Source organism: Lycium barbarum, chromosome 2 (genome assembly GCF_019175385.1).
Source record: "Lycium barbarum isolate Lr01 chromosome 2, ASM1917538v2, whole genome shotgun sequence".
Classification (NCBI taxonomy): Eukaryota; Viridiplantae; Streptophyta; class Magnoliopsida; order Solanales; family Solanaceae; genus Lycium; species Lycium barbarum.
In genome coordinates this window covers 7,152,886-7,224,344 of record NC_083338.1, presented here as the reverse complement: position 1 = coordinate 7,224,344, position 71,459 = coordinate 7,152,886, and the positions used below count along the sequence as shown (strand labels likewise).

The following is a 71,459-nucleotide window of genomic DNA, read 5'->3' as shown; positions in this document are numbered from 1 at the left end:
GTAGTATTTGGAATTTGAAAAATACATTCAAACAACAAAAAATTCTTTGCAAAAACTATAACCAAACACAACTTTATCTTCAACCCCAAATTCAAAATTCAAAATAAAGTGAAAAATATTTAGTTTTCATGGCCAAACGCCTACTAATACTTCCAGAGAAGTGGTCTGAATTTTATCCGCAACTAAGCTCCAGAGTAGTGGTGGCCTGAAGCTTATCTGCACTACGAGAATAACTAAGCTGGGTCACAAGGGGCATATCCTATTTAGCTACAAGATAACTAACCTATAACACAAGGGGTCATTCTCAAAAAAGAGCGACGCCAAGCCTTGGATCAAAAATAAATGCAGAGTGCTATAATAGGTAAATCAAAATGTCAAGAGGGTCAAAATTTTATGTACTTGTCTAAAGCCTATCATTCAAAATATACCATATGGATGGAGCAGCAAAACACAATTAGGTGGATTGCAGTTATTGCACTGTTCGGATAAAGGGAAGTAATGGTCTTCACTCCTCGCCAGTACTAACTATATAAATAATGCAGTAAGATAAGGCAATAACCAACATAACAGATGTTCATAAATCATAACCTCAAGATTACATATAACTGTAACGAGAAGATCAAAAATCTCCTTAATAAGGGCACTATTACCAAGTTTCATCAACTTTCTAACAAAGAAAAACCAAAATTCATACTGAAAGGGACTCCTAATCGAACAGACCGAATCCCATGTCGTCATCACTTTCTTCCTTGGGCTCTTCCTGTTACACATTCCGACAAAATCAAACAAAAAGTTCAGAGAAATGCAGTGAAAATGAACTGCTTCTACTTTACCTATTTTCCCCTCCCGCACAAAAAAGAACTTACACAACAATTATAGGCTTCACGATTGAGAAGAATGATTAAAACAAAATTTCTTTACTTATCTAAAGATTCGATAAAAATATTACACATTATGATTAGAAAACTCTGACCATATTTCAAAAACTATTTTGCATCAAGCAGATAATTAACAAAACATGCTAGAACTCCCAAAGGAGATTCCACCACGTATTTATAATTACTTTTTTCCACCAAGAATCAATACCAAATCACCATCCCTTAATAGTAAGTTGTTATCCAAACATAAGTTTGGAAATAAGGACTTCTTCATTAAGACATTCCACCATTTATTCAATATTATCTTTTATCAACTCTTTGCCACTTTCCATTTTTCCCTAAAATTATTAATCCACTCTGTTTTCCATCAAGTGTAAATAATATTCAAAAACATATGTGAAAGAAGATTTCAGGATACACACTCATCAAAATCAGTTTTTTTCCATCAATCACAACAATTCTTTTTTATTCTTAAAGAAGTAAAAAAGAAACATGTTTATCACCTTCTTTTCCTCAGCAGCAGGGGCAGCAGCGGCAGCAGCACCACCAGCAGCGGGTGCAGCAACAGCTGCTGCTGCAGCACCACCACCACCAGCACCGACATTCATGATGAGATCTCCGAGGTTTTTCTTCTCAGCAAGCTTGGCAAACAGGAGAGGCCAGTAAGGCTCCACTGTCACATTAGCTGCTTTTACTAGAGTTGAAATTTTCTCAGCCTATTACCACATCAAAACACAAACAAATTCAATCAATGCAAACATCAAAACCACAATAAGAAAATGTTACACACGAAAAACAATAAAAATACCACTAATAGAAAATAATACACATAAAAACATGGGACTATAACGGACCCGTTTGGCAATAAAAATTATTCACTTTTTTCCAGAATAACTTTTCACTTTATTTGAAATCAGTGTTTGGGCATAAAAATTCCAAAATCCAACTTGAAGTTGTATTTCAAATTTGGCAAACAGCTTATAGCATGTCTTCCAACTCAAATTTCTCTTTTGAAGTTGTATTTAAGTACATTCAAGCATTCTTTGCAAAAAGTATAACTAAACACAACTCTATCCTCAACGCCAACTACATAAATTCCAAATAAAGTAAAATAGAAATCTATGGCCGGTCCTACTAAATATCACACAAAATGCACAATCAGAATAACACCAAACACGAAATTAAAACAGTATGGTTTGAAAAATCTATCTCTGGCTTCCATTTTGGATACTTCCATTTACACTATATATTAATAACCCAAACATTTTTAAAAGGAAAAACAATAGGATTAGAGAATATTACTCCCTCTATACCAAACCAATTTATGTGACACTTTTCGCTTATCGAGAGTCAGTTTGACTAATTTTCAAAGCTATATTGGATTAAATCAACTCAACATTTTAGAAACATAAACTTTGAATATTCAGAAGAGGTAGGGGTAGGCCAAAGAAATATTGGGGAGAGGTGATTAGACAGGACATGACGCAGTTACAGCTTACCGAGAACATGACCTTAGATAGGAAGGTGTGGAGGACCCACATTAGGGTAGAAGGCTAGTATATAAGTCTCGTTATCTTTCCTTATTAGTAGGCGCATTAGCGCATTATAATTTCTTGTGCTTTGATTTATGTTATTATTTGCTACTTTCTGTACTTTGATTACTCTATTTTATCTGTGCCGCTTTCGTGATTTGCATTTCCATATCGCTTTGAATTCCTTGATTATCCTGTTTTACTGTGTCGCTTGCATTATTTCATTGCAATATCGTTTTAAATCTTTTAACCTTATCTGACTCCCTTGTTGTAAACTTTGGATATTCAAAAAATATACAAAAAGTACTATAAGATGCAATTTTGCCCATGTCAATATGCTGAAAAAATACATTTTAGATTATTGATCAAAGTTCACATGGTTTGAATCTCGAGAAGCGGTGTCTCACATAAATTGAGACAGAGTACATAGTAAAACACAATCATAATAAAATTAAAACATCAAAAGCATATAAGGACAAGTGAATCTTACAGTGATTGGAATGTCCTCATCGTTGAGGATCAAGCATGCGTAAGTGCAAGCGACTTCTCCGAGAGACATACTGATTAGCTAACCTGATATTAACAGCGAAAGTGAGTCAAAAATGGTGAAAATTACATGAAAACGCTTAATCGTTTTGAAAATGTCAAAAAACAAACTTAAAAGCTAAAGACCGGTAACAATAATACGGAAATAATCAAAAGCACCTAAAAAATGAAGGAAAAACTGATAAAAATTACATGAAAATGCTTAATCGCTTTGAAAATGGCAAAAACTAAACGAAAATGCTAAATGAACTGTGAAAATCTCATGGAAATGTTCAAACAGACCAAAAAACTGATAAAAAAGCTTAGAAAACGGTTTAAACTATATCTGTAAGCTTAAAATGGCAAAAAAAATAAACGAAGATGCTAATGAACGGTGAAAATAAAAAGGAAATGTTCAAACACACCCAAAAATGAAGATAGAAATGCTCCCATAAAGGTGAAAACTATATGAGTAAGCTTAATTACATTTTAAATGATGAAACTGCTTAATCGCTATGCTAATGAACATTGAAAATAATACGGAAATATTCAGACGCGCCAAAAACTGAAGAAAAAAACTGAAAAAAATGCATAGAAAATGGTGAAAACTATATTATTAAGCTTAATTACATTAAAAGATGGTGAAAATTACATGAAAATGCGAATGAACGGTAAAAAATCACATGGAAATGCTCAAAACGCACCCAAAAATGAAGAAAATAACGATAAAAACGCTCCGAAGATGGTGAAAAACTATAAGCATAGGCTTAAAATGGAAATAAACTAAACAAAAATGCTAATGAACGGTGAAAAATCTTATTAGATGTTCAAACGCACCTAAAAATGAATAAAAAATACTCAGACGACGGTGAAAATTACATGAAAATGCTTAATCGCTTTGAAAATGAGAAACAAAAAAACAATAATGCTAATCAATAGTGAAAATCACATCTAAAAATGACGAAATAACTGATAAAAATAGTGAAAACTATATGCGTAAACTTACAATGGCAAAAAACATGCTATTAAACAGTGAAAAGCAAATGGAAATATTCAGACGCACTCAAAAATGAAGAGAAAACTGATAAAAAATGATGCAAACTATATGCTTAAGCTTAATTGCATTCAAAAATGACGAAAATTACATGAAAAATACTCAAATCGCTTCGAAAGTTGCTAATTTTAGCATGGAAATGTTCAAAACGCACCCAAAAATGAAGAACTAAACTCATAAATGCTCAAATATGATGAAAAACTATATGATTAAGCTTAAAATCGAAAGAAAAATCAATAATACGTAAATTCTTCAAACACACACAAAAAATGAAGAAATAAACTGATAAAACTGCTTAGAATATGATGAAAACTATATGATTAAGCTTAATTGCATTCAAATAGAGAGAGAAAAGTATCATCTTTTTACCTTAGAGAAGACGGCGAAGGAGTTTACGAAGAGTATGGAGCTAGGGTTAGGGTTTTGCAATGGCAGCAGTGATTATAAACTTATAAGGAAGAAGTTAACAGGCCCAATAATGATTCCGGCCCATTACCCAAAAAATGATGGAAAATCGGGTTTTTTAATAATGTCCAATCCAGCATAAGAACTTACATTCACGTAGCCACTTTTTCAATGTATATAGAAATATATAACTTTATATACTTACTGTAAATAATGTATAAGAAGTGTTTATGCATACGTTTACGCTGGTATATAATATTATACAAAGTTATAGAAGAGGGTCTTTATACATAAGAGGTGTTTATACATTCTTCTACATTGTATAAAATTGTATAATAATGGAGATCCGGTGGAGATATGTGATACATGGGGATAGTATGAAGAAGACGTTCTTCTCTAGTGGTATAAGGGAGAGGATGAAGGAGACGACCTTTCCGGTGGAGATACGGTGTAGATCTGGTCATACAACAAAGAGGGTGAAGGATACCTCTCCGGCGGCCTTTCCGCTGGCTACAACGGGTAATTATTTTATCCTAATTGGTATAGCGTGTAAAAATCTCATAATTTTTTCTGGAGGTATATTTACGCTTTATAATATCTCGCAAGTTATGTACATGGCCTTAAAGAACTTATGCCCCATTGAAGGGTTAAAATTAAAGACAAATCCATTTGAATGCAAAAATTAAACCAGCCCATTTGAAGGACAAACCGTGCAATCTCTTCTGGAAAATCTCTACCTCAATGGCTCTACAATTGTTTAAAATTTTTAATTTTTAGCCAGTTTAAATTTGATCAAATCCACCCACTTTTGACTCCATAAGAGAACCAAGTTTCATACTGAATGTCAAGGTAATAATAGTGTGGTCTAGCCACTTTTCAGTCTTATAATTTAATCATGGAGTTATAAATTCACAAGTGAAACTCCATGATATTTTGAAGTTTCATCTGTGAAATGTGAAATTCCAAGACACATATATTCATTCAGTTACAAGGGCTCAAAACTGACTTTTTTGTGAATTTTATCCAAAGTCAAGTGTGGCAAAATCAGCCACGAAAGTATAACTCGCCAAAAGTTTATTAAACCCCAATTTAGCCCATATAAAAGCTGGTTGATTAGAACTAAATATGTAGCTCATCTAAGAGGGTCAAGTTTCATACTGAAACTATTGAATATCCAATCTCCCCATACTTAAAAGCTAACAGGGTTTCGAAGATTTTTTTTTAAAAAAAGTTGTTCGAGATGGATTATAACGTATTAACACCAGCCCACTATGCTTAGCAATCACATAGGCGAAGCTATTGCAAAAATATAAAAAGACTAATGCACGAAGCATCTCACTTTCATGCACTCCAAGGTGCTGTAATATTAGCAGTCTATCACAAGCATCAATGTCTGATTTCACTGCTCGAACCTTTGAGCATGTATTCTCCATACAGAGTCCTCCACACATTAACAGGTCTAATAACACTACAAATGTTCTACCTTTGTAGTTACAAAAATCTTTGAACAAAATGATAGCAATACGGTCAAACATCTCTATAACTGCATCTTTTGTCAGGATATTTTTTTATTGCGGTAGCGAAATGTTATTTATAGAAAACATAAAATATAACATAACATGAATAATCTTTCCAAAGAAAACTTGACCGTTATAGTGAAACATTGTTATAGAGCATGACTACTATAGAGAGGTCACAATATAATGTCTATTTATACAAACTCATTAACAGCCAGAGAGAGCCTCCATGCATACAACTTATAAACTGCAGGGCTAAATATGATGCCTTTAGCAGTACAAAATGGATCAGATGGTAGAGCAGAATCAAAAATTGGTTTGTGTTACATATATCCTTCACCATTTAGCTTCATTTACGTAACCATTCATTTTTGTATCAATGCCAAATTTTGTCTACAATGAAGGTAAGAACAGCAGCTTCCACTTTCAGTTGAGGGTAAACTGATACAACCATCCCAAGAAAGAGGGTTTCCGATGCAATAGTGGACCTTGACTGCCTCTCCTTAATGCATTTCTCTGGTTTTGATGCCCCGAGAAATCATGGTAGAAAACATTAAAAGTTATTCAGGTCCTGAAGAGGTAACATCATAGGTGATTCTTCCCACTTTCAATCTGCATTCCGGTACTGGGACAAGCAAAGTACATTTCCCTCCGAGAAGGTAAAGAATTTTCTTTTTGGTTCCAAAATGAATAACGACATGCATCTGACGAACTTAGCAAGATTTCACCAGATAGTGAATGCTCCCAGTATTAGCAAGTAGTTGAAGCCACATCGACAGCTGATGGTTCTGCAATTTTTTCTGCATTAGAGTCGCTCAATTTCCTCTTCTTCTCACTACGGCGCTGCTTATTTGAGGCTCGGTCAGCAGTGGAAACAATTTTTGAAACAGTAAATCCAGCCACTTCAAAATCATATGATCTGTTTGGAAGTAATGCATTACGAACTATGACATCAACGCCGTCATATGTCCAGACACCTAATTTAGCCTCTCCCTTTAGTCCAATAGCAAACCAACCAAGACCAGAAGCAGCAATATCAACAGAACTTGAATCCCACGTATTCCCTCTCACGTGAAATTCCCTCTTCAACCATTCCCCTAGCTCCTCAGGTCGTCCCTCTCCAATCGGCGGCTGACATAATGAAAAAACAATACAGATCAGCCAAAATGTCAAAGCACCAAAGTAACTAATAGCCTGTTTGGCCAAGCTTTTGGCAATCCATAAGTGCTTAGTTTAGAAAGTTGAGGTGTTTGACCAAGCTTTAAGAGAAAAAATAAGTGCTTTTGAGCAGTAGTAGAAGCTGTTTTTCAGAAGCTACAAAAAGTAGCTAAAAGTACTTTTGGAACATTGGTCAAGCACAAAGTACTGCTCTAATATTGGCAAAAGTGTTTTTCAAATTGATTAGCCAAACACAAAGTGCTACTCTCGAAAAGTACCTTTTCAAAAAGCATTTTCTGAAAAAAAGCACTTCTCAAAATAAGTAGATTTTGGAAGTTTGGCCAAACAGACTATAAATCAGGTTTCTACATCAGCTAGGGACTTTTGAGTCAGTAGCCAAGCAATATAGGGAGACTTTTACAAATAGTATACTGAAGCATTTGAAGAATCTGGCCCCTGCTAGAGGGTCCTTATAAGAACCTAGGCCATCTAGCAAAGTATGCTTCATCATCAGTTCTCAACTCTAAATTGTAAAGCTATGAAAGAAAAACAAATGAAAGGAGCAAAAGTGTCATGAGACAACTGAATGAAGGATTCAGCAGAAAGATCTGGAGAAACCATGCTAGTTCAACTCAGATTCTATACTTTGACACATGGAAAAGATTTAAAACGCAGAGTGGAAGTTATGTAGGAATCAAACATGCATGTGGAAGTTTAAAAATTTGCTAATGCGGTATTATTGTTCATTTAATAAATTACTGGTCATAAAATATTTTTTTTTTGAGAATGAAAAAAGTGATTTTAAATGTTAGAGTAGCACTTTTTCTTGCCCCACACAGTTCCAAACATAGCATTAGTTTGCACTTTCCCTCCAATACTATGATTGGGTGGCCCAGATCTTCAGCAAATTCTCAAACTCTTTCATCCTAACACTCAAAATTCATGGACAGAAGCCAAGCGTCTTCAAGCTCGAGGTGGTCGCCACATGCTCTCATATTCAGAGACACAACAAATTTATCACCATCTACTGTTAACAATAGTCCCCCTTTTTATGCTTCTATTGAGCCGAGGGTCTCTCGGAAACAGCCATCCTACCTTGGTAGGAGTAAGGTCTGCGTACATTATACCCTCCCCAGACCCCAAGATGTGGGATTTCACTGGGCTGTTGTTGTTGTTGTACTGTTAACAATAGTATTTTTATCTCTTTTCTGCAGTTGAATGAAATTTACAACACTAGTATTGAACTTCGTGCAAAAGCAAAACAATAACAAGTGCAATATCATAAGCCTCAGAAAAAAAAAAGGGACTTCTTAAAAGTAATGATTTGAAATTAGAAAGAAAGAAGGAGAACAACTGATTACTAAAGAAAATAATACCTGCAGCTGATGCCCAAAATGTTCTTCTAGCATTGTGCTGACGTTCTCTGTCCTCCCCATATGAAGTGGAATCAGTGGGGATGCCCAAACTGTAACATACACAGAATCAACAGATAATTCTTCCACATCCAACCGCATGAGCCCACCTATATGAACTGAATGTCCTACCTGTCCACAGCAAATAATGAAATCATGAGATTTTTCAAGGTGGATGACGCAAACAAAACTAGAGAGAGCATTTTCTTCAAGTGAAGTTCTGTGCAAATGCATAGGTCGAACATCTGATGGAGGATACATGCAATGAAATGATAAACTTAGGTTGTATTTTCATATCTAAGATGATACAAGCAACCAAAACGGTCACATCTCCACGAGCATTTTGACAAAGCATTTTGCTTGACCAAAATCTTTTTACAAAATGGAAAAGAGTAATACATACTTCTGTTAGGCAATTAAGTTTAGAAGAAACAATCATAAGGGAATCATAAGTAGTTGATAGCAACATGTTACAAACACTGATATGCATTATGCAGGGGATAACTTAAGCCAGTATACCTGCCCGAGAATGAGAAAGAAATGATGAATTTTAGCATAAGTTGATTCCTTTTTTAACTTCTAATTATCTATTAACAAATCAGTGCAAGGATCAGACAAGACTAAGATGAGCATAATGAGATGGATTTGGTAAATTTTCATTATTTGCATGCCTTATAAGAAGCTAAGCAACGAAAACCTTTTTTTTTTTTTTTTGAGAAATAACTACGCAAGGAAAACTAAAGGAGCTTAAGTGATAAAGATCCGAGTTCCTCTTTCAGTACTTGTAGGACAATAGCACTTTTGGTCTCTCAGTTATTGGTAAAATTCATACTTTTGGTCATTCTGATATATGACTCAGTTTAATATCAAATTAGTTAAAGTGTGTGCTTTTGGTCTTTTATGTAGGAAATATGTTAAATTTGGACTATTTTTAGAAGTATAGTACCCTCAAATAAGGAGTAATAGTACAAACTTAGCATAACACGTGTAATTGAATGGTGGAACAGTTAAATAATCATGGAAATTTGTGAATACTCGCTAGCAAAGGGATTAAAAGTGCACAGTCCAAGTAATTGAAGGTTAAATGTGCTTAGCCACATATCACAAGGGCTAAAAACTTAGAATTATCAATAAATGAGGGACCAAGATAGAAGTCAGATTTCTTCGAAAAAGTACAAACAAAGTCAACAACACTCAATATTGAAAATGAAGTGCAATAAAAATCTTTTGCAGTAAAACAACACATTTTTAAGGAGCTTGGAGGAGAATTCTGAACCTTGATTCTATATGTCCTTGGCTTCAACTCCTTACTTATATGAACTAACTTCTGTTCTTCCCTAGTCAACCTTGTCGAAATCTGATGAGGATGTAAAAGTCCCGGGGTATCAAACAACTTGGCATTGCCCGGAAGCACCCCTTCTACCCTCAGTATCCCCAACGTAGTCCCCGGCACAGGTGCCTCCGTTAAATGACTTACATTCCCACCAGAAGACTTCCCTATCGAGTTAATTAACGTGCTCTTTCCGGCATTTTGTGCCCCTACTGCCCAAATATGCCCTCTGGGCCCCGCCAATCCCACTACATCATCAACCAAATTCTTCACTCCCCAATCCCTCACTGCACTAACCATATGTAAGCTCGTTAACCTAATCGCCCCGCCCTCTCTTGCCCTTGTTCTAACCCAATGTTCAAACCTAGTAGGCGACAACGAGCTAGGTAAAAGATCAATCTTTGTAACTACCAACACTATTCTAGGTACATTCCCGGATTTACCCTCCTTCCACGCCCGTGAATTCTCTTCTATCGTCCTAGAAACTAACTGAGCTACTTTCCTAGGAAACGAACCATCGAAATCAGATGCATCAACTACCATTAAAACAACCACCCTCGCCCCGCTACTCGACATCAACCTCCTACCAACAGTATGATCAAAATCAAAATCAGGCAATAAATTCTCGACACTCGGGTCTTTAACCTTCCCATAATGCCTTAAACTATGACACCTAGCACAAACAACTGGTTTTCCAATTTTCTCAACTTGGTTTTCAACATTTTCTTGATTTTCAAACTCATTGAGCAAACCCCTTTTTAAAGAAAATGATATTTCTGGTTCATCAACTATTGGACTCTTGTTAATGGATTCTTTATAATTTGGAGTTTTAACTGAAGGTTTAATGAAATAACCTGGTTGTTTTGGATCAAATTCTTGCATAGTAACACCACAACCAGGGCAAATGACATTAGAAATGGATTCTTCATAATTCCCATCTCTAGAAATTGATAAAGATTGAATCTTTGAAGTTGTAGAGTAGTTTTTGAATCTAAAAAAGAAAGGTGGGACAAGGGTTTTAGTAGGGTTTTGGGTATAAAGATTTTCAAGAATTGGAGGTAAAGAGTTGGGTGTATGAGTTGTGTGTGTATATGCTGAGATTGTGAATGGGAGAAGTAGTTTTTTTAGGTTTGATGGAGAAAGTGATCTGATTATCATTGTATCTATCTATGGTTTGTTCTTTCTGTTAATCTAAGGTTGTTTTGAGAGTTTGAGAAACATATTTCTTTCCACCTTTGAGGTTTAAGGCATTTGTTGTATTTGGGGCTGTCTAAAGTGGCTTAGGGTTCATTGATTTTCTTTTTCTTTTTATTTTGAGGTAATACTTTATTTAAGTGATAAATTAAAATGAAAATATATATTAATTAAGTAGTATTATAATTTAGTGATGACCACGTTCGTCAGCATATGTCATGTATTTATTAAAGGGAAAAGGGTCAAAAGTCAAAAATACATCTCGCGTCATTAAAGTTTTCAAATATACTCCCGTCTTAACAGAAATTTTCAAATCCTCCAAAATAATTCAGTTTCATTTTTTAAACTCACTCAAATATTTAAACCCGACCCAATAAATAAAAAACCTACAATCCTACAATCTCCTTTAAACATGTAGACCAGGGTGAAAAAATGTGATTGTAGGTTTTTATTTAGTTGGGTCAATTTTAAATAACAGAGCTAGTTTAAAAAAATAAAATTGGGTTAATTTGGGGGATTTGGGAATTTCTGTTAAGACGGGGATATATTTGAAAACTTTAATAACGTGAGGGGTATTTTTGACCTAAAATTAGTTCGGAAGATATTTTTAACCCTTTTCCCAAAATAGAGAGATATTTTTGACCATTTTCCCTTTATTAAATTTGTATAAATATTTTGTGTGTGTAAATATTTCCCCCTCGTGATTTGATTGAAACTTAACTAATGTCGCCTACCCTAGAGTGTCTTATGTTGTAAAATAAAATATATATGGATGTACCTTCTTACATAGAGCTTTGGGGACACGTAAAATTTGTGATGAACAAATATTTGTATGTTTTTTCCTTTTTTTTCATTTTGCAACTTGTAGCCCGAGGTCTTGCATATATAAAAGGAGAGTCACTCTCCTAATTAGGGGTGTACATGGACCGAGTTGGTTTTGATTTTTCAAATACCTAATTAAATTAATTGTATGGGATTTTTAAATTTATAAATCAAACCAAACCAATAAAATTCGGGTTTTTCAACTTCGGTTTTTCTCGGATTTTTCAGACTTTTCCCCAAAAAAGTCTTCATACAAAACATATGACTTTTACTTCAAATATTTCTTTAGTCCTAATAAGATACAACTATATAATTAAGGTGTTTCTTCATAAATTAACACAAAATGGGAGATGAGTGATGACGTTGTATTGAAATATTCAACAAAAAAGATAATAAAATCGGTTAAAATCAATATTGCCAATTAACAAGCCGTAAAGAAAATGACCATAATCTAAAAATACTAAGTCATGCTAAAATAAGTACGACTAATAAGTATTAATTACATGACAAAGAAAAAATTAAGTTATGTATTTTCACTCTCTAAACCAATTATGCAAAACTAAATAATAGATATCCAACGTTATTGTCATTCCTAGTGTTATAATTGATTTCTTTTGTTGGCATTAGGGTTGAGTTGGTTTTGGGTTTGAACTTTATTTGAGTTATTAACAACCATGGGACGTAAAACTTATTAACATTCAAAATTCTAAGTTCAAGCTTGAAATAATATGATAAAAGGCAAAAAACTATGAACAATTATAAGAAATATTTATAAATTACATTATAAATAAAATTTTTTATGTTTATAATATTTTAATAATTGAATACGTGTAATGTCGGGTTAGTTTGGTTCGGTTTGAATTTTTTTAGCTAAAACCAAATCAAACCAATTATGGTCGGCGTTTTTCTTTTTTCAACACCAAACCAAACCACTAGTCAGATTTTTTTTTCTGGATTTATTGGTTTGGTGCGATTTGTCAGTTTTCTTTGTACCCCCCTACTCTCAATTATGGATAGCACCTAGGATATAAGTAATCATTCGGTGAAAATATTAACAACCGGATGATCACATAAAATGAAAAGATATATTAGCAAAAATGTATATTATATACTATAAATACGCTTATTATACCCTTTTTCATACGCTATGTATATTCATATTATATACATTTTATGTATGATTTATGTATAATAAATGTATAATCAACGTATACTCAATGTATAAACACTAATTATACATATATTATACAACTTTATACACTATTTACACAATGTATAAATGACAAAAAACCTGATCAGAAAAAATATATTCTCCGGCAGTAACTTTTAGATCTAGTTAATTTTCAGTTAGATATGAAAGTTTATGTGTTTCCGGTGAGATTCAAACTATGCGCAGACAGAGGACATAAAGAAAAGATGATATGAGTAAAGAGATCTATTTAAATTTTTAAACTGGCGGTCTTCGGCAATGAACTTTAAAGCTCCGCTAGCAGATCTGTCTCCCTCACAACTCTCTTGGCCGGAAAAGCTTTAATTCTGGTTGTCCATTGTCTTGGTTATTTTGAGATCCACTCATTTATTGTGTTGCCCTATCATTGCTCCGACGAACGCAAGTCCTCAACTACTCTACCTATTATAAATCTCAAATCTGCTTTTACATTGATTTTCTCCGGTCGACGGGCAGCTCCGAAACGACAACCAGAGAGGAAAGAGAAAGAGAGATCAAAATGGAGCTGGGGGTGGCGGCTGGTGGATCGTCGTTGACGGTAGTGGGCGAAGTAGACATAGGAGAGGAGAGAGCCCTTTCAAAAAAATTATCCACGAAAGAATGGAGAGGGGAATGTGGGGTAAAATTTTAGGATTTGGCTATAGCATGTCTTTATTTTGGACCTAAAGTGTATTTCAGGTCATATTGTCCAAAGTTGGGCTATTTAAATTGCTGTCAGCCACACCATGTCCTTTTGCTTTGTAATACACCAACAACAAGTGAAATACAAAGTTTCTCCTTCCCAAAATTTTTCTCTATATTCTTTGCAATTATATAATTAGTTTTTATTACATCTTACTAGGGGGTTGGGGGATTGAATTAAAAGTGACAAATGAGTTTGTCAATTGAGTGTGAGTCCTTCAAGTTTTAAAAATTAGGTAGAAGGGACAATTAACTAATTAATGCTAATGAGATCAAACTTCATTAATAAGCTTTTTTCAGCAACCCCCAAACTTTTTACTTTTACACTTTTACCTCTACACTTATTATATCAAAATAAGGTTAAAAAGCTACCCGCCATATTTTCTTAGTCCTCTTCCCATGTCTAGCCATTGATGCTCAACCTATTTTCATCCTCTTCCTACTTTTTTCTTCTTCTTCTTCTTCTTCTTCTTCTTCTTCTTCTTCTTCTTCTTCTTCTTCTTCTAACTCTCCCAAAACGTTTTTGGATAGTAGATCCAAGATTGTATTTGTGTTTTTTGTTGCGAATATTTGTAGAGAAAAATTGTGGAAAAAAATATCAAAATATTATTGGGTTTGTTGGATTGTATTTGCTTCGTCCTTGAGCTTGGAATTACTTCAAAGGACAATTAATTAATTATTGGTAAGTGAAAAAGATTAATTTTTGTACATTCTTCAGCTGGGTTTAGCAAATCCAATCTGGTTGTTTCTGTCAACAACTTTCGTAGTTATCCGGACAACTCTGAAAGCTGTTGACTGAAACAATTGAACATTGTCTAACAAATATAGAAATTTCCCTAACAACTACTACAGTTGCCCGACAACTGTGTGTAGTTGTTGGACTACTGAATAGTTGATAGGACAACTAATTCGATAGTGGAACAACTTTTATAGTTGTCACAACAAATAGTTGGACAATTACAGAAGTTATCCCAACAACTACTAAAGTTGTCCGACAACTGTGTTTAGTTGTTGATTAACTTATAGTTGTCCGGACAACTAGTAAAATTGTGTAACAACTTATTAGTTGTTGGAATAAATAGTTGAATACAAAAGTCGTCCCGCAAAACTACTAAAGTTGTCTGACAGCTGTCGATGGTTGTGGGACAACCTAAAGAGGTGTAGGGATAAGTAACCAAGATTTTTAGCAATTTTGAAGATGTTTGATGAATAGCTCTCTCTTGTAAGACCACTGAAATATGTATTTTTGTGATATCTTCAGGTATTGTGATCATCAATGGAAGATCAAACAATAATAGGAGTTGATTTACCCGGTGAATGGGTGGAGAATGCTACTCGGTATACTTGGCGTTCGAAGGGTCGAGATATAGTACCAATAAAGATAAGAAAGGATGCTACGTATGATGAGTTGGTTGAGATCATCGTTTCTAGGTTTGGGTTAACTTGTGATAAAGATGATCTTTCCATTAGTTACATGCTCGGCTTCGCTGAAAAGCAAAAGGGATGTCCTGCTCCGATAAGGAATGATCTTGATTTGCAGTTTTATTTTTGTGATCCAAACAAGCCCATTCTAAGGGTATCTGTGGTTGAAAAAATGGTAGAGGCAACAGATTCAGTGCAAGTGGAACCAAATATGACAAATAACGAAGAACATCTTGTGGCTATGGATATTCCGACAAATGAAGGAGATGCACAATATCCTTTACCAATGCAAGGCAGCCACGTAGATAATGACCGCACAGGTTTTTATAAGTATAAAACTTTCAAGGACAAACACGAATTAATTAGTTTGTTGAAGCTTTCTTTCGTGAAGAAAGATCAAAGATTCAAACCAGTGAAGAATAGTGAAGATGTATATTGTGTTAGATGTGTAGATCTGGGTTGTGATTGGTGGTTACGAGCTACAAAACTTAAAAGTTGTGATAGATTTAAAATTGTCGTTTACCGCAACATTCACTCATGTGGGGCGCAACATCTTACAAGCCATTATCCACATACTTCAGTGGACGTCATTGGACAATACATACACCATATGTTCTTGAGCGGAAAAGGTCCATCCACAAAAGAAATAAGAAATACAACTCAAGTTAAACTAGGTTGTAAGATTAGTTACTGGAAGTCCTGGAAGGCCAGTGAGATAGCTAAAGCTATGATAAGAGGGACACCTGCCCACGGGTATGCAGTTTTAGATACTTACAGTTATATGCTTAGGCTGTAAATGAAGGAAGCAAGGCATCGCTGAAAGTTGATGACAAAGGGAGGTTCAAATATTTCTTTGTATCTTATGGATCTTGGATTAGGGGATTTGTGCATACGAGAAAAGTGTTAGCCGTTGATGGGACATTCTTAAAGGGGCCTTACGAGGGAGTTTTGCTATCTGTTGTGGCACAAGATATGGAAAATCATATTTTTCCTGTTGCATTTTGTATAGTCGATAAGGAGTGTGATACTTCATATGAATAATTTTTTTGAGAAATTTCTAGACATAGTCCCCAATACTACGGAGTTGTGCATCATTTCTGATAGGCATCAAAGCATAGGAAAATGGTATCAAAGATTTACTCTGAAGCACACCGCGAATGTTGCACGAGGCATCTTGCTGAAAATGCAAGAAAAGAATTTCATTGTAGGGATTTTCTTGGACATTTTTATCATGCAACTAAAGCATACCGTAGAGATCTGTTCAATGACCATTTTGAAGAAATCAGGTATATCAATGCACAAGTCACCGATTATCTTGAGAATGTTGGCTTTCATAAATGGAGTAGAGCATACTTCCCAGGAAACAGGTAAACTATCTTACTGGTTCAAATTCAAATATTGCAGGTACACAACAATTATTGCAGTTGTTGGAACAACTAAAACAATTGTTGGAACAACTGAAACAATTGTTGGAACAACTGCAACAGTTGTTCCAGCAACTGCAATAGTTGTTGGGAGCCTGCGGTCGTTTGTAGTCAGATTCTTAATAATTTGGCTTTTATATTTCAGGTATGATGCATTGACATCAAATATTGCTGAGTTTGTTAACTCAATGTTTAATAGAGAAAGAGAATTCCCCTTACTGCCCTATTCGATGCTATAAGTAGGAGGTAGTCAGAAATATTTCATGAGAGGCGGATGTCATACGTCAACTTAACAACTATCTTTATCCCTTCAGCTGAAAAGAAAATAATGACTAACAAGAATCTGTAAAATAAGTTATTGGTCCATCGAACAGATGAAGACATGTTCACCATTACTGGGGAAAGTGGGGTCTCAACGGTTGATCTACGAAGAAAAACGTGTTCGTGTCGAGAGTTTGACTTGGACAAAATACCTTGTTCACATGCTATGGAAGCGCTTAGAAGTAAATTCAGAGATGAATATGGAAAGATGTTTATGAGTACTCTTCTTCGTATTATAAGGTAGAGTCATACGTGCTTGCATATGCAGACCCAGTATTTCCAGTGCCAGCTGAAGAATTTTGGAATGCTCCTTCGGAGATTTTACAGAGACGAATACCTCCACCTGAAAAGAAAACCAAACGGGGAAGGAAACGGATGAAGCGGGTACCTGGAGTTGTTGAAGGATTTATAAAGAAGAGGTTTAATAAATGCTCCTTATTCTAAAGATTTGGCCACAAAAAACCTACATGCCCTACAAGACGAGATGGAGATGTAGGAACAAGTCGTGGTGTAGTTTCATGATTTTATGTTGTATTATTTACTATCCGTACATGGCATTGCTATTATTAGTGATTTTGGTTTAACAAACCTTTTTGAAGTATATTTTTGAGCTTGTGTTAATCGAGACATTTGATAAATTATGTTGTGTTAACGAACTCATTATATTAAAGTAGTCACCACCTGCTAATTGTTAGAGTTTTCTCAGCAATTTCAGTTGTTTTCCCACAACTACTATTATAGTTGTCGAACAACTTCTATAGTTGTTGCACAACTACTGAATTTGCTGGAATAATTCTTTTAGATGTAAGCCCACAACTTCAGTAGTTGTCGTACAACTAAAGCAATTGTTGGGACAACTACTAAAGTTGTCGAACAACTGATTGAGTTAGTGGAACAACTTATATAGTTGTTGCACAACTACTGAAGTTGTTGGAATAATTCTTTTAGATGTAAGCCAACAACTTCAGTAGTTGTCGTACAACTAAATCAATTGCTGGAACAACTACTGAAGTTGTCGAACAACTGATTGAGTTCGTGGAACAACTTCTGTAGTTGTTGGCACAACTAACGTAGTTGATGGGCATAAACTATGAATTATTAAGGATAAACCAAGTGATTCAATGATAATCGAAGATCAATCGAGCCATTTTAGGAATTATTAAGGATAAACCAAGTGAATAAATGATAATCGAAGATCGGTCAAGCCACTTTAAGAATTATTAAGGATAAACCAAATGAATCAATGATAATCGAAGATAGTTTATGTAATACTATTATTATTATTAAGGAAAAACTTAGTGATTCAATGATAATCGAAGATCGATCGAGCCATTTTAGGAATTATTAAGGATAAACCAAGTGATTCTATGATAATTGAAGATCGATCGAGCCATTCAATCAATTATTAAGGATAAACCAAGTGATTCAATGATAACCGAAGATCGATCGAGCCATTTTAGGAATTATTAAGGATAAACCAAGTGATTCAATGATAATCGAAGATCGATCGAGCCACTTTCGGAATTATTAAGGATAAACCAAGTGATTCGATGATAATCGAAGATCGATCGAGGCATTTTAGGAATTATTAAGGATAAACCAAGTGATTCAATGGTAATCGAAGATCGATCGAGCCATTTTAGGAATTATTAAGGATAAACCAAGTGATTCAATGGTAATCGAAGATCGATCGAGCCATTTTAGGAATTATTAAGGATAAACCAAGTGATTCAATGATAATCGAAGATCGATCGAGCCATTTTAGGAATTATGAAGGATAAACCAAGTGAATCAATGATAATCAAAGATAGTTTAAGTAATACTATTATTATTATTATTAAGGAAAAACTTAGTGATTCAATGATAATCGAAGATCGATCGAGCCATTTTAGGAATTATTAAGGATAAACCAAGTGATTCAATGATAATTGAAGATCGATCGAGCCATTCAATCAATTATTAAGGATAAACCAAGTGATTCAATGATAATCGAAGATCGATCGAGCCATTTTAGGAATTATTAAGGATAAACCAAGTGATTCAATGATTCTTTTAGATGTAAGCCAACAACTTCAGTAGTTGTCGTACAACTAAAGCAATTGTTGGGACAACTACCGAAGTTGTCGAATAACTGATTGAGTTGGTGGAACAACTTCTATAGTTGTCGGCACAACTAAAGTAGTTGTCATTCTTCACTCTATTTCAAGAATTTCTTTTGGTAGATGGAGTACCGTTGGGCATAAACTATGAATTACTGGAACAACTTAAGCAGTTGAAGGGATAACTAAACAGTTGCTGGGACAACTGAAGCAGTTGTTGAGCAACTACATAAATTATAGGAATAATTAAAGTAGTTGTTGGGACACTACAAAAAATACCAGAACAACTAAATAAAAAATTAACACAAGAACTAGTTGTCCATTAAATGAAATGACCATTAAATAAAGTACAAAAAGCAATCCCATACACAACCAATCCCCTAAGGTTTCAATTCCTTCTCAAGCACTGCAACAACATATCTTAGCCTAAAATTATCCACTTTGTTGTCACTGAGTTGTGTCATATCAGTCCCATTAAGAAGGTGATCAATAAATGCACAAGAGTACGGTCCACAAGCCTTCCTAGACATCTTTCTAGGGACATCCTTTAGACGCTCATACGACCACGCTTCATTTAGTAAATTTTCAGGCAAATAGTTGAACACTCCACTTTGCTTGAGTAGTTTGGGCCACAATTGGAGAACGGGTTGGATAAATGTAAGGAAAGTCTGCTCATCACACTCTTTAGTATTGCAATCATAAACTTGAATCAAGTCCTTCTCCATTAGAAATTCAATTGCAACAAAGTGTTTACACTTTATGTTCATCACGGTGCAAATTCTTTTTGCTCCATCCCACTTCCGACTATATGGGTAAGGTCTTATCCCAGAACAATAATCGATATGTCACTGTCGATCTCAAACAATGATTGTGCCTCATTCATTGGTGGGGCACTGTTCACCAAACTCTTGTCACTCAAAATCTTGTAGACATTATGCAAGTTGTCATAGAAGTTCAGATCCAAAATTAGGTCTGTTTGGGGAACCAAATCTATCTTTTGCGCATCAGGGACAAAATCTCATTAACATGCTGCAAAAGATAAAATCAATAAACAGTTCAATGTTAGTAACCAACAATGAATTGTAATTGTCCTACAACTACTGATGTTGGTGGACAACTGCAGTAGTTATCCTACAACTGCAATAGTTGTCCTATAACTGCTGCAGAGGTTGTCCTACAACTGCTAAAGTTGATGGACAACTGCAGTAGTTGTCCTACAACTGCAGTAGTTGTTGAACAATTCAAGTTATCCTTGTCCAACAACTTTAATAGTTAATACTAGGCTATGTCTCTATCAACTTTCAATAACAAGAACAAACTAAGAAAAGAAATTTAATATTAAAATATAATAAAAAGATTAGTGATATTACCTTGCACTCAAACGAGAAATTTGGATCAGTCATTGTAACACTCCGTAAATTTGGGTTAGGTGTGAATATGTAATAATCTAGTGTTAAGATGATATTATATCTATATGAATCCATTCTTGATGAATTCGGGTGGAAGATGGTCGTTTTGAAGTCAAACCAACAATTGAAGTTCTTATGGGCTCTTAAATTCGCCTAAGTTTTGGTAGGTCTGTCTTCTGGGCGATTTTCATGAAAATGTGTTGTGAATTTGGAAAACAATCCTTGATAAAAGTTGTAGATCTTTGAAATATATTTCCAATGGTAGGTCGCCCAGCCCGAGAAAAGTTATGTACAAAAAGTTATGTCCGTTTTACTGAAGGGTGCAAAAGCTGGAGATTTCGCCCAAAGTACGCCCAGAATGTACGGGACGTCTTTTAAAGTATGGGACATCCTTTTAGGACGTACTTCTTCTGTTTCTGGCAGAAAATTGGGTCTAAAATGGGTATGGTATTAGTTTGTTCCCATTTTTTTCATTCTTTCAAACCCTAAGGGACGAGAATCATCTCTCTAAATCTTCAAATCAAAGGTAAGAACACCCTTAACATTACTAATCTATTCTAACATCAAACCCATGATTCTTACCATGATTCTTGTGATCAAAACCTAGGGTTTGCAGCATAATTCTTCCTAAAGTGATTCAAGCTAGGGTTTGGGTGTTGTTTATTAGGAAAGTGAATTGTTAAATTTTGTTTAACATATTAAGGTATGTCTCTTTAAAAAAAAATCATTTTTGCCTATAAGGATGATTTATATGTCTCTCTTTTTGGAAACTTATTTTGAATGAAAATTACTTTTGAACCTATTATTGAAAGTATAAATTTTATTCAAGATTCTTTGATGAATGAAAGGAAAAGTAATCTTTTCATGTTTCTTGAACTCTAATTCATGTCTAAATAGTGGTTAATGTGTGTGAGGGGGCAAACCCACATTAAACCTAGATTGTAACAAACCCTATACATGTATAAGATATTATGAATGTTTTCCTTTATGAGAGATGCTTAATAATGATGGTTAAGAGTTGGTAATGACATTCTTATTGATGAATTGAGACATGAAAATCTTTTGTAAAGGAGTTATACGTTTTCAAAGCATTGACTGGAATGACTTAATCTTTCGATATGGCATAATGAGCTTTAATGTTATTAATGGTGTGACTACTTTGAGATAAATTGTGAATCAGCTTCTATGCCATGGACCTTATTGTTGTGTTTGTCTTGTTATTCGGGAGGAAGAGTAGTCACTATGGATCCTAGTGTATTAAATGTCTTGCCATTCGGGAGGAAGAGTGGCCACTTCCGGGTTCGCTACCGGGGGTGTATTAATGGCCTTGCTATTCGGGAGAAAGAGTAGCCACCGTGAATCCATATTCCGGTGTACTGCGCAGTGTTTAGAGAACCTCTACGGTCATCCCTTCGATATGATTGATTCTTGGGCCTGTATTGGCATGTGTGATATTCTTATTCTCATAGAATTGTTGTTGACAATCATGATCAATTTGAAAGGCATAATTGAAAGGAATGGGGCCTATGTGGGCGATTTTGATATAAATCTTTATTACGAGACTGGTATTTATGCCTGATTGATTTAAAGCTTAATTGAAACTGGGATTTTGAAATAGCTTGTAAACTGTTTAACAAATGATATTAAGAATCACAAAGTGGAATAACTGTTTGTATACTATCTTTTCTGGACTGATTCCTTTATGTATTATTATAATCCATTTTCATATTACTTGTTGTCCCTGAGACACTCACTGAGTACAAAGTACTCAGGCATACCATTGTTGTTTTTAATGATATGTTAGGTAACGGAGGAGAGCAGGTTCTTGATACTTCAGGCGCTTAGGAAGGACTTGTTGTTGCTGCTGATTTGGTGAGCCCACACGTTCATTCGTGGGACACCCTATTTATTCGTTCAATTATTATTAGTTTTTGGGCTGCGTCCTATGAGTCCAACTATTACCTCTTTATCCTAGAAGCTCCATAGTATACATTCTTGTGGGTAGTTATTGAGTTTTGTTTAACTCTTGGGCGTTTGTCACGTTTTGATTAAGTTTTATGATATTAAAGACTTCCGCTGATTTAGTTCATATATGCATGATTTGTTTACCTTTATTTTATAAACTGTTGGAGGCGAATGTTGAACCTGGCGGGTTCAAGTGTTATTATTGTATCATTTAGGTTCTTCCGATGTTGTTCATGACGTCGGATGCCGGTCACGCCTAGGGTGGGTTTTGGGGCGTGACAGTCATGTTCTCCAAGTCTTGGTAATTGAATTCATCACTCAAGTACATTCTTCTTCCTTCTTACCGAGGAAGTCTTTAAAGGCCTCTATCTTCCCCGTCGCAAGAGGTTTGTACAATTCACCTTTAATTTGTTCTTTGTCCTAGCATTCTTGGCTTTGGTATTTATGGCCAACCTTCTCCTTAATTCGGGAGTACAAGGAGATTGCATTACGTGGCTCGGAAATTTATTCCTCTTTGGCTGCTGCTTTTCTAACTTCACTGACAATGAATTTATTGCCTCCAAAAGGGCATTATGCTTATCACAACAATTTTTGCATTCACAACAACAAGGGACCTTGGAGATACTCACACCTGTTGTTTTTGTCGCTCCAGGAGTATCTACTTCCCTACCAAGATCAGCTACATACGAGTATCCTCCTCCTGCAACGCCAAAAGATCTACAAATATTAAAGTCCACATGTGGACTAATGGTTTGGGTAGTAACTCTCTGCTCAACACCACAATCTCTCACAACACTCTCCTCGCCACCAACTCTCTCAAGACTCTCATCACCACCAATTATATCTAATTTTATGGTTGTTACATGTGTCAACTCAGCTTTTAAAACATCAATGTTTGGATCCGGACCATCTTCAAAGGGCGTAATATCTTGAATATAATCCTTCGCTTTCTCTATTTTTGTTGGAAAATGAAAAAGGTGCACAATCTGATTTTGCATTTGCATTTAAGAAAATGAGTTTGAATATTTAGCAAACACAAAAAACCTCATCAAGAAAGGGAAAAATAAAAAATTAAAATCTCCAATATGTTTTGATGATTACAATTTATTACAATCTGATGATTACAATTAAAACCTCACAGATATGCTGGAACTTATTACAATCTGATGAGAGTACCAGGTTCTATTATCATTCATTTGCTAGTAATAGAATAGGCTCAAAACGAACCTACAGACATGTAATAATAATAATAATAATAATAATAATAATAATAATAATAACTTCAAACTACTATTAGAAAGTTACACTGATCATCCCATGCATATAGCTTCTATTCTCAACAAGTCATTTTCAAATTATGCTTATTTATTGTTCTCAAATACGTGTTATTTGGGATAAAGACAATTAATGTTACATAGAGTTTGAGGTTTTAAGCATTGATCTGTCCCAATTTTTCAACTTATTGTTCAACCCCTTTAATTTCTTCACTTAAGAGAGTAGCAATTTGATTAGCCACCATTATGCATCTGATATATTATCAACAAGATTGCAATTTGATCAGTACCATTAGCGACTTGTCAAAGCTTAGTGGCAGGTTTTGTCGGAAAAAGAATGTTTTAACATATTATCCAAGAGACTTCAATCTAACTTCCATGTTAAGGCAGTAAATGGTCATTCAATTAAAATTCTAGCATTTTGAGTACTCAGCATAACCAAGTGGTGTCCGGGAATGAGCGCTCAGGATACACCTGGAAGCTGAATTCCTAGCACTCTAAAAGGTAATTAAAACAGATCAAGGACCAGGAAAAGATGCAGCAAAATAGTCCTATCTCAAGATAATAAAAGTTCATCCAAACTGACTTTAAAATCCATTGGCCAATATATAATCAAAAACCATTTATGTATTTCTACAACTCAAAGCTCATCACTGGAAGCCTTTGATGTTTTCCCAATTGTCAGCACGATTAACATGTGCACTACTACCAATCATTAAAGATACATGCAACAATCAATCTAAGAATTGCAAAAGAAACATGATGAAAGTGGGAACCGCGTGGTGATAATAAAAAGGAAGGTTGACACTTGGTACAGTTACTAGCTATCAACCATACAAAGATGCTGCATAATGAGACTAATTAATGTAACTCCTTCCATTTACTGGAGAGAGGTCAACATTGCTCATTCAACCAATACCTGCCACAAATTCCAAAATTCTTAAAGTTGTCCATGCCTAAAATATTAGTAGTCTGCCACCAACAGCTTATTTGTAAGAAATCATACCATCTCACTTCATTTTAAGAACTTAGAAACCTCATTACAAATCATATACAAGGGTTAGAGAGGGGGGAGGGGTTCAACAATCTTGAATGCAATCTTGAATGGAGGACTAATCAACAACAAAACAAGCAGATGAAGGTCTAAAATTTGGAGTCCCCACTGTAATAGCAGGGGTGCTATGTTTTTTAGCAGCCTCTAGATTGCAAAAAAAAATTGAAATTATTTACATGTAGAATCTTACCTCTTTTCTTGTCTAAACAAGAGGATCAACATTTGCCGAGTTAGAGTTAGTCTTTCTCGCTGGTTTTGCGGACAACCATTTAATCATTCTTGGCAGTGACCTCTCAAGTGAAGGATCCTTAGCTAGCCGTTGAACTGCCAGAATAGCTTCAAAATGCCCAAGCCTACGTAATAATTAAAATGCAATTTAGTTTACATAAAATCAAAATAATAATTTAACTCAAAACCATCAAATGAACATTTTAATTACTTACCGCGAACGCCTATGGAAAGCTATAAAGGTTATATTGGTTTTTGGTTGGATTCAATTCTTTAAAAGATATTCAATAGTAAGATTGAAGCTTATTCGACCCCATGGATAAGAATTGAATACATTTTGGTTCGATGCCATTTTTAACCAATTGGTGTCTACCTTTTTTTTTTTTTGCATCTTTTGCACATAATATGCTATGCAAGAACCAAACCACGCTCACAACCATCTTTTGTTTTTTGGTCAAGTTTGAATCCTTTAGCTTCTCAATGAGACCATCACCATCAACAGACTTCCCCACTATATCTACCAAACTTGTACCCTTTTCTTCAACCTTTGATAACTGCTGACTAAGAGGGGGGAGAGAATGACATCGAAGTCCAGTCATGATAGCGAATTCATTGATGTCAAAACAAATAGGCAAGCCATTGTAATCACATCAAATTTCCTTTTTCTTTTCACAAAAAATTCGGCGAAGAAGAAGGTCGTGCACCAACTTCATTGGGAGATGTATTGCTACATCTTTCCTCAAGTTTAAAAACTGACCAAAGCAAATTTTTTTGAAACCATTCTCAATACGTTGATCGATCAAAACCTTTCTAAACTCAACAAATTGAGTTCCAAAGCCGACTCTCACATTGATCCTTGAATCATAAGGCGAAAACTTATTCAAGTGGGTCTTAAATCCATATTTTTCAATGGAAATGGTTTTCACGCATTCTGGAACCGAAAGAGCATCGGGATCATTATTATTACCTGATGATCCAGCACCCTTTGAATTACCACCACTAGTATCATTACTTGATCTAGCAACGGCTACTGATTGAGCATCCTCTTCACCAACCGTAGTCCTTTCCTTTTATTCTTTTTCCTCTTCACCCGAATGCTCAGTTGCACTCTCACCACTTTTTTCCTCTTCACCTGATTGCTCAGTTGCACTTTCACCACTTTTTTGCTCTTCACCTGATTGCTCAGTTGCATTCTCACCACTTGTTTCCTCTTCACCTGATTGCTCAGTTGCACTCTCGCCACTTTTTTCTTCACTTGACTTTTCACCACTATTCTCAAGTGTTTCTTTTTCACCAATCAACTACTCATTGTTTAAAGGTATCATTATCTCCAAAGGTGCACAAGCAAAAGCATCTCTTGCTCGGCTGCTTCATCAATCAGCTTTTGTACTGATGTGGTAGCTCTTTTATTACATGCAGCCTCTTGTTTTCTAGCAGTAGCTAAGCTCCTAGATTTTTCACTAGCATCAGGACAAGGTGAACTGGTTCTCTTCCTCTTATGTTGGCCCATTTTATCTTATTTACACACAAAAAAAAGTTAAAATTAGTAAATGATATAATTTAATAATACCAACAAAAAAAAATTGAACAACAACTGTATTTGTAGCACAACTTCTAAAGTTGTGTGCCAGCAATAAAAAAAGTTGTCCTATGCCTAAGCAGCTGATCGGAAGAGAATTCACAGAATTGGTTGTTAAAAGGTCTCTATTAGAACCGACAAAGTTGTTAACAACTTTTGCATTTGTTCCAACGACTATTGCAGTTGCTAGAACAACTGCTGAAGTTATCCTAACAAATACAGAAGTTGTTCCAGCAACTGCAAAAGTTGTTGGGGCATGTTGTATCGAATTTGAACCAATTAAATTTTCTTTTTAATACAACTAATATAATTGGTGCTAAAGTTCAACCCAGAACAATATAGTTGGTGCAAAAGTTCAACCCAGAACAATTTTCGGTTTAATACCACCAAATTGTAGCTAATAACAGTAAAAGAAGTATTGAGAGAAAGAAAATTTTGTCTGATAATAGCAAAATCAAAGTTCATAATCTTTATGCTCCTCTTCTTCTTCTTCTTCTTCTTCTTCTTCTTCTTCTTCTTCTTCTTCTTCTTCTTCTTCTTCATTAAACCCTTATTCTAACAGTTTGAAGTAAACAAAATAAAGGAAATACCTGATATTATGGCAAGATGATAATGTTGAAGTGAAATTTTAGCAAAATCACAGAAAAAAACAAAGTAGAAAAATGAAAGGTATTTTTTGTGGAGTTCCCGTTGAAAGGGATTGAAAGAAAGAGGGCTGAGGTATTTTTTTGTGTAGTTCCCGTTGGGGGTTTTTTCAATTGAAGACCCTTCAGTTTTTAGCAAGTTTTTTTCAAAGTTTTAAATAATCTACTATGACCCCATTTATTTAATTAGTGTTTAAGTGACTATTAAAAAAAAAAAAAAAAACTAGGACCCACTTGTAGGGTTGCATATCGGTCGGTTCGGTTCGGGTTTCAAAATTATCGGTTTAACTTATTGGTTATCGGTTTGTAGACATATTAAACCGTTAAAATATCGGTTAATGGGTTATCGGTTAATCGGTTGTTGTATGTTATCGGTTCGGTTATCGGTTTAACCGTTAAGATTTCACACAACCAAAAAGAGAAGGGATTATAGAAAGCTCATACAAAATCTTACAGTTAGCCATATGGTGGTAAAGAGCTTAAAAGAACTAACATATATTTTATGATGAATAAAAATTGATGAGCTTATGTATTGTTACCTGTGACACATATCATAAACACCCATTGTAATGCCAATAGGCTGCCATGCAACCATGACACGTGATACAGCAAGCACCTGTTCAAGCAAAGAGTATGATAATGTAACAAAAAATTTGCTACTTGAAACCAATCAGCAATATCAATTGTGCAATCATATAAAACAAAAATGACAATTGCAGTAGAAGGAGCTCTGCTCTATGCCTGTGAAGCTTTTAGATGTTCCTATGCAACCAGGAAAGGTAGAGAGAGCACACAAAAGCGCAGACAGAAATTAATTCGAGACTGAAAAAAGTAAGAAATTGAAAGAAGAATCAGCTATCCTTATTCTTTTCCTACTTTTTAATTTTTGAAGGGAAGGGAAATGGTGGCGTGTATTGCAATAGAGTGGCCAATCAAGAAAAACTAAGAAATTACATTTTGTTTTGTTCAATTGGAAAGGAATGTATAGATTTCACTCTGTTGGACACTTTCTTTCCTCACAGAAGGAAAATTGTCTAGCTGAAGGTTGATGAATGAACATTTATCCACGCAGATCATGATTGAACATTGATAACAAATAGAATACCCATTCATATTGCCATACCTTGCCCTTTGTCAATATGCAAAAAGCTTGAAACAGACAACTATCATTCCTAGAGAAAAAATTATTAAAAAAAAAAAAGAAGATGTTGGCGTATAGCTGAAGATAGCTCGTTACTGAACTTACTAATGAGTCGCCCATATGCCTTCCCATCACCAGTGCGAAATACAACCTAGCATAAAAATTAGTTCAAGAACTCAAGTATTAGCACCAAATTACCAAAGTTGAATGCCTCCAAAAATAAGTTCAAAAGACACCAGTTAAGCGGTATAAACTTTTTGAAGAAATTTAACCAGGCAATCTGCAGTGGTCCTGTTCACATTTTGGAGAATCTTTAAATCATTACTGAATATTGAATTTCAAAAATTAACAATACTTACCAATAGTGAGCATTGCTAAAGATGAATGCACCAAAATGAATGGAGAGCAACTTGCATCAACTCTGGCAACTTCTGCCAAGTGAATATTTCTACTCTGCTTTCCAGTTCTCTTCAACTCCATGAATAAACAAGCTTATGACATTCTAAAAGGAAACATGTAGTAAATTTCTCCTTCCATTTAATCTCATAAAAATGCAGCACCACAACACCAAAAATCTAGCAATGCACAAGTATACAGTCTAATAAGGCTAGGTTGCCATCAACATTTGAAAACATATTAGCACCAGATAAAAGATAAGTTACCATTCCATATTAATAACTTCAAAACTGAAAGTAGCTAATGCAAGTGGTGTTGTAGTTAACAATAATTTGTCTAGCACCATCAGAATTTCAGAAAACCAAAAACAACAGTCAAACTGTCAAAAAACCTGAAAATTAATCCAAACATAGTCCTAATAGTTCTAGTCAAGTCAACAAAACAAAAACCACAATTAATGCACTGCATGGTGCACCATCCATCATCATTTTCTTCAAGCTTTTCATAGTGATCCCAAACAGGTGATCGAGCTTTAGGACCACAAAGTTGAGGCATGGTTAAACCTAATTAACATAGAAACAGAGAAAGTATCAATTGATGGAATAAGTCCACGCAACAGACCTTTTACAGAATTTACAAACACCCTTCTCATTTCCATCAGGATCAATAACTGGATCAAAATAAGTCCACGCAACAAACCTTTTTCTCCTTTCTTTCCTTTTTTTGGACTGAACTGTTTGAGTTTGACTTGCTTTTGAGTTAGAAGCTCCACTTTCACCAACTACTTTATCAATTATCATATTTTCAGCCATGTGTTTATATCACTGTGAATTATGATTTTTCAAAAAAAAAAAAAAAATCAAACAGATGACAGCGAGCAAACAAAACATAAAAATTCAAATAGCACAAAACAAAACAAAACAAACGTTCGTTATCTCGAATGAAATCCAAAGGAAAAGAAGAGGAGAATCAGAAACTTACCGGAAACTGATTGAATTGCCGAAACTGAGAATGACGATTATATAGAGCAGAATATAGAGCTGCACGAGATACAAAATAATCATTAGTTTTTTTGTGATAAAATAGAAGGAAAGGCTTAAATACTTTTATTGTGCATTCTTGAAAAAGTAGAAATTTCTGCATATATCCAAAAGAAGACATATATAGAAGCATTCTTACGAGAAAAATAAAACAAACTACCAAAAGAATAAGATGAAATGGAGCTTAAGTGTTCAGATTCCATTTGGATTTTGTGTAACTTGAGTTCAATTCATCTTACATTGTAAAGAAAGAACACAAAAATTAAGTAGAGAACCCTTTTTGCAAGTAATGCTTCAACCAAAAACAGAAATTGCACAAATTATTACCAGGTTTGCAACATTAACAGCAAAAAAAACAAACCCATAACCAAAAACTCAATTTGCAAGCAATACAAGAAGAAATTCCCACTATTTCTCAACCCAACAAAGAAAAGACATTAAATTTACAATTCTAAGGAAGTGATTTCCCTAATTTCCCAACCCCAACAAAAACCCCATAACAGAAGAGTGAGAATTGAAAATATACATGTTCGTGAAAGAGGCAGAAATTGTCAAAGAAGAGGGAAGAAAAAGAGGGGCTGGTTTTAGATCATTTGGCTACTTTGGAGTTGTGCAAAAATCGTGAAATGAAATGAAGTAACCCTAATTGTAGTGTAAGTAACTTAATATATATGAAAGGGTAGAAGTGTAATTAATTAAATTGTTATCGGGTTATCGGGTAACCCGTTAACAAAAATGGTCAACCCGCGACCCGACCCAATAAGCCAATAACCCAAAAACACCACCCGGTACCCGAACCGGTAATCCATTAACCCGAACCATTAACCCAATAACCCAATAATCAGTTCGGGTTATCGGTTTAACCGTTAACATGCACAGCCCTATCCACTTGTCCCTTTTTTTTAATTGAGGACTTGGTTGTCCTCTTGACCTTGTTTTGAACAATTTTTATTTTACTATCTAATTTTTAGGGCTTAGGTTTAAAATTAACTTTTTCAAAATGGTATCAGAGCTGGTGTATGGGGCAATTCATTTTCTTTACTACTTTATTTTCATTTTTTTAGGGATATATATATAACAATTCAAAATATTTTGATGTTTTAATAATCATTGTCATAAGTTTACCCGTGTACCTTATCCACATTGTAAGTCCCTATCCTGAATAAAAAAGGCTAGTGGCCAATATAAAACATGTCTGATAAATCTTCATAATACAAATGTTGTTTTGTATTAATAATCATTGTCATCTCTACTAGCAAGAGAATCATGGGCGTGTTTTGGTTGAATGCATAAAAGTGAAAACATTTTGGCAAAATCTTGTTTTTTGAAGGAAAAAAAAAAGGAACGAGTATCAGATGGTTTCATTAGTGAACTAGGACTAGTTTGACTTTGCATGCGTATAGTTACTCCTACTGTAACATATGAACAAATTCTTTCATTAATCTATGGATGAGAACAGGTATTCATTAATTCATGGATATGAACAGGTATCGAGTGACTCCAAAAATATTTTCTCACCCGTGTCAAACCCTTCAAATATTGTACTATTTTAAAAGGATCCAATACGCACCAGTTGGTATTTTTGAAGTTTTTGAAGTGTCCAAACAACATAGCATTATAGGCTCCCCCATCTGACCATTTTCTTCCCACTGTTGACTGGGTTAACAATTTGAAAGGCTTTAAAGACGAACAAAAAACTCAAGATTGGCAAACACAGAAAATGACTAACTACCAGATAGATTATCATATGGCTGGTCAGAAAAGCCTAAATGCATCACAACTTTAGATACATTGTACACACTTGAGCTAAACTACACTCGATACAAATCGATCGATCCAAAAACGAGTAACTGTATAGAACCATCTGCAGATTTTGCAATAACCATTTACAAGAAACACGAAAAAAAAATAAGCCACCAACCAATCAGCGATTACTAACTACACTTCTAGTTTACAATGGCTCTCGCCAAATACGCCCAGCTACTTTTAGCTTCAGCTCCTTCCTGTCACCACCAGAGAAGAAAAGCGCCATACTCCTCTGAATAATCAGCCCGTCTAAACTGTCTCGGACAGTTTTATGACTATCACGGATACTCCTCGGTACTCCTTGCCATGTTAACTTTCTGCCAAATCCACCTACTTCAAGACTATAACTAAATCTTTTTGCATCATCGTCATCGCCCATAAAACGAAGGAATGCCATGTATACCGGTGCCAATCCAAGGTTGAAAGCCTCAAAGTGCAGGCAAAACTGGTGACCGAAACAATTGAAAACCTATTCCAGAAAAACAGCAAAAGAACTATTACCAAAACAACCTTTTCAAGCAGCAAATTGCATCCAGAACAATGTAAAAATCAACAAAAAAGGACCTCCTTTTACAGGCCAAACGCTAGTCAGAAGATTAACTAATACTGTCACCGCCCCAATTTATATGATGGTGTTCGACTGGGAACATAGTTTAAGAAAAACAGGAAAACTTTCGAAATTTGTGGTCTAAAATAAAACATAGATACTTGTGTGGCTATAAATCATCTCATTCATGGTAAAGTAGGTATTTTAAAGTTAAATTGTTAGCACTAAATATAGAAAGGTGTCATATAAATTGGGACAGAGGAGTAAGCAAACAAAATGAGTCATGCTCTTCTGTCTGCCTTTATTTCTGACCACAAAAAAATAAAGCCGGTCATAACAGTATGAGCCTACTAGCAGTAGCTAAAATGCAAACATGACGATGAATGATGAACTTAAGTTTAAGATGTAGCAAAAAGTATACATCACAACAACTGAATAGAGAGAAGCAAAGAAAACTAGTTAAAAGCTTCAGGGCTCAAGCACGCTTTAAGCACGCCTTTGACAAGACTAATGTGTAGCAGATGTTTCTTTTGTGAAAGAGTAGGTGAAACCACTGATCGTCTACTGCTACATTGTGATTCAACCTAGTAGGTTCGGACATTATTTTTATATGTTTTTAGGGTGTAGCGGATGATGCCAAAGGATGTCAAGAGTCTAATGTCAAGCTGGAAGGGGCAGAGCATCGGAACAAGCTGAAACAGATTTGGAGGACTTGCCCTTTGTACATTATGTGGAATATTTGGCTGGCAAAAGGAGGAGACATTTTGATGAAAAGAAACATAATTTTTCTGTAGTTAAATCTAATTAGGCATTTGGACATGAAAGTGTGATATTTGGTAAAAAGTAAATATTTGAAAAAAGTTGAAAAAGGATATTTGGGAATCGAGCTGTGTTTGGACATGCATTTAACTTGAAAAAAGTTGAAATTTTGTGTGGGGAAAAAATAATTTCACTTGGAAAACTAGTTGAAACCACTTTTTCAAACTTGAAGCTCATCTTCAAAAATCAGCCTAATGTATAAGCAAACACTATTTTGAAAATTTTAATCGAAAAAAGCGAAAATTTTGTATGGACAAACAGACCATAAATGTATTCATAGCTTGTTTTCTGGTGCAAGGAACGCAGGATAGAGCATTTGGAACATCTTTTCAGTTTTTTTTGCACTCCAAGATGTCATAGATATATGGTCATTGTAGTTCCCCTTTTCTTTATATACTCTTTTGCGATACCTTCTTGGTACTAGTCTTTAATAAAATTATTTACCTTTACCTTGTGAAAAAAATACCGTTGTTCTTAGAGCTTTCTACCTAAACATATATACACAAACAATGGATTATTTGTTGATCTGGCGAAAGAGGCCCTCAAAAAACTCTCATTTGCATTGTACCTAACATGTTAATATGTTATAAGAACCCATCGTTCCAGAAAAACTGCTGATATATGGAGACTGAAGAATTTTCTTTGCACCACCAAATATAATTTGGCATGTCTACATGAGGGATGACGCCAGTCACACATCTTTACAAAGGAGAGAGCTAGGGAAATAACCCTCTCAACTCTCATTATAGACATTCTTTTTTCGGATAGGTTCATAATAGGCATTTTAACCGGCAATTTTCAGATCTGGAAGTAAAGATTCTTTTTACTGAGTTTGATTCTTTTTAGACCTTCAATCTATATTACATTATTTGCATTCATGACAATGTGCAACTGTATCATGAAAATAAAAGGAAAACATATAGGCATTGTAGTGTTGAAAACCCTCAACATATGCAATGTGTGATAAACAACAATACCCTCACTGACCAACCCCTTCATCCCCTTAGGGGTCGTTTGGTTGCTGGTTAGAGTTACGCAAGGTTTTGTTATACATGTATTAGTTATTCCATTTTATACCCTGCATAAAATAATACATAGATTTCCTCATAACTTATACATGTATTAGTTATGCAGGATTGTAAACTGATAACCAAGCACGTATTTAATGTGCTGAATTTTATACATAGCAACTAAAATGCTACCAAACATGATACTATTAGTTATGCTGGTTTAGTATATGAATAACTTACTTATTAACCAGCAATCAAACGAACCCTTAGGTCTCAAAGAAAAAGGTAAAAGGAGAAAAAAAAGAATAAGAGAGAGAGTGAGAACTCACCGTCAACATCCATGTAGCATTCTCAACTTCTTGAGGATTAGATTTGACATAACGATGATTGAAGGTACACCCATCATGCATGTCAACTTTGTGATCATCTTTTAAGTGTGAAACGAGGTACGGAATATCACCAGTAACAGCGCATTCAGATCCTGCATACGGGCAATTATACGGTCGAAATCTGCAGTTCTGCTCATGTCGAAGCCTAGTATGATAAGTGAATATATCTTGACAGCCAAAAATTTGGTATCGGCATGGCAATTCTAGTGACTCGGCAATTTTCTCCAGTGCTAGACATCTTATGTTTCCAAGCTCATGGCGGCAAATTGGACATACATGTACTTTCGACTTGCACTTCACGCATAATGTGTGGCCGTTTGGACACTTACAAGAAAAAGGTCAACAAGCTCAGTAAAAGCCAAAGAAATGCTTCTAACGACTTGAAGAATAAATAAAATAACAAGCTTAACAAAAAAAGAAGGAAAAAGAAAAACAAAAAGTAAGTTCAGTCGCCAACTTCTTTTTTGGAAGGCATTAAGGATTATCTTTTTTTTTTTTTTTTTTTTTTTTTTTTGGTGAAGGGCACTGGTGGGTCAACATATTTTTCTTCTGATTGTGTCACAACAAACACACTGTATGCCAACGGTTGAGTTTCTAACATTTCAATTTGGTTTATTCAAACTATCACACATTACCCTAGGAAAGGAAGTATTTATCGAATACCACTTTCTATATTTAGAAACTCGTTACACCGAACATCCTACAAGGCATATTTAAGACGACAAGATTCAAAGGGCATTTTGGTACATTACACACATCCTTAGTTTAAGGCAACAAGATTAAACTCCGCGCCGAGTCAAAACTAAAACAAACAAATTGAAACAAAACTAAAACATACAAATCAAAACGAAGGGAGTATTACATAAAAGCAAGACAGGAAAATCATTTTTCCAACTTTCTATCCCGAAAACATACCAAAAAATTCAAATTCTGCTAATAATGTTAAATTATATGCTTTACCGACTTCATTGTGGTAAGTCGTTTACATAGGCCATATAACTAGGAGGTGCATTGGGTATGTAGTACAGTCCATAAATACATTTATCTTATAGAAAACTAGGTGCTCTCTTATCTAGCAATGAAAAGCATCAAATTTTCGTTGTTATTTTCTCTAATACAGCTTGTAGAGCTGACTGTCCATAACATGAGACATTTATCCTTTAGGAAACTAGGCGCTCTCTTATTGTTAACAAGTGATAACAAGCCTAGACTTTAACCGTCATTTTTCCTCATTCACCTTATTTGAAGGAAACGAAAGGAACATTCGAACTCCAAGGAAGAAAGATGGGAAACCCTTTTACTTGAAAGCTACTATACTTGACCTCTTTCCTCAATTAAAAACTTTTCCCCCCTCCAGCAATTCGAACAAATATAAAACAGCTACCAGTTTACATTGTTGGAAACTTAATTAACATCTTGCCAACTAACCATTTTTCAGTATTAAACCTTTGTTTAGACACCTTTTTTGTCAAGCTCTTTATTTTAATCTATGGAACATGTTACTAGCAACCACACAGGTCAAACTAGGACCTGTTTATTGCAATATAGATAGTATATTTAAACCGTCCAGCAGTTGCTATGAAGGAAATATCATTAGTCACGCGCTTTTTAAATGAAACTCTTAAAGAGTCGGGGATGTTTTTGGAAAAATATACTCCTCTTTCCCAATTTACGTAATGAAGTTTGACTGGGCATGAACTTTAAGAATGAAAGAAAGGCTTTTTCCGACTTGTGGTCTAAAACAACCATAGAAATATGTGGGTATAAATCATCACATTAGGCTAAAAGGGGAGTTTTAAAATTAAATGGTTACTAAATATAGAAAGATATCATTCTTTTTGAGACTAATTAAAAAGGAAGAATGTCATATAAATTGGAACAGAGGGAGTAGTTAAAGGGTCACGCTCTGCATTAAGCAAGCTTACTACAATATATAAGTTTGGGGCGAACCTACGGCTAGAATCATTGCATGAACTAGAAGCTCAATTTCTCTAAAACTCAGCTTGCAAATCTCAGTGCCCACTTTAAGCAAAAACAAACTCTTGTACGAGCACAAAGAAAATAAGAAAACAAAACTTGCCAATTGCTTCACTCAAGAATTTGAAGCACCAGTATTATGGACTATGGTCTGTAAGCAAGTAACTTGTGGCTCTTTAAAAAAGGAGAACTAATACATGCAAAGTTAGATATCCTCATAGGTTTGGGACAATGATAACAGAATAACTAAATAATTATGTTTTTCAGCCCTCGCCCTCACATGCGGTTTGATTCTTTTTCTTTATCAAAGCAAGTGGAATTCCTTTAATAATGATGATAGGCTTGGACCCAGGACATCATCCTGTTTTAATACCAACACTCCCCTCTTACGTGCATGTCTGATTCTTTTTCTTTGGCAAAGCACGTGGAAGTTCCTTTTGATAGGGATGATGAGATCTGGTCCAGGACATTTTCCTGCTTTAATACCATATAGATCTTAGCCTAAGTCAACTGCAAAAGTTAACTCAGGAGACAACAACTCATTCTCTCAACTAATACAGGATACTTAACACCTCTGCACGCCTAGAACTAGATATCTGGAGCATGAATAACATAACGTGGGGCCCAACATTGGGAAAGATGAAACTTATTTCTAGGAAGGTACTCCTGCTCTCTAGCAAACTGCAAATTTTTACTAAGAATGCGGAGAGACGCTATTTCATCTCTACTGAACAGAGGAACAGACATTTGTCCCTATAATAGCTCGAATAGATTATATAAAGCTGCAATTTCATCAAGATGTTACACTTCAAATTAAAGACTCATTAGTACTATCTATATAGTCATTTGTCTAGAAAGAAAGCTAATGAAATATTATGGAAGCTGGAGATTAGTATATTAGTAAAACTTTTTCTTAGCAATCAAACCATTAACTATCCAATACGCTCTTTCGAGATTGGAACAGTAACAATCTGGTGCTCAATAATCGTTTGGAAAAATAATTGACTACTTGTGAAGAGATTGTAGCATTTTTCTTCAACCGTTTTTACTCATCTTCGATAATATCTATATATTTACAGGTTCATAAAATCCATCAGATATATATCTGCATCCTTGTCAAAATCCAACTGCAAGTACCAAAAAATCTCCTCCACCTTGTACCACTTAGGTGAATAACAGAATATGTCAAGAGATCTCAAACCACTTTCATTGCAAAATCTGTTATTCCAATTTAAGCTTACATTAAAACCTACCTGGTGAATTGGCGGGTACATTGGATTCATACACACAGGGCATTCAAGTAGTTCATGAACAGCACTATTAGATCCCGCTCCATGCTTCCCACCGATAACAGCCGTGGATTTTCTAAAAGGGGAGTTTTTGAATTCAGCACTTTCTGGTGCAATACCATAGTCGGAATATGCACTTCGGGAATCACCAATATCCTGGTAATTGCTGCCTCCGGGAGCCATGATTTTTATATAAACTATTATGCGTTGACAACAATATATATCCTCCTCAAATTTGATCTTCTAGTTCTCTCGACGACCCTGATAAATTGGAAAGATATTCATCTATCAGAATAAAAAGGCAAAGAAATCAACCTATCAAACAAAATAGGAAAAAGATCTACATAAATGGAAAATGAATAAGGTGTCAGAAAGGAGGTTTGTGCCATTACTAGTCAGAGAAGCCTATTTTTATGTCGGTTAATGCAGGCAATCTAACACCAACCACTTCCATGGATATTCATTTGTCAAGTCCTCATGGCTAACCAGAGAGAAAAAAATTTCGCAAGCAGAATGAACTAGGGGTTTTGAGTGTGTGTGTGTGTGTGTGGGGGGGGGGGGGGGGGGATGCGATAACTAGTCTATGACTTTTCGATTCTAAGCAGATGCAGAAGAATATTGTTGCTGCTGTCTGGGAAGCATTGATATATCATGCATGGAGAGCTCAGAATTGGAAGCTGTTTAAAGGGATAATTGTATATACCGAGAGAGTAGTTACTCAAATTAAGAAGGAGCTAGTTGATAGATTAACACTACCTTACTTGTATAGGAAACTTCATAGATGTAGAGGAATTATGCAAAGGATAAATGCGTAACTAGTCTTATGCTGGAGGCTCATGCTCAGTATTCAGTTGGGATTCTGAGTTGGGTGCTCATTAGGTTGTAATTCTGCTTTTTGGTTGTTATGGTAATCTTTTAAATTGTTTACCAAAAGCTTTTCGATTGTGAGCATTCAAGATTAGCAAGTTGCACATCATGCTAGAACAGAAAATCTATTTGAAGTATAACTAGGTCTAATGACAAAAACTTGTTGAGATGCTTGTTTAAGATCAAAATCATATCAGTCGTAGAATAAATTTAACGAACACTTTACAGACCCGGAAAAAAAAAAAAAGCTAGAACAAACACATCAAATTCCCGAAAGCAATTCCAATTGGTCATTTAGCAATTGCGTGAAGTAATATAAATAATAGTTGCACATCTGTAACTTCTCTTCAGATACTAACAAAGTCCTTGTAGTCCAAATAAATGCGAAGCTATGTTACTCTCAGGCAAATCATCCAGAAAAGAGTAGGTCACAGCCCACGGCCCGGAAAGAGAATTTGCAATGGGAACGAAGCTGCTACTAACTAGTTCAAGATTTGAAATTCATTTTTAGGCATCATTTAGACGGAGTCACAGAAATCCATCGAGGTGAAATTTGAAAGATGGATGTAAATAAATAATGAACAAAGACTACCACTCTACTGTATTCCTACTTCATATATAGAAAGTCATTGCTAGTACATCTTCAAACAGCAGATTATTTACAAAGAGGACCACTATATTGGAAAACAAAGTGATTTTTATCCAGAATGACACCTCATCTGCAACTGAGTTTCCCGGTATGGATTGAGCAACATATTCAAGAAAATCTTTACTTTTTGGATAAGTCCAAGAAAACCACTCCTTTCGTCGTAAAAATTTGTCCAATTTCGTATCCAAGAATCAAAGAAACAAACCTTCGACTAAGATTTTCAAGTGTATCATATTGTCTGAAATGAAATAGATCATAACCTTTTTTTAGGACAATGAAAAAGATCATAACTTAAGAAGCTTTTTTATATATCTAGATTTATTTGGAAGTTGATTTTTAATAAGTAAAAGTTTCTTATAAAGATTTGGCATCTTATGTTTGGCAAAGCTTATAAAAATATCTTAACTTGTACCTAAAGTTTCTCACTAAGAGCTAGAGTATATTAACTGTTTCTTCAATGTTTCTTGAAAGAATGGTTTACTTCATTACTTAGAATTGCCTTCATCGTTATTTTGTAACTTATAGTCAATGTTAGTTCCTGCTCAATAACCCCTTAAAAGTATGACCATTTAATGGTCATACTTTGACTAGGCACGGGTATTAAGCAAAGAGTAGAAATTTCATTATATTTAACTAAAGTTGGGTCCAAAGATAGAGATAAATAAAGAACTAGAAGTACCTTTTTTTTTTTTTTCAAGATAGGTTTAGAATTGCTTTGAGCATAGAAGTGGATATCTTGGTGCCTTTAATGCTCACTACATTCGTTTTGCTTTGTTTATATTAGGTTATCGAGGGATGTATTTGACCAATGTTCCAAGCTCAGTTGTAAATTAGATAGCTCATTCTGAAAATATTTTAGAAATATAATGGAAAATACCAAGTTGTATTATTTCCTGCATCAAAGTACCGAAAGAACACATTTAAATAGCATTAGACAAAGGGACTTTGTTTGCTCTCATGTGAAAAGTGACGACCATTATGGGGCGGAGGGAGATAGAAGTTCTTGAAGAGTAAAGAAAGGTTTCTCCTGAGAAGAGGGGTTGCTCGGATGGTCAGCAACCCCCCCCCCCCCCCAAACAAAAAAAACCCACAACCCCAGGGTGGGTGTTCGAGTCATCAAAGGAGCAATAGCTCCAACAAAGGGAGATCAAAGGGGAGGGGAATAAAAAAGATTTAAAAAAAAAAAAAAGGTTTCCCCTTTAGTAAAGTAGTCATATTCTTGGAAATTCTAAGGAAAGTAAGCTAGTAATTCTAGGGTTGAGGCCATTATAAAAAGAAATGGCACTCTTAAAATTGCTTTTTTGGCAGTGGTCGGATTTAGCTGTGTTAATAATAATGTCACTATTAAAAAAAGAAACTGATGCATGATAAGTATAAAGACTTAGTATTATGATTTTTTTCCATTTCAAGGAACTCCTTAAAAAAATTCATGCAGCTTCTCTCTTCTTTAGGGAAGTCAGAAGTGAGAGTGATTTGCTCAAAAGTTGTTTAAAAAGTTATATAACTTCGTTCAAGGATAGACAGCAAAATGAATAGCGAATAGGAGCACTTCATATATGATTTAAGTTGAAGATAGACTATAATCAAAAACTCGAGATGATAGCCAAGTAATACTATCAACCAAGCCAATGCAAAATCACATGCTAAGTACAGGCTTAATGATTTTCGTTGCTATTTACTTTAAGTTGACAAATGAAAACTAGGTAGGTTTTTGTTGGAGGTCTCAAAACAGCAGGTCTATAATAACAGTACCCAGAGAGTGTGGCCAAACTTATGACATCAAGATTTGTGACAAATATGCCAACATTTAGGGCCCGTTTGGACATGAATTCTTTTTCCTTTTCTCAAAAAATATTTAGACAATGTTTGGTTACACCTTAGAATGATTTTTCGGTTAGTTTTTTAAGATGAGTTTCAAATTTTCCACTCACAGTACTGCAACTTTTTTCAAGTGAAATGCACATCAAATACCATTTTTCAACTTCAACTTCGACTTTGACTTCAAATACTATATTTTTTCAAATATCACTCAATTCATGTCCAAACACCTACTTAATAGTGCAATTTCAGAGGTACTCGTAGAGTTGTAGATGCTAATTTTCTACCCTACATTCACCTCTCATTAAGATTCTGCATACACATTTGCTTAATATTTTACCGGCCAAAGCCATCAAATGCTTTAGTGTTTCTAAGTTGCTCGGACTCTTCACTTTTGGTGCCGCACCAGTGTAGACACGACATGGGTGTGGGTGTGGGATCCGTACCCGATCTGGTGAACCGATTTTGGGTACTTTGACCAAGATCGACAGAGAAATTCTGGACAGATGCAATGATTTGTGTAATCAAAACAAAAGCTAAGGTGAAATTGAAGAAAATGGAATACATTGTATATAGAAATTTCTATGTCACTCCTTTTCCTTTTATCTCCTTCCAAGATTCTCCTCAAGTTTTCCTCATAATATTTCGTAATTTAGGTTTAATAATTCTATTTTTAAATATTTGAATTATTTTTAGCCGAATCCCCGCACCCGTATCCATACTTGGATCCGTATCCCCGAATCTTAAAATTTAGATCATAAAGGATCCGACCTCTAGATCCGCACCCGTATCGTACACCCGCACCTGAGTCCGAGTAACTTAGGTGTTCGTGCAGGATACCTTAGTTAACCATACTGACACACCGAGATGAATAAATCTAAGTTCATCAAACACAAATTTCTTAAGCCTACTTTCTAGGAGCGGATAGAGAGTTCCCAGCTGACAAGGTTATCCTAAACGTCCAGCAAAGTATCACCTTAAAGGGAAAAAAACATAGACACCAAAGTAGATAAGGTATCTTACTTATTTTCCAACATCAGTCTGTAAAAGGACCATATAAGAATCTTCTCAAAGAACTTTCTTACACAAGAATCGGACAAAATGTCTACAACAACAAAAATTACTATTCCTCACTCACCAAAAATTACTATTCCTCACTCACCTTACTGAGAAGGCATAACTTTGATAGGACAGAAATGAGAAGGAAAAAACCTAGAATTCAAACCAAGAAAAAAGTTAAGACACAAAGGTCCAAACTTTATGAGCTCATAACAACTCCCATAAACAAGAAAAGCACAACAAGAAACTTTTTTTAAAGAGACAATCAGCATCCAACAAGATTTTGCCGATCAACAAAACTAGAAGCTAAGTCCAGAACAAACAATCAAAGATCCAAACTTTATTAGCCGTTTAGGAGAGAGAGAGAAAACTCAATCCTTGACAAGAGAATATTTCTGGACTATTCACTTTTCCCCCCCAACATTCTCAATAACTCCAAGACTGCAAAAATAAGCAGATGCAATTCAAAAAAAAAAATCTGAAAGTTCCCTCAAAAGCACAAAAAACACCCTCAATGCTACCACATATGCTTCTTCACATTTATCTTCCCTCTTTTAACTTTTGATTCCTCAAATTCAAACAACAAAAAAAAAGGCACAAAAACATCAACTTTCCACAAATGAAAAGTAAAAACCTGAAAGCCTTCAAACCACAAGGATTATCAGCACCCCGCATACATAAGCTTCAAACCAAGAAACAATACCACAGTAAAAGTCCCAAAATCTATGGGAAAGAAGAAAAACCTAGAATTCAGACCAATTTTATGAAATAAAGGTCCAAACTTTATGAGCTCATAACAAATCCCATCAACAAGAAAAGCACAAAAATTATCAGCACCCAACAAACACAAGCTTCAAACCAAGATTTAAAAAAAATACCAAAATCTAAGGACAAAGAGAACAAAACTAACCAAGAGAACAGTATGGTGTTTTGTTGTATTGTATTGTACTGTATTAATGAACACCATGTTTGGATAGACTGTATTGTTTGGTGTGGTTTAATAACATTTGTATTGTTTGGTTTGACTGTATGGTACTGTATAATAACTTGTAAGTTTACTAAAATACCCTTAACTCTTAATTAGAAATTAGTTTATATATATTAATAAAACTCAAGTAAAGAATAAAATAGAAACTTTAAAAAATAAGTAGGTAGTGGGTGGCGGTGGTGGAGGGGTGGATGGTGTGAGGTGGGTGGTTGTGGTATGAGGGTAGAGGTGGGATTGGGTGGTGGTGAGGGGTATTGGGTGGGGGTGGTGGAGGGGTGGGTGGTTGTGAAGTGGGTGGTTGTAGGATAAGGGTGGGCGTAGTGGGCGGTAGGGTGGGGGTGAGTTGTTGTGGGGTGGGGTTGGGCGGTGGTGAGGGGTAGTGGGTGGTGGTTGGGGTGGGTGGCAGAGGAGTGAGGTAGTTGGGGGTGGGAGTGGGTGATAGGGCGGGGGTGGAGTGGGAGTGAGTGGTAGGGTGGGGGTGGTTTGGGATGGATGGTGGAGGGTGGGGCAGGGATGGGGTGGGATGGATGGTGGAGGGTGGGGTAGGGGTAGGGGTAGGGTGGGGGTCAGTGGTAGGGTGGGGTTGGGGTGGGGTATAATGGAGAAATGAAATATGTAACCACGAAAAAACCACCAAATCCGTGATTACAAAAATTAGGACTTTTCATGGTTATATAACCATGGAATGAACCACGAGTTTACAACACCATACCACATAATTTTAAGAACAATGAAAACAAACATGGTTTCATAGGAAACCATACATTAATGAACCACGGGAAACCACCGTCCAAACAGGGGGTAAGGGAAAGAAAAGAAAAACCTAGATTCAAAAACCAATTTTATGACACAAAGATCCAAACTTTATGAGCTTATAGAAACAAGAAAAGCACAAAAATTATCAGCACCCCACAAAAACAACCTGCAAACCAAGAGAAAAAAAAAAAAAAAAATCTAAGGGAAAGAAAAAATCCTAGAATTCAAACCAATTTTATGACACAAAGATCCAAACTTTATGAACTTATAAAAACTCCCAGAAACACAAGCTTCAAACCAGGAAATAAAATACCAAAATCTAAGGGAAAGTAAAAAATCCTAGAATTCAAACCAATTTTATGACACAAAGATCCAAACTTTATGAACTTATAAAAACTTCCAGAAACACAAGCTTCAAACCAGGAAATAAAAATACCAAAATCTAAGGGAAATGAAGAAGAAGAAAAACTAGAACTCAAAACTATATTTTTTTATGACATAAAGGTCAAAACTTTATGAGCTTATAACAACTCCCATCAACAAGAAAAGCACAAAAATTATCACAAACACAAGCTTTAAATCAAGATTAAAAAAAACACACCAAAATCTAAGGGAAAGGGGGGAAAAACAAGAATTCAAAACCAATTTTTTTTTTTTATGTCATAAAGGTTCAAACTTTATGAGCTTATAACAACTCCCATCAACAAGAAAAGCACAAAAATTATCAAAAACACAAGCTTCAAATCAAGATTAAAAAAAAAAAAAAACAAGAATTCAAAACCAAATATTTTTATGACACAAAGGTTCAAACTTTATGAGCTCATAACAACTCCCATGAACAAAAGAAGCACAAAAATTATCAGCACCCCACAAACACAGCTTCAAAAAACAAGCAAAAACAAAAAAATACCAAAATCTAAGGAGAAAGAGAGAAAACTAACCAAGAAAAGCAAAACCAAGATCATATTTTGTACCCAAAAGCCTGATTAATTCAGCTAAGTAGAAGAAAAAAATCCTAGAATTCAAAACCAATTTTTTTTTCTTATGACACATAGTCCAAACTTTATGAGCTTATAACAACTCCTAGAAACAAGAAAAGTTATCAGCATCCACAAACACAAGCTCCAAATCAAGAAATAAAATACCAAAATCTAAGGGAAATAACCAAAAAAAAAAAAAATTATCACATAAAGGTCCAAACTTTATGAGCTTATAACAACTCCCATCAACAAGAAAAGCACAAAAAATTATCAGAACCCCACAAACACAAAGCTTCAAAAAACAAGGAAAAAAAAAATACCAAAATGAAAAGAGAGCAAAAAAAAACTAACCAAGATCAGATTTTTGTACCAAAAAAGCTTGATTAATTCATCCCATTCTGTAAAAAAGCAACCAATAATTGGGTCTTCTTGAAATGATTCATCAAAAAAAAAAAATATTCAAGGGTCTGAACAAAAGGGTAAGTATGGGTGGTTGAAATGAAACAAAAATCCTTAAAAGCTTTCTCCTTGATTTATGTGTCCACAAAAACAGCCTCTTTTTTTTTATTTTTAAACAGTACTAAATCTAAGAAAACTAAACAATTTGTTTGTTTCTTTTTACAAGTATACAAATCTAAGGTAACAAGAGTCAAAGAGTTGAAAAGTGTCACAATCAAATCAAATTCAAATCCTCATATTAATACAATGGAACTATATATGAGACACACCCCCTTATATAGTTTACTGATTTATGACACAGACACACATATGTGTACAAATAGGGGGAAAAAAATAGATTTTTCAAAAAAGATTGGATTTTTTTTTTTTTGTATAACACAACAATTTTTGTGGAAATATGTCTAAGAGGATGACCATTAATGGTGGACTATAATTGAGACACATACACACATGTATGTGTACAAATAGGGGGAAAAATGGATTTTTTCAAAAAAAAAAAATTTAAAGGGTATGGTGAATTTAGTACAACACAACAATTTATGTGGAAATGTGTAAGAGGATGACATTAATGGTGGACTTTGAAGTTTGAAGCTGTGCTGGCTTTTTCTGCTAAGGTTGGTGGGGTCATATTTACTTTTTTTCTTTTTTTGTTTTCTTGATGTTCTCGTAAGGGGTAGAAAAAAAGAAAAAGGTGGCATTTCGCGTACGCAACGTTTGAATTTTTTTTATTACCATATATGATATGATTTCAAGATTTTAGGGGGTCCTATGTTGCTTTTTTAAGTAAGTGTTTATTTTGGGCACACCTCCACTATTTTATCGGTATTGATTATCGAACTATCTTGAGCACACCTCGACTATTTTATCGGTATTGGTTATTGAACTATAACAAGAACGAGGTGATTATATCTTTTTTGTTTCTTATTTGGTATCCGATACTTATTTTAGGACTAATAGAATTTGTATTGCGTAAGGTCTATCAAAGGACGAAGCGCACCTTTTACAATTTCTTTTTCATTTTCGTGGTTCAAAATCGAAAACCTCTTATTAAGGATGAAGGGATTTTTTATTCGCCACGTAAGGCTTATTAGAGAAAGACATGCGTCTTGCTGTGATTTTTGCATTCTCAGAACTCGAACCCAGAACTTCTGGTTAAGGATGAAGGGGCACGAAATGTCTATTAAAAGGGAGGTGTTTCCTGTAAAAAAAAAAAATAGATTCTCTGGATTCGAACCCTGTACCTCTTGTTAAGGATGGAGTTTTTCTTTATGATCTATTGAAGAGGGAAGTCAGTTTTACTAGGATTTTTTTTCATTTAAGACTTGAACCCCAGACTTTTGATTTAAAGTGGAAGATTCTATTCATTCTGTTGCAATACTTGATGGTCGAATAACTCTGTCTACCAAGACTTAAACATATAAAAACATATTACTTAATATTTTTATTAATTATTAATATTCAAAATTTGTACACATCTCATTAACTACTAGGTGATATCACTCTGTTATGTTATACGGGGTCGTTTGGTATGCTGGATGGGATATTCCATGGAATTATTTCATCCCACCTTCTATATGAATAGTAATTTATTATTTTAATATAAATAGTGAGATAAAATAATCACGGCATTAGCTAATACCCAAATCAAACATGGAATAAAGTTTAATCTCAAAATTTATCCCCAAAATTATTATCCTTATCCCATGTTCCAAACAACCCCTACTATTATTATATTACTGACTTTCTAAAGTTAACTATGGTTAATCATAGAATTTAGTGGTGGGCATTGTGTACAAGCAATGAAGCCATGTGGAACCTGTCAATCAGTTATGATTAAAAAAATATAGGGATATTAAAATAACTTTTTTAACTTGTCGGTCGACCATGCAATTTTTTCTTCTCAAAAATATTTGTTTGGTCAAATGTCTCTTTAGTTTTGTTTTGAAAAATTAAGGTACTTTTGAAAAAATAATCCCCCAAAATACTTGCCACCTTGACTTATATATAGTGTAGTAGTACCTGTAGAAATTTGACATGCAAAATTTCAGTTTTTGCTGTCTCCGTAGTCCGTTCCTCCTCCCCATTTTTTTTATGTAATAGAAAAAAATTAAAAATCACAAAACAGACAAAAGTATATGGAAAAAGCAATTAAACACATGTATTTTTTAAGTTCAACCAAGCCAACCCTAAATTACTATAATTAACAATAGTAACATGAATCCCCTAAAAATGAATCTAATTGCACTTATCCATATTTTCCTGGGACTATTTTGGAAAAGGGTTAAAAATATTCTCCGAACTTATTTTGGATAAAAAATACCTCTCTCATCATTAATGTTTTCAAATACACCCCCGTCCTAAAGGAAATTTCCAACATAACCCGATTTTATTTTCAAACCCGCTCCATTTAAACCTGACCCAATTAAATAAAAAACTCACATGAGTTACCCGCCTGTGTCTAATGGCTCCAGACGTAGTACTTGGGAACAAGTTGGTGGCATATGAGTTTTTTTATGTAGTTGGGTCGATTTTAAATGAGCGGGTTTAAAAATGAAATCGGGTTATGTTAGAAATTTCCGTTAAGATAGGTGTATATTTGAAAACTTTAATGATGGGAGGGTATTTTTCACCTAAAATAAATTCAGAGAGTATTTTTAGCCCCTTTTTTAAAGTAGAGAGATATTTTTGACCTTTTTCCCTATTTTTCTCCGGGAATTTGAAAGAAACTTTTGGAACCCCAATACGTATTAAATAGATTTTTTTGTACAATTTTTTTCTAAAAAAATAAAAAAGGAAACTTTTTCTAGAAACTCTTTTGTCAAAGAATTGTCCAAATTAATGCCACATTAGCCTCGATGACTTCTCTTATGGTCAATGACTGTTTGATTTCAAATTTTGTGAACCCCGCATGACTGTTTTGCAGAAAATTGATCTAGAAAATATATGCACAGTTGCTTTCTGGTATTGAATGCTAAGTTTCAAATTATTTATTTTACTGAATGATTATGCAATTCAAACACTAATAAAAAAATCTATATTTTCTTACTAAAAAATGTTTAGTGGCTATTTCTCACTGAATATCGGTGGGAAAAATACAAATGATGGTGTTTTCACACGGAAAAATTTGAAAGTTTTTCAGCATTTCACTGGAAACCTATTTTCCACTCCGCGTTTCCTCAGCGAGCTGGTTCAGTGGAATGAGGTGGGGAAATCATGATTTTTAACAAAAAATTCCCACCGAATGTCGGTGGGAAAAACATATGTTTCTAATAGTGAAAGTGTTTTAAGTTGTTACTCTAATGACGAAATTTATTTCTGATTACTTGCAATATCACACCATATGTATATTGGTTTAAAAAAATAAAGTATCCTTCATTGGCTTCGTCCTTAATTGGAGGTATCAGTTCAAGACTTGAAGAAGGGAGCTATCGCTTTTGATATGAGCGTTTTACATCCAAGAGTTATACTTCTCAGCATAAATTCAAATTACTCGACTCCCAAAATTAATATTGAACGCTGAATGAAAGAAATTAAAAAAGAAAAATACATCGAAAAAATTAATTTCATGACTCATTACAAATATTATTTTAATTGTTTGTCGCCATCTGGTTGAGAAATGTGGACTTGGTCAATATAAACGTTGGCTATTAATTTTTACAAATATAAAGATGTCGATAGAGATCATAAGCGTAGTTTTAAATTTAGGTTGAGGCAAACACTTTTGTTAAGATAGATGGATTGTCTCATTAATTGGCGAAATGTGAACCACCATAAAAAGGAGCGAAGCTAATATATAGAAAAAGTTATCTCATATCAGGGTCAAAGTAGGAGAGAAGAAGGTTAAATGCTAAAAAAGATGTTGATAGAGGTCATATAGGTGCAATTTTTTTATTTATTAGTTACGTGCAAACATAATTTTGTTGCAGTAGAGGAAGGTCAATACTATTTAATTGGATGGAATGTAAATTTACCTAAACATGCCAAACTCACATGTAAAAAGGTGTGTTGAGTTAGGTTTAGAGGAAGGAACACTAAATACAGCAAAGAAAATGACGTTGGAAGAGCTCATAAACATAATTTTAAACCTAAGTTACAGATAAATATAATTTTATTAAGACATACGTCAAACGTAATTTAATTAGCGAACTATAGAATTACTAAAAAGGGCAAACTCATGTATAAGAAGGTATTTCACACTGAGATTAGGGTTAGAGGAAGGTTAAATGCGAAAAAAATCAAGTCGTAAATGTAATTTTAAAATCTAAATTACATTTAAATAAAATTGTATTGAAATTTAGGGTGAATGAAAATTTAATTGATGGAATACTAATTTATCAAAAGGGACCAAACTAGTACATGTAAAGGTACCTCGTATTAGGGTTAGGGTTAGATAAAGTAGCATTAAAAAGTAAAGGTTTACAATTATGTTTGAACTTTGCAAATGGTTTAGATTTGTCGCACGTTAGTAATTGAATTCAGATTTCTCTCGTCATTATAAAATTATATTAGATTTGCCCCTTTAGTGATTAGTGGCAAAGACTATTCCAACACCTGAATATTCCGTACCACTAAAAGGGTCAAATTAGCCATTGAATTACTAGTCCGTAATTTTTCTGAACTCTAAAGAATATGATCAATATTCCAGTGGCAACACCACCGTCTTCTTCAACATTCATAACCACTAAAGGCCAGGTATCTATTCATCTAAGATCAAATTGACCATCTCAAAGCATCAAATCAACCATCTCAAAGCATCAAATCAACCAAAATGAAATTCAAACAACAACTAATTGCACCAACATGTCGAAGTTTCACTTCTCTATTGGTTTAATCCATCACCAATAGCATGTCACAACTCTACTTCAATCTCCCAACAACAAAAATGAACGCGACTACACGATATTCATTTCCTAAATCATCTACAACAGTAATATGGTGTCAAGATAGTGTTATAGTTGTTGAAGGTTGGTGGTCTTTAGGGAGTTGCAAGGTTTTTTTCACCTTATGTGATTGTGAGTACTTACAAGCCAGTAAATCAAGGGGCAAGTGGACAGGTAGTAGTAACGATGAAGGTATAGGAGAGATGGCCTTGACCATCTCAAAACTTTAGGACCAATTTGACCTTTTTCCCTTAGTGAAGATGCCTACGTGTTGGAAACACTTCACGTTGCAACATTAGTCAATAATGATAAGTTTAACCCATTTTTGTAACGACATAAGTACATTTGTACCAACTATTAACATAGGGAAATAGAAAATTTCACAAAGTTCAAGGGTGAATTCGAATGTTTTCGGAAGATCAATACAAAAATAATACAAAAAGGTCAAATATACCCCTGTACTATCATAAATTGTTTAAATGTACCCTTGATATACTTTTGATCCAACTATACCCCTATCGTTATACTTTCAATCCAAAACATACCCTTATTGTTATACTTTTGGTCTAAATATACCTCTCCTATTATAATTTGACACAAACTTGTCCTTAATTTTAACAGAGTGACACACGTCAAGCTCATAATCAAATGACATGCCTCCAATTTTAAATACCATATTTCTTTAGAAACTCACCTTTTTAACTCGGCCCGACTCATTCTCTTTTTCTTTTTCTTCTCTTTTTGTGGCCTAAAAAAAAATGATATCTCCGGCGATAATTAGAGGCCATAAGTGTAGTTTTAAAATCTAAGTAATAGGTAAACATAATTTTATTGAAAATAGAGGGTTAATGAATGTAAATCCAATTGGTGAAACAAATAGTACCTGTCAAAACTCACCTATAAAAACTGTCTTGTCCAACTAGGGTTAGGGTTATAGGGAGTTAGCTTGGTGAACTCACCGGAAATGCCGCCGTCAATGACGGCGGCATCTTAGCCAAATATCCTGTGTCATCTATAGCCTTTTATAGTTAAAAAAAAAAAAAAAAAAAATACTGATTTTGGGTATAGGGATTTTGAGTATCAAATTGGTTATTTTTGCAAAAAGATGAGATTTTTAATGATACCCAGATAGGAAAACATAGCCAAGAATGATTTTGGGTATGAGGGTTTGAGTATAATTGGTTATTTTTGCAAAAAGATGAGATTTTTAATGATACCCTGATGGGAGAACATAGCCAAGAATGATTTTGGGTATGAGGATTTGAGTATAATTGGGTATTTTTGCAAAGGATTTGAGTATAATTGGTTATTTTTGCAAAAAGATGAGATTTTTAATGATACCCTGATGGAAGAACATAGCCAGAATGCTTTGGGGTATGAGGATTTGAGTATAATTGGTTATTTTTGCAAAAAGATGAGATTTTTAATGATACCCAGATGGGAGAACATAGCCAAGAATGATTTTGGGTATGAGGATTTGAGTATAATTGGTTATTTTTGCAAAAAAGATGAGATTTTTGATGAGACCCAGATGGGAGAACATAGCCAAGAATGATTTTGGGTATGAGGATTTGAGTATAATTGGTTATTTTTGCAAAAAAGATGAGATTTTTGATGAGACCCAGATGGGAGAACATAGCCAAGAATGATTTCGGGTATGAGGATTTGAGTATAATTGGTTATTTTTGCAAAAAGATGAGATTTTTAATGATACCCAGATGGGAGAACATAGCCAAGAATGATTTTGGGTATGAGGATTTGAGTATCATTGGTTATTTTTGCAAAAAAGATGAGATTTTTGATGAGACCCAGATGGGAGAACATAGCCAAGAATGATTTTGGGTATGAGGGTTTGAATATAATTGGTTATTTTTGCAAAAAAGATGAGATTTTTGATGAGACCCAGATGAGAGAACATAGCCAAGAATGATTTTGGGTATGAGGGTTTCAATATAATTGGTCATTTTTGCAAAAAGATTAGATTTTTAATGATACCCAGGTGGAAGAACAGAGCCAAGAATGATTTTGGGTATGAGGATTTGAGTATAATTGGTTATTTTTGCAAAAAGATGAGATTTTTAATGATACCCAGGGTATGAGGGTTTGAATATAATTGGTCATTTTTGCAAAAAGATTAGATTTTTAATGATACCCAGGTGGAAGAACAGAGCCAAGAATGGATTTTTGGGTCAGATGTGTAATTATATCATGCTGGTATGAACTCTTTTCATTTTTTTAATTCACAAAAGTTTCAATTTTTGCAGTGTTTTTGCTTAATTGTTAATGAGTTTTGTATCTAAATTTGTACAAACTTTTTATATTTTTTAATTAAAAAATTTCAATCTTTGCTGTGTAGTTTGCTTTATTTGTTAATGAGTTGTGTCCCTGTTTCATCTATAGCCTTTTATATTCCTCATTTATAGTTAAAGATACTGATTTTTGGATATGAGGATTTGAGTATCAAATTGGTTATTTTTGCAAAAATATTAGATTTTTAATGATACCCAGATGGAAGAACATAGCTAAGAATGGATTTTTGGATCAGATGTGTAGTTATATCATATTGGTATGAACCCTTTGCATTTTCTAATTCACAAAAGTTTTAATTTTTGCAGTGTAGTTAGCTTTACTTGTTAATGAGTTGTGTCCTAAATTTGTACAAACTCCTTACATTATCTAATTTACAAAAGTTTCATTCTTTGTAAGTGTAGTTAGCTTTACTTGTTAATGAGTTGGGTCTTACATATGTACAAATCTCAATTAGATATAGCTTGACCAAATAAGAAACACAGGAATTGGGAGTTATTTGATTTAAGTGAGTCTTGAAAAAAGCACTTTTTATGTTTATTTCCATTTTACATGTGTTATTTAAGACTTATGAATAGCTATATGTTGCCTTATCTCTTTAGATATTTAATCTTTATAATGAAGAAAAATCAACTCTACTAAAATTTAAACTTTTGGGAGTCATTAGCTATGAAAGCGGACATTTTTATTTTAACAACTTGTGCTTATCTATGTCTAAAGTCTTAATCTCTCTGTCACTTTATTTTTGCACCTATGGCATGCCTGGTAATTCTGTTGGAGTATTATACTTCCAAACTAGAGACTATTGGGGCAGTCTCGAATGAAGAAAAAGGGACTTAGATCAAGTTTATGATAATTAAATGGTTAGTGGTTATTACTAAAACTTGTGGTTAAATATTAAAACTCATGGAATTATAAAAGATCCATCACGACTTTTAATCAGTTCAAATTTTCATTTTCTTCTCTTCTTTTCAAGTGAGGGTTCGGGACAAACAATTAAACATCTGTTGGAAAGATGTTTCAAATATCGCTCTTGATGTTTCCAAATGTTTGAAACATAATGCTTAAACTTCCTGAGCGAGAATGTTTGAAGCATACCTTGATTAGGATGTTTTACATATCTCATGATGTTTGAAACATTGTGGAGATGTTTAAATATCCTAAGAGATGCTCAAGTGGTTTGTGCGGAACTTTTATGTCGTCAAATTCCAAGAGAAACTTTGCTTTGTGCCTCACACAACTAATGTAAGTCGTGTGAGGTTTCTTTTTATTTCACTAATTAGTGGACCCAAATCTTAAATTTTTGGTGCACCATTTTGTGAAACAAAAAGAAGTCTCACACAAGTTGTATTAATTGTGTGGCACAAAGTAAAAGATTTAAAATCCCACTTTTCTTTCTATCTACCTCTCACATTTCAAAGTTGTAGAAAAAAAGAAGAGGAAATAAAAGAACACGAGGATTGATAAAGAAAATTTTGAAAGGAGGAGGACATAAGGAAGAAGATATGAAAATTTGAGATGATTTGAATGTGGTAGTGCAACTTTTTATAAAGTTAGGAGTTCTAATGTGTACCTACAAGTTTTTAGTAATTATAATCCAACCCAAACCATTAATTGTCACTGATTTGGTCAAATTTCATTTTTATCATTCAAGTCTTGAGGGGGCTTGTGTAAATAAGAGAACTTTGGGACTGTTAAAATCTCTGTTCTTAACACTAATACAAAAGATACTCCCTTTTATCTAAGGAAAAAATTTGAGTTCCTTTCTATTTTAAAAAAGACTAAACAAGTCTTTTTTAGTTTAAGGACCCCATAAACTAATCTCATAATAAAAATATTTTGCCTTTATATATCAAGCATGCAATGTTCAAGATTAAAGATAAAACTATATTATGAGATAAAAAGTTCTTTCTAAGTCTTTCTGTGCCACTATTTCTTTCTGCATATTAGGACTTTGATACTATAATTGGTATGGTATGGTTTGGTAGGAAATGAGTCGATGTCAACCATTATGTAAGGTTAATGGACTAATCTTGCCAGGTTTGGTAGGAAATGAGTCGATGCCAACCATTATGTAAGCTTAATGGACTAATCTTGCCATTAGTATTATTCTATACTAGATAAGTTCAATCATTATGTTATGTTCTCCAGACTTTGTGTATATATTTACAAAGTAGAAGGTATCTGAATTGGTATTTGACTATTTGACTAAATGTCGTTTATCTCTGTTTTGCAGGGCCCTCGACTGATACTTCTATACTCCAAAACTAGATTGAGGAAGAGGATTTTATAGTGGAGTGGAGCTTTTGATTTATTTGAAAATATTTATGAGGTCTTTCCATAGTAAGAATCCAAAATTGAGCCAATCAATTAAAGACCACTTCAAATGCCCCCCAAAAAATTATTACTTAGCCGAATGGTATCAAGCTTTCCTTGAGAAGCTAAGGATCACTTGACTTGCAAGACCAAGTTACAAACTCTCGCTCAGTTGAAGGAATTGGTGCTATGTATCTCCCTAGGATGTTTACTAGATCGTGTTGACAATGGAGTCATGTTCCAATTATTTGTACCACCAGAGCATGTGATGCGGAACTTCAGGCAGAGTAGGCAGTTTAGGTTTGGAATTTCAGGCAATTCAGGTTAGGTAGAGTTGGGATATTAGGGAGATTTGGCAATTCAGGCTCAAATACCTAACAACATATTCAGAGACATAAATGGACTCATAGAATGCTCTAGCTGATAAATCAGTATTGAGAGAGAGGCCCATCTGAGTTGGTCGTTGAGAGAGAGGCCCATCTGAGTTGGTCGTTGAGAGAGAGGACCATCTGAGTTGGTTGTAGACTCTGATAATACCCTCTCCAGTATTCCAAACCATCACTAAGCCCACAATGCTCTCCCAGCGTATGATGGAAAAACGATATTCCCACTAGTTCATATTTCACTGATGGTGATGCCTGCAACACATCCAATAATGCATTTTTTGTAAGAAGGGCAGTTGAGCTCGTTTGAGGTATTGCAGCGCATTGGGGAGGTGGCCTACAAACTTGCCTTGTCACCGGGCTGAAAGAGAAGCTGCTGTGTTATCACACAAAAACCAGTCTTCGAAAATTGATGATATAGTGGTTCGGAAGATGAGGCACAAAAAGCTTATGAAGCAACCTAGCTGAATGTTCAAATCAATTGACCGCTTGGATTTGGTAAGGCAACTCTAACCAAAAAAAATATATAATTACAAGTACATAACTTGTCACTTTATTGTTTGAGCATTGTGTTGATTTCTCAAGTAAATAAGAAGAGAAATTTGTCAATTGAAAATTTTGTTTATCGAACGAAAAGAAAATTATAAATTGAAAGTGTTTGTGAATGAGCTCATAATCTAGAAGCATATAATGAGCAAGCAAGATTATGAAAATTTTCTCCATCAAGATTCAATTATTTGCTTTCAATAAGAAAAGGGAGAAGATTTATATAAGTTGCAAGCTCGTGTTATGCTATAGGTAACGTATTTTTTATTGACAAATTTCTCTTCTCATTTACTTGTGACTTGTAATACCATGCTCAAAAGTTAAGAGTGAAATGTTTATGTATTTATAATGATATATTTTTTTGGCTAGAGTTGTCTTGCCAAGTCAAGTGTTTAATTGATTTGAACCTTCGGGTGAGTTGCTTCATGATCGTTTTATGCCTTAGCTTCTCAACTTACCACTATATCATCAATTCTCGGAGAGTGTGGCTACTCGAATGCTCCTGCCACACAATTCAGACAATTGCTCCTCGGAAGCTTATTGTCGACATTGATATGGTTAGTTGATCAGTTATGTCGAATGATTTGCATTTCGAAATGAAGGAGAGGAAAACACTTGGTATTGTCATTCTGCAGTGCTGAATCTCATTTTTTGTCCAGCTGACAAGAAGCAAAGCTTGCTTTTACATCTTTCATCAATGACTTTGTTTGGCGATTCAGTATGCCTTAGTTTTTTGTACTCAAATTTTGTCTGTTTATTGGTTTATTTTTGTTGTCCTAAAATGTACCCCTTTGTAAACTTTATGACTCAAATGGTGAAGTTGGTCTGGAAATATTTAATGTATTTTGCACTATAGCAGGATATGCTGAATAAAATGCATTTTGATTAATTTCTTGTTAGTAATTGACATACCATTTTCTGCACAATAGATCTTAATATAACTCAAAGATTTTTCACTTTATGGAGTTCCATTGTCTCTTCACATTATGTGAGCATGGATACTTACAAGCCATCAAGAACTTCACTGTTACTGTTTCACCAATTCTTCAATTGCCTATTTAGCATTTATAATACTCCCTCCGTTTCATAATAAGTGGTGATTTTAGCTTATGCACGCCTTGCCCTAGAAAATTAGGAGTATTTTTACTAACTTATCCCTAATTAAATTTTTCCTCTTTTTAAGTTATCTTTTTCCTAGAAAAGTCATTTAATGATTCTTGATTATGTTAATAAGGGTAATTTTGAAAGAACAAGATCAATTTCTTCTTGAAATCTTAAAACACCACTTATTTTGAAACAAAATGAAAAGCCAAAAACACCATTTTTATCTAGAAACGAAGGGAGTAGATCACAACTTCTTGAATTTCTAAAATGCAGACATAATTACTTTTCTTATTTAACACCCTTTTAATTGGAAAAAAGGTGTACTCTATTTGTGAATTACACGTGGGAAAATGTTGAGTCCAAGCAAAAGAATGCATTACCAATAACGCCGCCTCAGTCCCAAACAAAAATTCAAAGGATGCATTACCATTTGTGAAGAAAAAGAGAAGATGCGTCACTCTTGCAAATCCATTAGCACCAGTAGTTTGCAACCTTAGGATGGAATGATTCAGCTAATGTTAGAAGTCACTTTCCCTTTTTTATTGAAAGAAAGGATAAGGGGTAGGAATACACTTTCTCAGGTCTTTCCTCTACTATAAGTAATCGGCCTAACTTTAGGTTCCCCTAATCAAATTTTTCTTTCTCACTCATGTACTTTTTTTTTTTTTACTTCATCCATACTTTGACTTTTTATGAAGCGGGGCAAACGGCGCAAGCTAAGATCCCTAAGCAATCACTTAGTGGAAAATGAAGTGATGGAGCGATGACAACGAGGACGTGGGCTTGGAAGTAACCATCCTTTGAAGAAAGCCTAATCTGATTTCATAAGTTCAAGAGGGGAATGTATTAGAATAAAGATAAAACTTTGATAAATGTTCACTAGTATAGGAAGAAATCTTGTTTTGCACGATAATGGTGCAAATTTCCGATCATTAATACATAGAGGCCAATAAGCATATATTGCATTTGTATGAAAATGGGATCCCCAACGACCAGAGACAAGATTCATATGAGAAAACCTAAGTAAACGGGCCTGTACTTGAGCCACTGAGGATATAGGTACATGAACAACCAATTGATCTCCATCAACATCGGCATTGAATTCCTTAAAAGCTAATGGAGGTAAGCAAATAACACGCCCATGATTAAGATACTAATCTGGATACTCCTATAATCTACAGTCATATATTAGAATTTGGTTTACCAAATAAGTAAACCTTCATAGGGTGCAAAAATATATCCATTTCCATATACTCAGATGTACATGAGCACCAAAACTAGCAAACTAGATTTGTTAACCTGAACTCTTCAGACGGACAGAACGTCGAGTCACCCTCATACTTTGAGATGATTCAGGCTCGAGAGTATCAGAATCAATACCTGCACGGGTCCTCGGCCTTTTTCTTGTTGAGGGAGATGATTCAGGCTCGAGAGTATCAGAATCAATACCTGCACGGTTCCTCGGCCTTTTTCTTGTTGAGGGTTCACGCGGCTGCTGACTCTCAGGAGGAACAGATGCATCCTCGTCTTCATCCAGAGCTTCTACTTTTGCAATGTTATAATGCCACTCTCTCCCACACCCAGGACAAACTTTTTCAGTCTGCAAATTACGGTTTCAACATTAATTTAGTTCATTGATCGCCTATATAAATGAGATTATTGTCTTCATCTACTTTCTGGCGTTTTTCCGAGCGGAATAATAGATTGGTCGGATTGCTCACTTTTATATAATTCACTTATGTGGCTTACTTGATTGCCCCTACGTCAGGCAAATTGATTAATAATTTTAATGTGTGTACCGGTGATAATCTTATTTCTTCCAATGGAAACGGGGTCCACATTCTTCTAATTCTACATTTAGGACTCAACTTGTATCAAGGACACTACTAGGAATTCAACCATTAATAGGATTCAACGCCAACAATTGGAACAAAAATATCATTCAATTAGTCGACGCTAAAAAAAGAAGCAAGATTCAGTCATTGAGTGACAAATGGGAAATTTATGAAAGTTACAATAGGAGAGAAAAGAATACCCTGCTTTTGGAGAACTTCATCCTCAGACAGTACATATGGATACGAACATTACAGCCTTCGTTTTGGCAAAGCTCAGCCTGGTCAAATAATAATACCACCATGAGTTGGATAATCTAGCAGCCATATATTTTTCATAGGCACATGCATTATCAAACCACAATACAGTAAGTGGGAAGACTATTTGAGTTTTCAGCTAAAAATGGCAATAAAATGCTCCAATTTGAAAGACAAAACTCGTGCTATAGTAATCATGGAGTTAAAGAGAAGAACAGACCTTCACTGCAGCTTCATTGCAAACTTCACATGGAGGAATCTCGTTACTGCGAAACCAACTTCTAAGATCAAGAAACGAACGCACTCCTAACCCTATTTTACCATCTGTTAGAGAAAGCCAGCGGTCCCTCTCAAGTTCCTCAAGGGTCTTTTCCTTTTGAGACATCGAGAAATTCCTAAATGCTGCAGGAATATGCGTTGAACCTGCCTGAGATTGCGATTCTGTTCCAGCTAGAAACTGTTGATCAAATAAAATTTCCAGCAAAGTAATAAGGACTATAGCAAAGAAAAGTTCTGATCTAATAGCAACCAAATTTACAAAATTCATACATAGATTTCTTTTATATTCAGAACCACATCCTGCCATCCTACCATTTTTAGTTGATATTCTACGAAAAGGCACTTCATAGGTACTACATCCTGGTCAATGAATAAGCATACAAGCCTTGGCCCCAACAAGACATGGGTTTAATAGCCTGTTTGGCCAAGCCTCTGCCTATTTTGAAAAGTGTTTTTTGCGATAAGTGCTTTTCGGAAAAGTACTTTTGGAGAGTAGCAATTTGTGTTTGGCTAATCAATTTGAAAAGCATTTCTGCCAATATTAGATGTGCTTGACTAATGTTTCAAAAGTGCTTCTTGAGAAAAGCTACTTCTTTAAGATTCTGAGAAACAGCTCCTACTACTACTCAAAAACACTCATCTTTTCCTAAAAGCTTGTCCAAACACCTCAACTTTCTAAAATAAGCACTTTTGAAGAATAAAAAAGAAGCACTTTTGGCTTCTCAAAAGCTTGGCCAAACAGGCTGTAAGTCCCATTCCCTATACTCTTAACTGATTGACAAAAAGTAAACTTTCTATATTATAGTCCACTTCTATCATCAAAAAAGAGAAATAAACTAATACACAGGAGGGTTGGGTTTTTAAAATATATAGTTACACTGCACATATTGGTAAAGTGACTCAAGACAAAACTCAAAAGCCTCAATTTGAACTATGCAGAGACAGGCGACCTCCGAAATGAGTAAGAACATGATTTGCAGCCATGGAGTTGATACTTTGCATACCATTACCTGAACACTTTATTTTACACAGTTTTCCCCCTAGACACTTACTAAATATGAATATAAAGGCAACAGAAAGCAAGGGAATCAAGACGAATATAAAACAAACATCATTCGAGGGCATAAATATCTGCCTTCTTAAGCTTTGTCTTTTTATATAGCTGTTCTTTGACCTGTAAATGAGGGATGTATCAAATTTATATACTCCATAAAAATCTGTGTCAGTGAGAAAATCAGACATGCCAAATTACAAGCATGAATAACTCAAGCTATATTGACCTTGGCTAGAGAAGGAAAGTTGCCAATAGCGAACAACAGTATAGCTTCTAAACCATAATTTGACATTTAGCTAATAACTCATAGGAAGATAGCAGCAAGATAAATACTAGTATAAACAATGGAACTGACAGTAGCCACATATATTCATTTATTGTTAGGAAGTAAGAAAACCTGATTTTCGAGCCGTATGTTCAGTGCATCAATAGTCGAAATAAAGCCTTGAGCTGCCGCATCTTGAACAATTGCTTCAATCTGCACTTACACAGTGACCACATAACTCATTTTAAAAAAAAAATTATGTCAAAAAGAAAATCTTAATCTCATAATGGAATTACTAGAAAACAACGCTAAATATCTTCATACATTCACATATTCACATTTATTTTCTTTAAGAAACACAAACCAGTCTTAGCTAAAAACATTATACAATGGAAGCAAATCATTAGGATTAAGGCTCAGTTATTGTTACAGATACATTAGGTCCAACATTTGCCAGGATTCATTTTATTTTTGTTAAGAGGATTTTACGTCCACGTTGGGATAAGTGTGAAACTAAGAGAACCTTTAATTGTAGAGAACCCCTAAGTCACCACAAAATTCAATTTACTCAATATTTGAATGAAATCAGCCTGAATAGAGCATAATGGATACATATGAGTAGAAGATTCACATAGTAGATCCCAACTAGTTTAGGATTAAGACTTAGTAGATTGATTGAGAAAACATCAATGACCGGAGCCATCTAATTTAGTTATTGAATTCTCCCCCCTATAATGTTTAGTGAGTTTAAATTCGTTATAAGAAGTGAAGCAAGATTAGAACGAAGTAAAGGAAGCCCACCAAACCATTTCCACTAACAACATTTTGAGCTGGTATGAAGTAAATGATCAACCAACTTCAACTTCTGAAAATCTTCAATTAAAATGGGGACTGCTCAATAATAATTTGTATATACCATTTAGATAGCTAGATTGTATAAGTCAGCTCCAAAATACTCTAATTTAAGTGAACCTGGTGGCCAGTACTACTCTTCCCAGAAGGCAGATGAGTTCATGTTTCTACTATCACTTGAACAGAACGCTAGTGTCAGCTGCTCCGTTCCCATATCAGATTCATCACATAAGCATCAGCTGCTCTATTCCCATATCGAATTCATTACATAAGTTGCAGGATTATAATATAAGCAATTTATTACTATGAAGCTTAAGCACGAAGTTCTATTTTTTAGAAGCCTAAAAACATGTTGAGTCCCCTGGATATTCTAATCATTACTAGATATTCTTTCTAGCTCAGACTTGGAAGGGAAAAAAAAGTAAAAAAGTAACAGCTTTTGCTCCTTTTCATGGAACTGCTAGCTAAAAATTTGCAGCAAAGCCCCCAGTTCCCCTTCTTCCTTTTTCCGTCATCTTTGAGGTAAGTTAAGGAGCTAAAAAGTTATTCCCAGCCCTTGCAGAAATGGTCAAACAGAAATACAAATACATAATGATCTGAGCGTTCAAAGGAGAAGAGTAACATTAGGCAATTTTATTTTTTTTATATTCAGTGCAACCCAATTAGTTCTTGTTCTCTACCAAAGGTTTTCTTTTTACATTCTATTTTCTTTCATAAAGCAAGAAAATTACTTGACAAAAATTGTGGAGATACTTCCTCATATGGACACAGGAAGGCTATATAACAACTAAGGATATTCTAAACACAATTCAACCAAAAAAAAAAAAAAGGGGGGGGGGGGGGGGGGGACTCACAATGCCTTTATAGAAAGCAATCTGAGGAACTGAATATTTAGTTCCAAGTTTGGATTGCTCATCTGATACATTGTTGACAACACCATAGTGCACATTTCCATCGTACTGGTTTCTACATGCCCGTAGCTCAAGCTGCACAAAAGCGAGCTCCTCGTTTATCTTTCTCAGGTATTCATTCAATAGTGACTGATGATTACCTGAAATATAGACATAAATTAGTATCAGAAACAAATATTTTTTTCACAGTTACCAAACAAGAAATCATATTAACATGCTAACTAGAGATCTAAACATATTGATGCTACTTAAATCCAAAGAAAAGGAATAACATAATACAGATTAAATCAGAATCATTAAACACTTGATTCTTGCGTCTGGAACCAAACAGGGAAAAGGAAAATTAACTAAAACTCAGAAGGACTTGACCTTTTCTCCTTAAAGCACATCAGTTAGTCCTATAGAAACTAACATTTACAGAAATATTTTCGAGAACAAGCAATATGGATTTAGTAAGCTAAAACTTTTAGTAACCAATCAAAAGTTATAATTTCTTGCAGGGTCCTTGGAATTGAAACTGAACTTGTTGTACCAATAAACATTTCTAGCAAAAATGCACAAGTTTTTATCAAAAATTTACGGCATAAATATTACTACTAGTAACTTCGTAATAAGGTCAGTTTTGCAAATATCCTGCCATAAAACTCGCTTGAATAGCAAAACAAAAAGGGATTGACTAAACTCAGATCCCTTTTCTCCAGAGACCAACGAACAATTTCCTTTTTTTGGCATTAAGACGGGAAATTCCGTAACAATTTAATTTTTCTTAGAGACATAACTATCCCTTAACAACTAGAAAAGGAAATTTGTATAAGATTTGTAATTGGGCCCTTGAAATTGATACTGAAACACAAGAATCTAAAAGAAAAGGTCAGCAACAACAGAGAAAATTTTACTATAAAACACTTGCCCTTTGTTCAAGTAATAGTAGAATTTAGAATAAAACTGTAAATTTCGTAACAAAGTAAAAAGGTATAATACATAATTAGACACCTTCACTTGACCTCAACTGGCAACTAAATAGTCCAACTTTGAGAATGCACATCTAGACACCTCAACTCATCCCCACTGTGTCTAGTGGACACCGGACGCTGATGTGGCACATAAACTTTAGGAGGTGTCTAGATGATCATTTTGTAAGTTGGAGTGTTAACTGAAACAATGGGAACGACTTGAGGTGTCTAGATATGCATTTTCAAAGCTGGAGTGTTCAGTAGTCAGTAGTGGCCAAGTTTAAGTGTCTATGTATTACGCCAAGCAAAAAGCCAATACAAATGACTAAACAAGTAAGAATAAACACTGGAAATAAGATCCATACAAGGATGAAAATAACTAAACTTGTAATTAGGTCCTCGAAATCGACACTTTAGTCGACGAAAACAATTGAAATTTGGAAAAAGAATTGCAGAGAACCCCTGGAAATTACGTAACGAAGAAAAAAAATCCATACAAGGATGAGAATAACTAAACTTGAATTGGGTACTTGAAATTAAACTAAAATATCAAAAACTGATAAACTTTGATGGCAAAAAAGTGTTACAACAACAACAACATACCCAGTGTAATCTCACAAGTGCAGTTTGGGGAGGGTAAGATGTACGCAAACCTTACCTCTACCTTTATAGGATAGAGAGGTTGTTTCCGATAGACTCTCAGCTCGAAAGAAATGTAACCGATGTAGAAACGTAGAAAGATGGCAAAAAAGCGTTGTAAATGAAAGAAAAAAAAAATGGGCATTTACAGGGAACTTATATTAAGCTCCATACAATGATGAAAATGACTAAACTAGTAATTGGGTCCTTAAAACTAAACTAAAATACCATAAACTGATAGCATTTGTTGGCAGTGGCGGACCCATGTACAATTTTTGGGTGCTCCGGCACCCATTAAATTCAGTCACGGAGTGTATAGCTGTATAGAAAATATAAAAGAAACAGATATAAATAGTTAATAGAGCACCCCCGAACTCATAATCCTGAGACCGCCACTGTTTGTTGGCCAAAAAAAAATTTTTTTTTTTTTTTTTGCAATATCTTAAACAAGTAGAACCCCAATAAAATGATGAAAATGACTAAACTTGTAATTGGGTCCTTGAAATTAAACTAAAATACAATAAACTCATAGTATTTGTTGGTGAAAAAAAAAAAAAAAAACTGGGAATTTGCTGGTAACTTCAATTAAATCCATACAATGTTAAAAATGACTAAACTTGTAATTGGGTCCTTGTATTTAAACTAAAATACCATAAACTAATACTGTAGTAATTTTTACCCACAAAAAAATGGGAATTTGCCAGTAACTTCAATTAAATCCATACAATAATAAAAATCACTAAACATGTATTTGGGTCCTTGAGATTAAACTAAAATGCCATAAACTAATAGTATTTTTTAGCAAAAAAAAAAAAACCTGTGGATTTGCCAGTGATTTTGTTGAAAAGAGATTGAAAATCTTTATCTTTAAGTGGACCTTTAGAGAGCAGAGCTTGAATTAATGTATGGTGTCTCCATGAAAGTGTCACCATTGCAAAAATTTAATTTTAATTTTTCAGTGAAGAAAGTAAAAAAAAAATTGATAAACCCTTAGAATAAAAAAAGGTGACTTATATAAATAGAAAGTGGTGGCGGGAAAAAGAATCCTTCCTATCGAAGATTTAGGCCTCGATAACCGTGGACAAGTAAGTACTACATAACTACATATGGTAATTGGTAAGGTATAAGTATAAATTGGCTGCACAGTGCACACTACGATTATAAAAATTACTACTATATATAAGAGTAAACTCAGCGACTTTTATAGTCCTCACAAGAATTTTTAATTTTTTTTAAAATTTTTTAATTAATTATTTTTAGGTCCTAATCTTATTTACTTTCGTCAATTTTTTTGTTTTTTTATTTTTAAGGTCTATTTTTCAAAAGCTATCCAACCTCCTACCTCATTTTTCATGTTTGTTGGTTTTCTGTTTGGTGCTAGATATCCGCATTTGAGTCCAATTAATCCAGATAATTCGCACTGTATCGCGCCTATTCGGGGGAAGCGCTTCCTCCAAAGATTTTTTCCATATCCATGTTGGAACCCCTAATCCCTAATTAAGAGAGGAGAAGCTCCGTCCGCTGCACAAGTTAAATTGTGTATTTGTCTTAAAAGTTCATTAACTATGTATAGATTATTTATTTAGAACTAAATAACTTCGGAAAATTAGGATACATAACTTATAAATGTCAAATTCTGGCTCCACATTTGATTTGAAGTAAATAATTTCATCAAAATGGAAGTTAAAATATTAAAGGAGTGAAATGAAAATTTTGCTTTCATATATTGAAAATATACTTATATGAAATTTAATTATTACTAACGTAATTACCCACTTGTGGGACTACAATGGGTATATGGTTATTGTTGTTGTTGTTGTTGTGCACTTGTACTAACATAAATTATATTTCTTTAATTAAAATATCTACTTTTATATCTTGAGTTTAGGCCCGGGCTTAGCACGGGCCTCACATAACTAGTATATATAAAAAAAAAAAAAAGTAAAAGATTAGATACTATTCACTTAACACTTAATCATATTTTTGTGCGGATTGCCCTTCTTTTGGGGTGGTCTTTAAATTTTGTCCCTTATATTTGTGGTTTTTAAATTTTACCCCTCATATTTGTAGTCTTTAAGTTTTGCCATTCGCTTGAAAAGGTGGGCGAATACCGAAAGTTCTGGGTTCGAATACCCGCTCAAGCATAAAATAAAAAATAATTTCGCAAGACAAGGCTGGGAGACGTATATGCCGAATCCGGCATACATTCCTTTAGGAATAACTAAAGTTATGCCGAATCCGGCATAACTAAAAGCCTGCCCCATAAGGCAGAACTTTTTCTTAAGGCATAGTTTAGTTATTTCTTATGGGCATAACTAAAAGTATGTCCCATAAGGCGGAACTTTTCCTTAAGTCATAACTAAAAGTTTGCCTTGAAAAGTAAAAAAATAAAATATATGCCTCAAGGCAAAGTCTGCCCCCTCCAGTAGACTTCTAGTTAATAATAACTAAAAGTCTGTCGGGGCAGAGCGAAATTCAAACTCTGCCTTGCGATTTTTTTTTAAAATTTTTGACTGAGCGAAGGTTCGAACCCGGAACCCAAGGGTTTTAGGCGAAGGGCAAAACTTAAAGACCAGCAATTTAAGGGGCAAAATTTAAAGACCACAACAAAAGAATGGCAATTCACAAATAAGAACAGATCTGAAAAAATAACGTTAATTCTTTCTTAATTTGATAAATAGACACTCTTTTTGAATTTGAATCAAAAAAATAAAGGCTAAGTGACCACTTTTTTTAAAATGGAGGGAGTACTATACTTCCTCTATTTCAAAATAAGTGGTATGTTTACTTTTTCTTTTTGTTCCAAAATGGGTAGTTTTTCACATAATCAAGAAGACATTAGTGATATTTTTTTTTTAATTTTACCCTTATTTAAATAAAGACATAACTACTAAAGAGCTATATCTTTATCAAGACATTTATTGGGAGTAAGTTAATAAAAATACATCTTATTTTATAAGAATGATTAATTTTATTAAGGAGTGTGTTTAAGCTAAAAACATTATTTATTTTGAAATAGAGGAATTATTAACTTTAAAAACTTCGTATATTTGATTAATTCTACTAACTGTCAAAGCTTAGTAAGCTTCATTGCTTTTGAACCGGACGTTTTTAAATTTACACATACAGTTTGAAGTTGGAGAGATCCAATTTTCAACAGTTCCGTAATTAGAATGCAAAATGGTGCACCACAGGAATTCCTCTACAAAATTGAATGGACTTAGAGCCCGTTTGGATTGACTTATAAGTTGCTTATAAGTTGCTTATAAGTTATTTTCAGCTTTTTTGAGTGTTTGGCTGACCAGCTTAAAGTCATTTTGTGCTTAAAATAAGCTTAAAAAAATAATTGGGCTCATTTGACTTAACTTATCTAAAGCAGCTTATAAGCTGAAAACAGCTTATAAGCCAAAAAAATAGGGAATTTTACATAAATGACTACACTTTGGGGGTTTAAAATTTCCCATAGCTACAGTTTCAATATTTACATTGCGTAGCTACAGTTTCCCCGCTGTATTCAAAAAATGACTCGCTATATTCATAAAACGGCATAGCTGTATTCATGAATACAACGAATAAAAAAAATTCAAAAAATCTTTTCACTGTATTCATGAAATAACTATCTGTATTCATAAACTGGCTCGCTGTATTGATGAATGCAATAAGTAAAAACTGAATACATAAAAATATAGATAGACCAAAAATTAACAAATACACTCTAAAAAAAGAATACATTCTAAACATTTAACAAAAAAAAACTCAAAAAAGTGAATACAATCGCCGTATTCGTGAATACAACAATACCAACCACTAGCTCCGGCCAGATCTGCCGACGATTTCCGGCTAGATCCGCCGGAAATTTCACAATAACAACAACAACAGAGAGAGAGAACAACAACCAACAACAACAACAGCAGCCATCGCCGGAGCTTACTTCTCCGGCGAACCACAACACCAACCAGGTCTGGAGGATGAGCAGGCGGTGGTCACGACGGAGCTACGGCGGCAACGAGAGGCATACCGTCGTTGCTAGCAACCAGATCTAAGGGAGGCACTGGCGGTGATAACGGCGGAGCAAGCAGCACATTTAATCTTGGATGCAGAGCACTGTAGCTGGTAATAATACAGATAACAAAAAAGCAATACAATCTTGTGGCACAACTGAGACTTATGGGTTCTCATTGTGTGTTTGAATCCAAAACATGGACATATACATGAAGTTCTCCTTAAAACAGTGTGATCCTTATCGTTTATGCCTGGATTCATGAATATGGTTTTCTTCGTTGAATTAGCTTTTGCTTCTGTGGAAATTTTGAAGTTTCTCTTGTACAGATTAGAGAGAGAGGTGACGGAGGACAAAGAAAATGTGAGCAGATTGTGAGAGAATAGAGAGAATATAGTTTTTAATACTAAATACAATATGATTTTAGTGCACTAGTTACCTTGTGTAATTGACATACAAAATTTAGCTATGAGATGTAATTTTGGCAAAGTATAGCTATTAAATATAAATAAGGCCAAATGTTCTCTATACCAGGTAGATTTCCCAAAAAAATAAGTTAGACTACCCCAACTTATTTTTTTTTTAGCTTATAATAGGCATAAGCCCATCCAAACAGGCTCTTATTCTCTTGTGCTTGGTATGTTCTTTTTTTTTGGATCTCAACCAAATCTGCTCCTCGAATAGATATTTCTTGTTTACTTTTTTTTTTCTTTTTCTTTTTTTAGAGGAATATAGATAAAAACTTACCAGCACCTGATGTTTGCACCGACCGATGAATGTCATGTGTTGGCAACTAGGAGTTCTAAATACAGTCATAAAATAAACTAAAGTAGTACACACTGTTAATTTTGACCTGTTTAGTAGTCAAGGCATACAAGTTCAAGAAATTGCGAAACCAAATCTTCTTTTGAAGGCCAAAATACCATCTACAATTCCATTTCAACATTTAATAAGAAAGAGCACGAGAAAACCGAACAACAACTAAGCCTCAATCCCAAGCAATCTATATGAAATCTCACGGTCAACATCGAAAGCTCGTCTCAGTCCAACACGGACAACAGATAACTAACAAATTTAGAGTCAATGAATTATGATCCACATAGTCAGCTTGTTTCTTTGGCTATTGTTACATTGTTTATGCTTATACATGGGAAAGAATCATCGGGACTTCAATATCCAGAAAAAAAAGAGTATTGACATTATCATCAGACTTCATAATTTATACTAACAAAAGAATTTGTGAAAAAGGAAACTTGCATATTCGGTACACCAGGAGCAAAGCTAGAGAACCCTTTGCAATTTTGGACTGTAAGAACAATACGTTGCGTATCTGCTACAGAGGTTGAATCATGTATATCCTTATTCCGACTGCTTAAGACCTGCAAAAATACTCGTTTCATAATGGACTCCTTAGAAAACAACTAATACTACTATGCCTCAATCCCGAATAAGTAGGGTCGGCTATAGGAATCCTCACTGACCATGTCGCTCCATTCAAGCTCATCTTAGGCCAATACTATACAAAATAGAAATAAAAAGTACTACAAGTTCTCTATATTTTCTACTGGTATATAAATCTCTGACGACTCCCTTGGAAAATTATCCCTAATTAGGGCATGTTTTAAACATGAAAAAAAATATTCAAAACATTGTTTGGTCATGCATTGGTGTGATTTTGTGGTTAGTTTTTGAAGATGAGTTTTTCAAGTAAAACGCATGTCCAAACACAACTTCAACTTTCAAATATCATTTTTCAACTTTAAGTTCAAATACTACTACTTTTCAAATATTACTCAATTTATGTCCAAACACCTACTTAAAGTTCACTGTTTTAACCTGAACTAGGTACATGGATCCATTTCAACTGCACTAGTAAACAAGTAATAGGTTGAACTTCAATGAAAGTTGGGACAATACCTGATTACACAGAGTTACAAAATTCCCAATCCTCTTTTGACATGTCAAGGTATTCAACACTACCGTCTTCAAACATGATCTGTTAGGTTGGGGGGGTTGGGGTGGAGGGGGGATGAACAAGAGTAAGTCTGCAGCCAAATCAGCGGTGTTCGAGTTACACATTTAACAATTCAACGCTTACTTACCAAATGTTTTTTGGTGATGCTGTCAAACCGTTTTATAATTCCAAAGGACCTGGAAACAAAAAGATATTCAAGACTCCGGTAAGTCAATAGGACTGAAAATTGTAAAAAAATGAACAAATGGATGAGAAGAAACCGAAGATTAAACAGCCGACCAGTGGATAGAGTTCCCACAGAGAAACTTCTCCAGCGAGTCAGCAGGACTGCAAAATGTAAAAAAAAAAAAAAAAAAACATGAACAAATAAATGAGAAGAAACCGAAGATTAAATGGCAACTAGTGGATAGAGTATCCACAGAGAAACTTCCTAGCTTCTAGGTTTAGAAGATATTGTCTTTTAATATCAAGTTAACAAGATCGAGACCTATTTTCATACTTGACTACCACACACACATAAAGTTAGTAGACAATTCCTAACGCGAAGAATGTTTAGTAAGAACCTCAGGACTACATAAGAAAAGTTATAAAAGAGACCTCAAAAAAGATGCCATACGAAAAGAAACCATGGAGACCACATGTGAAACAAATTTCTTATTACTTCTCTGAATAGAAATAAATACATGGAAGGTTTCATGAAAATATCTCAACACATCTGAATAGACTTCCTAGAAAGAAATATACAACAGTATCTGGTTAGTGGAAAAAGAAGAAGCTAGAAATGATAAAAGTGGGAGTGAAAATACTAAAAACCCAACCACTAAAGCTTATATTTAGGCATATTAGATGTCTAAGTGAGATGAATCCCTTTTAAATGCACTTTCTAAGGCATGTATAGAGGCTTGCAATCTTTCTCATTTTCCTAATAGATAGAACAGCATTAGGAGACAAAAAGAAATATCTTTTACTTGAACATGGCCAAAACTTATATAGCTGTCTCTAGCAATAATTCATAATATAGTAATCTATCCTGCATATAAAAGATAAGTTCAATGTATAGGTATTCAAGTTCAAGATTCTGTATAATTAATTACACTACAGAAACAGCCATGGGGATCAAATTATACAAGTTTTAAACCTCAATTTACAAATTTTTAAAAGATCCTACTATTATCATAAAAGACTCCAAGATTACTGAAAGTAAGACCATAAGATGATAGAAGACAATAATAATAAAGACAACCTATTAAATATAAATGGTAACTCGATTACCAATTTCTCATAGAACGAGAACTGGCAGATTTTCCATCATTTGCTAGTTAGAAATTGCAAAAGATACCTATATTAATGAAAAGAATATGCAAGCGAACGGACCAACATACCTCCGGTCAAAAGAGCGAATTATTCTTACAAGTTGACCTATGCAATTACGAGGACGCTGGATTCTCCGAGCAGAGTCGCAATTCGAACTTCCTAAACAGAATAAGGCCCGAGTTAACTCAAAGAGAAGTTAACTTCACTAACGCTGATATCTTTTAAGTCAAATGAGTATGTAACCTACCTTTTGGAGGAACTCCAGTTTGATAATCCTGGAATATAAGTGAAGAAAAGGTTAATAAGTACAATAGTGGGAGAAAAAGATATTATAGTACAGGAATCTGAAGGATACTAGAATAGCGTTTGATATCGCCCCTTTGGGAAACAAAATGTATGCAACTAATTGAATCCATCAATGAAAACAAAGAAAGGCAATAATCAGA

The 71,459-nt window shown here is 34.5% G+C and overlaps 5 protein-coding genes and 2 long non-coding RNA genes across 17 annotated transcripts in view; 1 reads left to right on the top strand and 6 right to left on the bottom strand.

The window, feature by feature from the left end:
- Positions 1–555: 555 nt before the first annotated feature.
- On the bottom strand, positions 556–4,494 carry LOC132626028 (large ribosomal subunit protein P1y-like). Its single transcript, XM_060340737.1, has 4 exons — positions 4,359–4,494; positions 2,901–2,983; positions 1,382–1,594; positions 556–760 (listed from the first exon to the last, which is right to left on the bottom strand). The coding sequence occupies exons 2-4, from the start codon at positions 2,967–2,969 to the stop codon at positions 707–709; spliced, it is 336 nt and encodes a 111-aa protein (XP_060196720.1). The 5' UTR covers positions 2,970–2,983; positions 4,359–4,494; the 3' UTR covers positions 556–706.
- Positions 4,495–5,930: 1,436 nt separating this feature from the next.
- Positions 5,931–11,097, bottom strand: LOC132626026 (GTP-binding protein BRASSINAZOLE INSENSITIVE PALE GREEN 2, chloroplastic). Its single transcript, XM_060340736.1, has 3 exons — positions 9,758–11,097; positions 8,446–8,613; positions 5,931–7,042 (listed from the first exon to the last, which is right to left on the bottom strand). Exons 1-3 carry the CDS (start codon positions 10,967–10,969, stop codon positions 6,662–6,664), a joined length of 1,761 nt encoding a protein of 586 aa, XP_060196719.1. The 5' UTR covers positions 10,970–11,097; the 3' UTR covers positions 5,931–6,661.
- An 11,616-nt stretch (positions 11,098–22,713) lies between these two features.
- Positions 22,714–27,269, bottom strand: LOC132629278 (uncharacterized). The gene is made up of 3 exons (XR_009578161.1): positions 27,102–27,269; positions 25,148–26,447; positions 22,714–25,057 (listed from the first exon to the last, which is right to left on the bottom strand). It is a non-coding gene; the product is annotated as an uncharacterized LOC132629278 (long non-coding RNA).
- A 4,184-nt stretch (positions 27,270–31,453) lies between these two features.
- Positions 31,454–45,674, bottom strand: LOC132626025 (E3 ubiquitin-protein ligase SINAT2-like). 2 transcript variants are annotated; one of them, XM_060340735.1, is made up of 4 exons: positions 45,057–45,674; positions 37,534–37,830; positions 34,244–34,627; positions 31,454–32,007 (listed from the first exon to the last, which is right to left on the bottom strand). In XM_060340735.1, exons 2-4 carry the CDS (start codon positions 37,750–37,752, stop codon positions 31,684–31,686), a joined length of 927 nt encoding a protein of 308 aa, XP_060196718.1. In that variant the 5' UTR covers positions 37,753–37,830; positions 45,057–45,674; the 3' UTR covers positions 31,454–31,683. The 2 variants fall into 2 exon arrangements, with proteins under 2 accessions (XP_060196718.1, XP_060196717.1); XM_060340734.1 differs by having other exon boundaries at positions 45,038–45,673.
- Positions 45,675–50,757: 5,083 nt separating this feature from the next.
- On the top strand, positions 50,758–56,466 carry LOC132626024 (uncharacterized). Its single transcript, XR_009577062.1, has 2 exons — positions 50,758–52,239; positions 54,569–56,466. It is a non-coding gene; the product is annotated as an uncharacterized LOC132626024 (long non-coding RNA).
- A 1,155-nt stretch (positions 56,467–57,621) lies between these two features.
- LOC132626023 (uncharacterized) lies at positions 57,622–64,824 on the bottom strand. 4 transcript variants are annotated; one of them, XM_060340732.1, is made up of 7 exons: positions 63,689–63,900; positions 62,076–62,272; positions 60,502–60,582; positions 58,992–59,228; positions 58,717–58,794; positions 58,131–58,281; positions 57,622–58,061 (listed from the first exon to the last, which is right to left on the bottom strand). In XM_060340732.1, exons 1-7 carry the CDS (start codon positions 63,867–63,869, stop codon positions 57,976–57,978), a joined length of 1,011 nt encoding a protein of 336 aa, XP_060196715.1. In that variant the 5' UTR covers positions 63,870–63,900; the 3' UTR covers positions 57,622–57,975. The 4 variants fall into 4 exon arrangements, with proteins under 4 accessions (XP_060196715.1, XP_060196714.1, XP_060196716.1 ...); XM_060340731.1 differs by lacking the exon at positions 63,689–63,900 and adding an exon at positions 64,542–64,824 and having other exon boundaries at positions 57,622–58,281; XM_060340733.1 differs by lacking the exon at positions 63,689–63,900 and adding an exon at positions 63,953–64,488 and having other exon boundaries at positions 57,622–58,281.
- A 3,882-nt stretch (positions 64,825–68,706) lies between these two features.
- LOC132626021 (histone-lysine N-methyltransferase ASHH3-like) overlaps positions 68,707–71,459 on the bottom strand; it is a 10,524-nt gene continuing 7,771 nt past the window's right edge. For 6 of the 7 annotated variants that reach the window (XM_060340723.1, XM_060340726.1, XM_060340727.1 and 3 more), the window contains 6 exons: positions 71,261–71,288; positions 71,082–71,172; positions 69,979–70,026; positions 69,827–69,875; positions 69,642–69,720; positions 68,707–69,103 (listed from right to left, as the gene is read on the bottom strand). In XM_060340723.1, coding sequence (XP_060196706.1) covers positions 69,646–69,720; positions 69,827–69,875; positions 69,979–70,026; positions 71,082–71,172; positions 71,261–71,288 — 291 coding nt within the window. In that variant the 3' untranslated portion in view covers positions 68,707–69,103; positions 69,642–69,645. Of the gene's footprint in view, positions 69,104–69,636; positions 69,721–69,826; positions 69,876–69,959; positions 70,027–71,081; positions 71,173–71,260; positions 71,289–71,459 lie in introns of those variants that run through there. The other variant, XR_009577061.1, reaches the window with a different exon arrangement.

Bases quoted from the DNA above. Each gene is read 5' to 3' on its own strand.
- LOC132626028 (XM_060340737.1), bottom strand. From the start codon at position 2,969: ATGTCTCTCGGAGAAGTCGCTTGCACTTACGCATGCTTGATCCTCAAC. The intron at 1,595-2,900 runs GTAAGATTCACT...ATGTGGTAATAG, and splicing joins ATGAGGACATTCCAATCACT to GCTGAGAAAATTTCAACTCT. The intron at 761-1,381 runs GTGATAAACATG...AATGTGTAACAG, and splicing joins CTGCTGCTGAGGAAAAGAAG to GAAGAGCCCAAGGAAGAAAG.
- LOC132626026 (XM_060340736.1), bottom strand. From the start codon at position 10,969: ATGATAATCAGATCACTTTCTCCATCAAACCTAAAAAAACTACTTCTC. The intron at 8,614-9,757 runs GTTCAGAATTCT...TGCTGTGGACAG, and splicing joins CAAGGACATATAGAATCAAG to GTAGGACATTCAGTTCATAT. The intron at 7,043-8,445 runs GTATTATTTTCT...TCATTATGTCAG, and splicing joins ATTTTGGGCATCAGCTGCAG to CCGCCGATTGGAGAGGGACG.
- LOC132626025 (XM_060340735.1), bottom strand. From the start codon at position 37,752: ATGGCTCCCGGAGGCAGCAATTACCAGGATATTGGTGATTCCCGAAGT. The intron at 34,628-37,533 runs GTAGGTTTTAAT...TTTTCTTGTAAG, and splicing joins TGTACCCGCCAATTCACCAG to TGTCCAAACGGCCACACATT. The intron at 32,008-34,243 runs GTGAGTTCTCAC...TTTCTGGAATAG, and splicing joins ATGCTACATGGATGTTGACG to GTTTTCAATTGTTTCGGTCA.
- LOC132626023 (XM_060340730.1), bottom strand. From the start codon at position 63,869: ATGCCCATTTTTTTTTTCTTTCATTTACAACGCTTTTTTGCCATCTTT. The intron at 58,795-58,991 runs GTCTGTTCTTCT...TTATTTGACCAG, and splicing joins GCAATGAAGCTGCAGTGAAG to GCTGAGCTTTGCCAAAACGA. The intron at 58,282-58,716 runs GTATTCTTTTCT...CGTAATTTGCAG, and splicing joins TGAAGTTCTCCAAAAGCAGG to ACTGAAAAAGTTTGTCCTGG.